This window comes from Lactuca saligna, chromosome 1, assembly GCF_052625555.1.
Source record: "Lactuca saligna cultivar CGN05327 chromosome 1, ASM5262555v1, whole genome shotgun sequence".
NCBI lineage: Eukaryota > Viridiplantae > Streptophyta > Magnoliopsida > Asterales > Asteraceae > Lactuca > Lactuca saligna.
The window spans coordinates 45,753,167-45,825,255 of record NC_136417.1 but is presented as its reverse complement, the minus strand read 5'-3'; the positions used below and the strand labels follow the sequence as shown (position 1 = coordinate 45,825,255).

Sequence of the window (72,089 nt, the reverse complement as noted above, 5' to 3'; positions counted from 1 at the left end):
CACTCCCCGAGCCTTGACACATCTGGTCCACCCTCTTTGGGCCTTCAGCCTATCCGGACCGCTCACCGGGCCTTCGGTCTAACCGATCCACCGTGTGTATGTTGGCCTACAACACAAAGCAGGACTCGCCTCAACCCAACCCCAGTCCAACAACCACGTGCACATAAACATATAATCATATAGCAGTTTACAACTAATCAACCGATCTAGCAGATCACATAACATAGCAACATCCTAACCAGGATACCGACCTAACCGGTCACTAACATAGCATCATCCTATATACTAGGATACCGACCTTAACCAGGTCTCTAACATATACCATCCTATCTACCAGGATGCAGACATAGCAAAGTAATAACATATCAAACAACTACCCGGATTCCCATCCGATAAAGGGTCGGCCTTGGTGCCTTAGACCCTATCGATATAGTAAGGATAACTCACCTGCAACTGCCGACTTAAAGAAATAAGACCAAGCTGCTCCGACCACCAGCAAGAACTCCACCACTGATCATTACCAAATAACCACAACCAATAAACAATAATAATTACCAAAATACCCCTGAAAGTCAAACTGGTCCACCCTTGGTCCAAGTCAAAGTCCTCAATCAAAGTCAACCTTCCTGGTTGACCCTACTCGCCGAGTCAACCTGTTGACTCGTCGAGTTCCTATACTCAAAAACTGTCATGCCTGACTCAACTCGACGAGTCGCCCCAAGACTCGCCGAGTCCAACAAACTCTAAGTTCCTTCCTGCTCAATTCACCAGGTCATCCCCCGACTCACTGATTCACAGCTCAACCAAATAGGTTAGGACTTCATGACCAGACTCGCCAAGACCAAGAGCAGACTCGCCGAGTCCAAGGCAATATTTAACAGAATCGCCGAGTTGTTCTTCCAACTCGTCGAGTTCCTGCCCAGCTTCATACAACTCGTCGAGTATACCCATGTGACTCGCCGAGTTACTATGCGACTCAAGACTGATATCTAGCCCGACTCGCCGAGTCATCTCCCAGACTCGCCGAGTCCATACGTAATATCTTCATTCAGACGATCACAGGCAATTCCATTGCTTCCAATACATAGATCTAGACTCCTAGGGCTAGATTCACACGTAAATTTTCCAGCTTTACGTGCATGCAAGGCTCAACAAGCTCTAATCAAGCTAAAATGAAGGTTTAAGGCAAAGACACTCTAAATCAAGCCCCAAAGCTATCACTTTATGATCACATGGCTCCAATCCAACCTAGATCTGAAGTTGCAACCGCAGATCTAGTCTATATACCGGAAATAGATCCCAACCATGCTAAAGAACCCTAAATCACACACCATGGATGAAATAACAAGGAAATGGCTTAAGGTAAGGTCCTCTTACCTTAGAGATGAGTCTAAACTGATGTAGACTTCAGATCCACAAGCTCTCTTGATGCTATCCTCAAATTCCTCCAACTTCTCTTCACCAATTTCTTCTTCCAAGCTTCAATCTTCTCAACAATGGAGTCTCTCACAATTTAGGGTTTCTCTAGAACACTCAGGGAAGATAGAGGCTGAAATGAAGGCATATCATTCTTTAAATAGGGTGCAAACCCCAGGAATTAGGGTTTCTCATTCCAGCATGGACTCGTCGAGTCCAACCTCTGACTCGGCGAGTCTGGTCACTTAACATGTGCCCAGCACACGCTTAGACTCGACGAGTTGCAGATCCTACTCGCCGAGTTCCTCTTTTCCAAACTTACACTTTACCCCCCTAAACTATCGATTCTAACTTTGGGATGTTACACATGTGCTTGTTTCTAGACTATTATGGTTCAATGTGCTATTGGGAAGCTTATCATCCTCGTCCTCGAAGATTCTATTATGTTTGCTATTCAGATCTTCCACACCACCAACATAATCTTGGCATACACTTCCAAATTTTCATTCATTGGCTCAATCCCTCAGATGATGCTTCACAACATACCGGTGAAGTTATGCGAACGTATCACAGTCTGCCATTCTCCGGTCTTCGCCCAATGACTGATGTAGTATAATAAGTCCTTGAAGAGGCAGACAAACCTAAGAAGGGCGTAAAGAAAAGAGGTGTGAAAGCTGGTCCATCTGCCCCAGCCCAAACGCCAAAGAAGAAGGTTAATCGATTAGCTTATAGGCCACAAATTCCAACGCCAAGTGACCATGATGATTCACATTCCAACACTATTTTTTGTGGATTCCAGTCCACGAAGATGTTCACAACGAACATGATGATACTGCTGCGACTTCTCAACCCAAAGTTTCGGAGCCTTCAACAACAAATTATGAGGTAACCTTTTAAATACCAACACTTGTTCCTCTTACTGATGATTTTTCCAGGATGTTTCCGTTCCTTCACCTACCTCTATTGTCTCTGCTCCCATCATCATGGATCCTTGCGCACTTGTATCTCTAGGAGTTTCACAAACAAAGACTTCTCTCACACAATCAACCCTTCTATTCACTGACTCTACTACTACAAAAACAACCACGAGTGAACCTCCAGTTTCTATCAACACATCTGAAGCAAGGACAGGTGCTTCAAGTATCACATTTGGTCTTGAGTATACACACATTTCCCTTCTTTGCCAAGATGATCCATATACTATCTATGGTGATGATGAAGATGATTTTGGGGGATTTATCTACAGTCCGTTCAATGTCCAGATAGAGAGTGATGATGAAGCTCCAGTCACCTGAGGTCAGTTAAAGGCATTATTTGAAAAGTTGGATTCCTTGATCGAATCCAGTAAATCATCCAGTCGTGGTGACTACTCTCAACAAATTGTCAAGGCCTTCTTTGAAAAAATGATGTAATGCTCGTATCAAATATCAAATTATTTTCATAAATTTTAGGGTTTTGGATTGGTACTCGACGACTTAGGGAGCTCCAGCTCGTCCCATAGAGATCATTTATGAGGATGTGGGACTTCAGATCTACTCGATGAGTTGGAAGGCCCCAACTCGATGAGTAGACACAGGAAAGGAAAACCCTATTTTTCAGGGTTTGTACCCTATTTAAAGTCCTTAAGCCTCACTTATAGCCTCCCTTATCATCCCCTTTGTCCAAAGAAACCCTAAATCGTGTCTCATCTCCCGTTTTGAGTGTGTGAGGGCTTAAGGACCACCTTTTTGGTGTTTATATGAAGAAGCTTGTAGTGGTTGGGGCATAGCTGAAGGGAGAGGCTATAGATCCAGTGTTTATGCTGTTGTAGAAACTATTTTAAGGTATAAAGTCACAACCATGACCTTCCATTTCTAAGATATTCTTCTATGGAAGTTTACGACCATTATTAGCCTAGTTTGGTACCGTTCTTGGTTTTCAGAATGATATGAAGTTGTGGCTTTAGATCTGGACATCTGAAGTCCTTTGAGGACTTAAACTTGCCAACTTTATCAAGTCTTGGCCCTCCTTTATGCTCTAAGTCCCTTGAAAAGCTTTGATTAAGTGTTTTAGCCTTGTGAGGCCTTCATTACACGTAAAGTTTGCAACTTTATGTGGTAACTAAACCATAAGGGGTTGGATCTGTAATTTGGAGCCTTGGATTCCACTGGAAGGGACTAAACAAAAAAAGGACTAAAGGGACTCGACAAGTTGTTTAGCCAACTCAACGAGTCGAGAAGGGTTTCCCCATTTTGAGGAACATGAGTGATTTCGGTGAGCTAATTAATAGATTTCAGCTTCAAGTTTTTGGCCCTTGGACAATAAGGAACTCGATGAGTTACTCAAGTGACTCGGCGAGTTGACTCAAGATTTCAGTTGTATGGAATCTGAAGGAACTCAACAAGTTGCTGGATGCACTCGACGAGTTGGGTCAACATGGACTATTGACCTTGATTATTGACTTTGACTTTAGGCAAATTAGTCCCAAGGTGTTCTTGGAGTAAAACAAATTATAGTGAAGGAGATATTGGGATTAGAGTAAGGCCAGTAAGGAGTTGGGGCCCAATTTGGAAAATTGGGCCATTGGTGGATTTATGGACAACATAGTGTTGGGCTTTTTTTTTGGCCTTGAGCCTCAGTTTGGATCATACTGGGCCATGGTTAAAATTGTCATTTTACCCCCATGTATGGATTAAGGATTATAGTATGGAACTCAATTACTAATTGGGTATACTGGTTAGTATTGATAGCTCAGGAAGTCGGCGGGGCAACAACTAAGGACATAATTCGGGAAGCTTTTGCATTCGAGGTGAGTCTCATTACCATACCAATGGGTCGAAGGCACCAAGGCCAACCCATTTTATGTTATGTGGTACACTAGTTGATGTAATGATATGCGGTATACTAGTTGGGTTATATGCTATGTGATATGCTAGTTGTCTTTGTGATACTTGGATGGAAGACCGGGGGAGACCGTGGCACTTGGTTATAATATCATTTGGGGGATCCCATGGAATTCCTGGTAAAGACCATGGGGGTTCCCATGGCACTTGATTATAAAACCATGTGGGAGAGCCTATGACATTCCACGTAAAGACCATGGGGGGAGCCCATGGTACTCAGATGTCAGACCATGTGGGGGAGCCCATGGCTTTCCAACTAAAGACCATAGGGAAGCCCATGACACTTAGCTGCAAGACAATGTAGGGGAGCCCATGATATCTTGGAGTAAGTCCTTAGGTGGAGCCCATGACATCCTTATATGTTCGTATACATGGCGTATGTGGCTTATGTAGATTCTATAGCTAATATGGATTTGTGATTATGTGGATTGTGTGGCTATGCTTTGGGGAACTCACTAAGCTTCTTTCTTATAGTTTTGTTTATGGTTTCAGATATCATCTATTTGGAAAGGAAGGGCTCGATTTGATCGTAGAGCACACACCCATGTTTCCATAATATATGATTTTGGGACGAACTCTAATGAATGTTTTTGATTAATATTGTTTTTGGAATGTTTGGATTTAAAGATATATGTGTTTTGACTGTATTGAAAAATGAAATTGTTACCCTCAATTTTTAGGTTGTTACAAGTTGGTATCAGAGTCTTGGTTTGAGGGAAACTGAGGATCTGTAAAGTTTTCAAAAGAAAAAAAATGCTTTCAATGAAAAACTTTTCTAAGACAAGAAACAGTATGGTGCATGCAATCAACTGAGCTCAAATAAGTTTCCCCAGAATACCCATGTATGTTATCTGTTATGACATGATCTATGAATCTGAGAATCGCATCCTAGTTAGGGCTAGGAGAGATGCCTTTATATATTGTATGAGCTGGTAGACTTGCATGCTAGTGTTGAATATGTTGGATTAGTGTCTAAGTCCATAACTATTTTGGTATGTATTTGACCCGATGGTGCGTGGTCCTTTTGGGTTGCCTTCACCAAAGCAACTTGATAGGATGAATTATGGAGAGAAAGGATTAAATATGATTTATTAATATATTATGAGAATAATATATTAAAGGAGAAATCATATTGTCTAATGAATATTAGTCAATAATTAATAAGAATTAAGTTTGTGGCTAAAAGACATTAGTTAAACTTAAGGGACTTGAACTGTTAATTGTATAATAGTTGAATATTGAGGTAATGGACTCCATATTAAAGGGGGTGGACGAATTCTATGGGGGAACCCATTAGAAATCGTCCAAAGGCCTTTAAGTAAGGGGTTCATGGATTGCTTAGGGCCTAAGCATCCAAATTAGGGTTTCCTTATTAGATAACCCTAATAGCCTTACTATTTAAGGACCCCTTGGGCACCAAAAACGTGGGCAACTGAATCCTTAGGGTTTCTACACGTTTTGAGTGTCTCCTTCTCTTCTCTTCTTCATCCTCTTGCTCTTGGTGTTTGTGAACCATTAGAGGAGTGACATTTGTGACTCTAAGCTTTCTAAAGTAAATACAAGAATGATTTGAGATTGTTATTGCTACATAACAATAAAGGTATGATCTAAACCCTAATTTATATGTTATATTGATTATCATATGCTAGATCTAGGGTTTATAGTCTTCGATGAATTGCATGTACAATAGAGAAACCTAGATCCAAGTATTAGGGTTTGTATGAGCACATAGAATGTTCTTATGGCAAAAACCCATCAGTGGTATCAGAGCCTTGATTGGTTTTTATTGTATTGATTCCTAGTATATTCATTCTTGTTGCAAAATCGATTTTCCCCCCCTGACTGATGAACTCAGCGAGTTCCAATGTGGACTCGGCAAGTAGCTCCAACTCGGCGAGTCCATAGAGGAACTCGACGAGTTCGAGCGTCAGTTAGGCGGATTTTCGGGATTTTTACCTATTTTGACTTAGGATAATTGTCATAATTGTTTAAAATTAATAAAATTCGAATTTTTTTAATCCCTTATGATTATCCTTGTCAAAATAAAAGATTTTGGTCATCTAATTAGATAATTGTTACCTTATTTGATAAATGTTAAATTATGGAAATTATTTGATCATTATCTTGCAAGAATTTGAACTAGATCTAATTAGATAACCACCAATTAATAGTTAATTGCCTTATTTGAATTATGTGATCTAGAATATTCTTGAGAAAGTTTGAAAAGTTTCAATTTTTCCCCTTTAGATTTTATAGTTTAAATTTGAACTTAATAGTTTTGTTTTTGAAATTTAAATAGTTAAAACCCTAATGTTTTGAAATGTTTCAAAACTTGCCCTCAAGTTTTGGAATTTAAAAGTTGATTAAAAGTTTAATTTAGAAATGTTAAATTCTAAAACCCTAGTATTGTTTTGAAAAGTTCAAATCACACCCTTATGGTTTTATTAATTAATCAAAGTGTATAATTAAAAGAGATTTAGTAAATCCATAAGGTTTTGGTGTACGATTTAAGTAAAATTAAAAGTATAATTATTAAATTAGACCACCTAGTATTTTTAAAAAGTGTAAAATACACCCTATAATATATATAACATTAAAAGTCTAACATTATATATATGTATGAGTAAAAGTCAGTCTTACCGTTAGTAGGCATCATTCACGAAGCTGGTCTATAAGGGGTGTTTCAGGAAATTGCCTATAAAATGGCGATTGAATGTGTATCCACTCTTACCCACCGCACTCTTGACTAAGTGGAGGGTCGTTAGCCGAATGGGTAGGATAGGAAAAAATCTTCCATTGTAAGTATAATGAAGTACAAAAGTAACTAAATGTTTTTTTACAAATTCTCATTCTTAGTTACTTTAGGCAAAAGTGAATTGATGCAATTCCATGAAATTACAATTTGTGCCCTTGCGAAGACGTTAGTGGAGCGTGTGTGGTTTACCGGCACACTAAATGGTTCTAACAAAGGTAGCAAAGGGTGACTCAATGTCTGTCATAGTTCGGTGGAGCGTGTGTGGTTTACCGGCACATCGAATAAGTGACCGTAACATGTGAGGGCACCATGTAAGTTTGCATGGTTATTCACACCCGCTTTGTGATCCTCGGTATCCCAGTCACAAACTAGAGGGGCATATCGAGATTTAAACATGTCATTGAAAAGTTCAATGAATCTCAAAGGAACTAGGAGTTTTCATAGATTTAAAACTTAAATTTGTTTTTCGTTTTTCATGGTGGAAAATTAGTGAATCGTCATTCACTTACCTTCAAATATTCTGCAACTAGATTACGACATCCGTTTTCTAGGTTGTAGCGTATTGTGTTGGGTCATAGCCTTAATATCTCATTTGGGTGATTTATTAAGGACTCAATCTATCAACTAACTTGAATTTATGTTTTCTCCCGTTTTGTAGATGTCAAAGTTCGATAACTACGGTCTTCCCAAATCCCGTGGAACAAGCTTTCCACATGAAGATGATATTCCACGATTCGATCGAGGAACAATAAATCATGCGTCACTTTCCCCTCCTCCTCCCGTTGTTCTCCCTAACCCACAAGATCGAAGAATTGAAAGGTTCAATGTCACTAAAGCCTATTGGAAATGAAACATGAAGATGGTAAAACCGTGTGTGCCCACATTCTAGGAATGAAATCACACATTGATAGGTTGAAAATGTTGGGTGCATCATTCCCTGATGAGTTGGCTATAGGCTTGGTTCTACACTCACTCCCTGAATCATATAATGAGTTCAAAAGAAAGTATTATATGATGGATCATGACGCAAACCTCATTGACCTAAATTACATGCTCATTGCTGCTGAATCAGAAATGGTTTGGCAAAGCAATGGAGCATATTTGTTGGGAGAGTCAACCAACCATGCTTCCGAGGACGTTCTAGGAGAGCCGACCTGTGTTTGCTTCCAAGAGAAAGCACGTTGGATACAAGTCTTCCCTAAGAGCCTGAGGAGTCCAGAAGATGGGAGAGTCAAAGAGTATGGTTGTACTTCAGGTATAATCCACTATCTAACTCCATTAAGTTCCTATTCGTTGATTCTTAATACATAATGTGATAAGATTGAATTTGAATGTTTTGCAGGATCAGTGAAAACAGAGGAAGCCTGATGAAAGAGCAAGATAAATCTAATCATGAAAAAATGGATCTCGATCGCATGGATTTTGAGCTTAGAGAGTTATAATAGAATTGTTAGGAATATTTGACTACATAGTTTTTCAGTTAATTTTTCATTGTAAGGACAAATGTTTTCCGCTGCTTTTATGAATAAAATAAATTTTTAGTTTGACTCATTTATTTATTTATTTCCTTGCAATGAAATCGTTATGAAAAATTGGTGTTTGCATATTTCTACAACAAATGGATGTGATTCTTAATGACGAGAATTTACCAAATAGGGAAAGTTTCTCATCGCCCAAGTTTCAATTGGATAGAGACTTGGAATCATACAACAAGTATTGCATGATGAATGAGAAGTTTCATATTTGGAAATTAGATTAATTCGTCGACAAAGTGTCAAGTGAAGGACTAGGAGATCGAGTACACAAGGTTATGTGTTGATCAACTCCACCACAAGAGTAACAAAGATATTCGTCATGATTCACTGAGGTTAAGTAAATATGATTACACTTATGAGATTAAGTGTAATTCTTAGTTGATTGTAAAAGTTTAAATCAATAGCAGAACGAATAAGAAGAATCAAGTAGGCAGAAAGATAAAAGTTTCTCTATTCTAAGAAGTAGGGAGAGTACCTTTTATTATGTTTTATGATAAGTCTTAATGATTAAGAACCATATCTCAATTGATCCTCTAAGTAAGTCTTAGGACAATTGTATGTCTAAGAAGAAGAATCAATAATTGAAGAAATGGTTAAATCAAGAAGTCAATCATACTTCATTCCAAAACAAGTCTTAGAGCTAAGATTGTGACATTGAGTGATAAGTCTTAAGAAGGTTTATAACATTCACCAAATGTGGAAAGTTGTGATGTCTTGGAGAAGACAAAGACCAACTAGGACCAATTTTGTGAAGTGTTTTGTCTTGATAAAAGCTACACTAAATCTTGAACATTTATTTGTCGAGAAATGTTTATTGACAATAGAATCTTATATGTCAAGGAGTCAGTGGGAGTCTTAATGATCTTGAAAGGTTTCAAGAACAAATAAAAATAAACCTTATCGAACATCACTAGCACACGACTTGAAGTTTACAACCCATCGTGTTGACATTATCTTGTTTTTGTGCCTTTCCAATCGAGTTAATTATGCATATGAGTTCTATGAGTTCTCATTTGAATGCATAAAATGCAAGGACCTTGATCAATGAAAAGTACATTGATAGGAAAGGGTGAGCTGCTTCACTACTTAGAAGACATGGTGGGCAGCCGTGTTACCATTAGGCAAGAAATCAAGATTAAGAAAGTTCGGTCCATATGAGTTTGAATTTGTCGTAAACTTTGTTTTGACAAATTCACATGGATAGGAACACATACACCATTCAAATCTAAGTGTCATAAGATTCCATCCTTCATGGAAATGATTGTGAGGAAATGCTTTCACTGAAAAGAGATTTTAAAAAGATAGTGATTATGAAATTGTATTCTCAAATTCCATTATGGTTACGGTATCCCTTTCCAAGATTCGAATTGTGAGGTTTGGCGATTAGTCTTAATTATATAGACACACATATGAGCTATCTAAAGGAAAGGTGTATAAGCTTAGATAAAAGATTATCAAAGCATTAGATATTGGAAACATGAACTTAAGAAATTCAATAGGTATTGTTTTTATGAAAGTTAAGTTGTTTCTGAATACATGTCAAAGCTAGTGGGAGCATAAGTGTTATGTTTATAATAATCATCATGATAGTGGGAGCATAAATGTTATGATTGTATGATTATTAAGGCAAGTATTGCAAGTTAGCAATATTAATTATAGAAAACAAGAGTCATACCTCGAAAAGTTAAGGGATGAATAGTTGTTTTGCTATAATTAAGGGAGATAATATTATGCTTCATTTCAAATCTAAAGGCTTAGGTTGTGGAATGTTAATAAATTTAGTCAAGAGTACATAGTGCGTTCTCAAAATTTCGATTATGATTACGATATCCCTCTTCATAGTTCGAATTATGAGAACGTGGCACATAAAATATTATGGCAGAAGATTGATAAAGTATCAAATCTTTATGTAAGACATTATGAATCGTGTCCCATACGCTTCGGGTATAGGATCAATTGCAAATGCTATAATATTTGACTATTCTAAAATTTTCCAAATGTCTAGCGCATTTTGAGGGAAAAAGGACAAGAATCGGTTTTGAGTAAAATAATTAAAAAACTATCAAAGGACAATCCAGAGTTCGCCGAGGATTGGTCGCTTGTGAGTAGTTGGAAGTATGATATTAGATAGAGCATATCAAAATTATTATGAATAGATAAGATTCTATTAAGAATAAGTTACCATATGGTAAGTATGGAAAGGTTTCCATGTTGGGAGTTAGATATTGAGAATCTATATCTAGATTAGAAATTTTATGCAAAACGATGTTCAAAGAAATGTACTTTGAGTGAGAGACATCACGTCTATAGAATTGTATTGTAACAATCATAGAGAACTTTGTAATTTCATTGGCAATAGTCATTGTGACCTTAGTGCAGTGACATTACAAAAGGATCATTGCATAAAATGTTAGAACCTAACATATTCTATAAGTGGCAAGAATTTGATATTCTTACACTTTTGATATGGATTGGGAGTTGTGAAATGAGTATGATTGGAAATGTATTCATTTGATCTATTTCACAAAGTAAGAACCATAGGTAAACATTGTGTGCATGCTGAGAGCATGGGACAAGTATTGTAATTCAAGTAAGAAGTTAATTACCCGAAACGACAACTAATGAGTAATCGATATGGTGATAAATAAAAGGTGTTTTATTTATACTCAAAGGTTTGAGGCCATATGGGATTAGTATTCCCTTGTGTTTCACCTTGCATGTTTTGACTTCCTGAATAATTTAATTGGTTAAGAACAGTCAAATTATTCGAATGGTCCACAGTCGTTCATATGTTGGAAGTAAGTATGAATGAAGACTGTCGTGAATTGGTGTGTGGATTTTCTAAAGAGCATTAGACATAAGCAAATGTTTGCTGCAATGTTCATGAGTGCTTATGAATATGATTTGAGCATTGGATTAAACCCACGCTCACTTGGATCACTTCATGGATTTTATCACGAGTGATTGGTGAGACGATAATATCTTATATTCTTGAAACTGAGATGTGTTAGTTGTATCTTGCGAGTTGGTTGTACATTGATAATATGTAAACGCACTAGTAACTTGGTGTTATAAAACATATTGTTGTGTGTGATTTGGTGAGTAAGTGCAAGAAAGCATTGAATCAAAGTTTATCCGTTCCTTTTATCCAAAGTAGGATAAAAGCGATATCTGTGGGCCCCTCGATGATTTACTGATGGCACCTAAGCGCTTGGCCAAGCTGGGACTAAATTGATGTGTTCAATTGTAGTCTGTTGTCAGTCATCATAAATCAGAATTCGGGAAACAACACATAGCAAAGAGAATGATTTAAATCTATGTCTCAGTCTATACGATATCTGGAATGGAGGAATATATGATCCCTTATCTTAAGGACACACGTATCTGATAAGATCAGAGTTGACAGCAGCTTTGGAAAGCTATGATTGCAGATCAGGATCTGAAGTCATACGCAGAATAGTTATTAGACTTATCCAAGGTGGAGACTGTTGGATTAGTGACTAAGTCCATAACTATTTTGGTATGTACTTAACCTGATGGTGCATGGTCCTTTTGGGTTGCCTTCACAAAAGAAACTTGATAGGATGAATTATGGAGAGAAAGGATTAAATATGATTTATTAATATATTATGAGAATAATATATTAAAGGAGAAATCATATTGTTTAATTAATATTAGTCAAGTATTAATAAGAATTAAGTTTGTAGCTAAAAGACATTAGTTAAACTTAAGGGACTTGAACTGTTAATTGTATAATAGTTGAATATTGAGGTAATGGACTCCGTATTAAAGGGGGTGGACGAATTCTATGGGGAAACCCATTAGAAATCGTCCAAAGGCCTTTAAGTAAGGGGTTCATGGGTTGCTTAGGGCCTAAGCATCCAAATTAGGATTGCCTTGTTAGATAACCCTAATAGGCTCACTATTTAATGACCCCTTGGGGACCAAAAACGTGGGCAACTGAATCCTTAGGGTTTCTACACGTTTTTGAGTGTCTCCTTCTCTTCTCTTCTTCATCCTCTTGCTCTTGGTGTTTGTGAATCATTAGAGGAGTGACATTTGTGACTCTAAGCTTCCTAAAGTCAATACAAGAAGGATTTGAGATTTTTATTGCTACATAACAATAAAGGTATGATCTAAACCCTAATTTATATGTTATATTGATTATCATATGCTAGATCTAGGGTTTATAGTCTTGGATGAATTGCATGTATAATAGAGAAACCTAGATCCAAGCATTAGGGTTTGTATGAGCACATAGGATGTTCTTATGGCAAAAACCCATCAGTTACAAGGGTTCTGTACGTATAAAGAACGCCGAAATTCGAGTTATAACGAATAAGTTATAGCCCATCGAAGTTTTACGGCAAAACCGGCACGACAGCGGGAATCGTAAAAAGTGAATTTATGATAAAATACATTATAGCCTTAGCGATCTAAATGAAAGTCTTAGTATATGTTAAACCGAAAGTGTGCATAAAAAGAACGTCCAAATCTGACTTCGTATGAGGAAGTTATGATTTTTCTAAGATTTAGTACAACAGTAAACAGCCTGGAAATTTGAATTTTAGATCGATCAATTTTTAGCCAAAATAATCTAAACGATAAATGATGATATCGTTAATAGGAGTTAAACGATAGAAAGACAGTCGAAAACAGAGCTCGTATGCGAAAGATATGGACGAAGCTTTGTCTCTACTCTTCAAGCGCGGTGAATTCGATGCATATTTGTAAATCTGAGATAGAATAAGAATTGGCCGACGAGGTATAAATAAAAGTTGTAGTAATTGTAAATACCAATGCGTGGATATAAATAACATCGATAATAGAGCTCGTATGAAAAAGATATGGACGAAACTTAGTCTCTACCCTTCAAGCGCGGTGAATTCGATACAGTTTTGTAAATCTGAGCTACAAATAGAACTAGCCAACGAGATCTAAATGAAAGGTGTAGTACTTGTAAATACCAATGTGTGGATATAGATAATGTAGAAAACAGAGCTCGTACACAGAAGATATGGACGAAGCTTAGAGACTACTCTACGATAAAAGCCCTATAAATAAAGGGTGAATCCTTTATATTTCTCACACCTTTCGCCATCTCTTTCTCTCTCTACTTTCTATCTCTAATCCCCCTAACCCACCCTAAGCCTAGGTAAACCTCTAGAACCCGAAGGAAGCCACGAGGCTCCTGGAGTCCCGAGAAAAAGGGTCTTTCAATTCGGAAACGCTGCTCCAAGTGAAGCCCGGTTTTCGAGAAAACCCGCTGTAAGTGAGCTACGCCTATGCTATTTTTAATATATCTTTTAATTAATTATAGTAACGTTATTAGGACCTTATGGTAATTATTTTGGCTATTATTATGGCTTATATAAGTGTTGTTGTAATATCTTTTTAACCACTTGCGGTATGGGGAATCTAGTTTGGAGAGTTGCTTGGGTTGCTGGATTCAGAAGTGCTATATGCCAAAATGATCCTGCCCTTCGGTGTTTCATGTCTGGCCCCTGTCTGTAGATAGTGGGTGAAGAGTATTGTTTAACACTTATATAATAGTAATAATATCTAGACTATTAATTAGACTCGGTAAAACATTAGACTAAACTCTAGTGGTAATGGTACTAGGTTTTGTCGAAGGAAATTGTTTTAAAGTAAACGAAGTGTTGTCCGAGAGCCGTGTCACCACCTTATCAGGCGAGTGCATAGTTACTTTCATCTTCCACATAGATACGAAGTATTTTATATAAATTACGTGCTATGTGTGCATATTATCTGAATACTTGCTGTCTATGCTGGATGAACAATTTTATACATGCTTCAAATGAATTAAACTGTATATGTATTTTATATCTACAAAATATGTTGGGTAAAACATGGGTAGATGAAATATGAGTAAGATGATGAGATGAGAGGTGATATAGACCATGAGATACGGGTGAAAGGTGAACAATGAGAAAAGCCTTTTACCCAAATGATGGACCCGTCATCTAGCAGAGTATGGATGACAACCACAAACTATTCTAGACAGTCCATTGGAACACTAGAAGGCTCACAACCTGTAGGTGTTGTGAATGATGTGTTCACCCTATGTACTCTAAACCTTGGAGACTATGCAGACTTAGTGCCTAAACCTTGGTAATCATGCAGACTTGATGCCTAAACCCTGGTGACTATGCAGACTTGGTACCTAAACCCTGGCGACTATGCAGACTTAGCGCATGTTGTATAAATTATAGCGACTATGCAGACTTAGTGCCTAAACCCAGTGACGATGGACTTCGTGCCAATTCCTTAGGATAATCCTTAGGAATAAATGAACTAGGAATAGCTGATTTTTAGGGTAGATACTTAAGAGTAAATAAGATAATGGGGATGGGTAATTGGGTTAATTGTTTAATGATTAAACATAATAATTATATTATTGTATGGCAATAGTCAATTTCAGGTCAAGTCAAAGTCAAACAAAGTCAGCAAGTCAAACCGGACGACTCAATTAGCCCTTGTATATTAGGGTTTACATTGTGTAATTACTAAAAAACTCACTATTTTAATGAGAAAGCATCATTGGAAAATTCGTATGTTTGAATTTCCATAGCCGTTATAATGCTAAACATTGAACCAAAGCGATTAAACACTATTACACACTCATCGGGAGTGTGTAGGACACTAAAACATGGATTAATGGGGTTTATGGACCTTGTGTTGCGAAGCCGGACACTCAAAAAGGTCACAAACGAAACCTCCTTCAATCGTTTTCACTCTATCTCTTTCTATTTGAAATCTCTCCCAAATCTCTCTCAAAAGTTCCCGTAACTTTTTGTAATCATTCGGGTCATCCCGAACCTTAACCGGGTCAAAAATGGCTTGAAACAAGGTAAAAACGAGAAAATAGGCTCAAGGATCCGAAGCCCGAAGACCTAGCCTCAGATCCAAAGCCTAAGCCCCAGAACTGAAGGCCGAAGCCTCTAGCCCTAGAACTAAAGGCCGAAGCCTCTAGCCTCAGGAACAGAAGTCCGAAGCCTCTACTCTCAGGACCCGAAGCCCGAAGCCTCAAGCCTCAGATCCGAAGCCCGAAGCCTCAGGATCCGAAGCCCAAAGCCTTTAGGGCCAGGTCCGAGGGGCTTCGCAGGAAAAACCCCTTTTTCCCGGTTTTCGACTACGACTTCATTTTAAGCCCGTTTTTTCATCATTTTAAAGCGGGATTTTCACCAAAAACTTTATTTTAGCATATTAAGACCCATATATCTTAATTAATCACATTTTTAATGCAAAACTTATCCAAGAAGAGTGGGCGACGTGCAAGAGGTGGAGTGTTGACTTTTCTTTAGTTTATGACACAAGCAACTTCCCATACCAACTCCATGACTTACCCACACACCTCCCCACCATACCTTGTCACTTCCTTGTACCCTCCCACTCATTTTTCAGCCTCTCCCATGTCCAAGAGCTGGAACAACTCATCCTCTCTCCTCATTCTCACTCACTTATTCACATTTCACCAAAGATCAAACTCAACTTTTCTCTCAAACATTCTCCCTCAATGTTGGATTTTCAAGGCTCATCATTAAGCTTTCTTACACTCTTGGTAAGTATAATTCATCCTCCTTGTGATAATTACACTTCATCTTACTCAAATCATTGATTTCTTACACAAACTCCATCATTATTGTGTTAGATTCTTGAATCTTCAAAGTAATCCTTCAAGTGTTCTTGAGTTGAACACTTCTTTTCTCCAACATCCATCCACCAAAATCACTCAAGGTGAGTTCATACCCCTACATTTTCTTATTTTATTAAGTTTTAAGAGCGGGGGGGGGGGGGGGGGGGAGGAAATACAAGTTAAATCACCAAGAACACAACTAAATGCTTCTAACAGCTTTCATCAGAAATTTTGGACTCCATTCACGGACTATTTTGGTCAACTAAAACATTTTAGTTTTGAAAACAGTACAAGGTTCAAGTATTTCAAGTTCTAGCTTTAAAATCGTTACTTGCACATTCCCATACGATTTTTCTACAATTTATAGTGATTTTTACAAAACTGCCTATTATTTCAAGAACCAATCCAAACCAGTCTGTGTTTATGGACGTATTCATCTAAGTAGGAGGTCACTAAAAATCATGTAAAAATTTATGAACAAACTAGACTCACTTTCCAAACTCCCAGAATTTACGGATTCTGATTTGGATCCGTTATGAATTTTCTATAAATTTTCTAATAACAGTAATAGAAACTGTTAATAACAGAAAAATGCTAACAATTTTATTTCACCTTGTAACATGTTGAGAAAGGTATATATCTTTATGTGAATGTATGTTATTGCAAATAAATGACATTTTGTCTTGGTATATAGACATGCATCAGTTAATAAATGGATTTTGATATATATATATATATATATATATATATATATATATGAAATATAAAGGATAACAAAATTGTTATAATCAAAGTACATCCATTTCATACAAACATTTGAATAAACTATGTTAAATATAGTTTACGTACATAACCACTACTACCCTTTTTTTTATAAACTATAATAGGTATAGTTTATGATACATTGCATAACACACTCATACAAAAAGGATACATTTATACGAAAAGGGATTTTTATTACATTACATGGAAATTTGTTAATGACTTTGTGAGACATTCGCTTCACATTTACCAATAAGTCTTGTATTGTAACCAGAGTCTCCTGGAGGGAGAGCGTGATAGTTGTATATAGATCTATATTGGGTTTGACAAACCCACACCTTAACTGCATGCAACAATTAGACCGGCAGGTGTGGGGTGACAAATGTCATAAACATTTCCGATGCCTGAAGAACATCGTTTCAGGCCAACTAGGCCATAGCATGGTTATAATAACTCACATAAAGTATTAACAAACATAAGAATTTACCAAAATTTCATTGAATTCAAACGCGTTTATGTTGATTTAAACTTACATTATTTTCTATAAGTAAGAAAAAGTTACATATACATTTCGGTCTTTGGATATAAGACTACATTACACATTTTAAGGAAAATATCATATTTTTCTGGAACAAGCATGACATTTACAAGAGAAAGGCTTTTATCAAGTTTAAAACAAAAGCTTATGAACTCACCAACCTTTGTGTTGACACTTTTTCAAACAACTTGTATTCTCAGGAAATTACTAAACAGGTAACCAGGTGCATTTTGAGGATGGGACGTTAAGGAGTCAACATTTCATATTTTGACAACATATTGTAATTGATTTGGAAACATGTAAATTCATACAACGATGTAACTCTTTCAATTATATATACGTTGGTTGTGTTTGCTTAAATTACTAATGCAATTGTGGTTATGATACTATACATGAAGTCCTCCACTCCCGGACGTTTCCGCCATCCTAGGTTTGGGGGTGTGACATATTGTGGGTTGAAAACTCTATGTACTCACAAGGTTTCCCGACCTGACCCACTCAGTTTATTTATATCACAGGTGTTGATATGAAGTCACATTACACTAAGAGATTAAGGAGATATAAATCACTAGTGATAGTGAATGTAAGTTTTGTTTATGCTTGGGTTTCTCTATTAACGATGACATCCCAAATGTTTTAAAATGAATAAAAATACTTTTCTTTGAAAATGATTTGATAACGTATTTATAATGTTTTACCGGGAACAAATTCTACAACATTTTTATTAAAAGAGGTACTCTGATTTTTATAAAGCATAAACAAAAGCTGTTTTTTCTGACCGTGAAAATGGGGATGTCACAAATTGACCCCCAACTTGACGAGTTATCGCTTGGCCGTGAACACCAGGACGGACCCGAACCGAGTCGTCGAGTTAGCTCATAGACTCGGCGAGTTTACTCAATCAAATTTCCCATTCAGACGTTTAAAGTCAGATCCATTACACCAAACCCTAGATCTAGCCTCCTATGGTCCAAAAGTCACGTAAAGTTTTGATCTTTATGACCATGCGTGGCATATATTGCTTTAAATGCCATCACAACTCCAACAAGGGAACCAAAACACAATAAATCCTTAAGTAACTGAATAAAGCTTGAGCCTTTGTACCCTCTAGACCTCACAAGGTCCAGATCTGAAGTCTAGACCTAGAAAGGGACTCCATGTACTCATATCTTAATAAAAAAAGGTGATAGAAAGCCCTATTCATCAAAATATGAGATCTAATCACCACAAGGAGAAATGTGAGAAATTTTCACCTTCTCCAGAAGGTCTTGGACGAAATAACACTGTTCCACTGGCCCCTTTCTTGTTCCTTGATGAATCCTTCCCTCCTATTCAAAAGAAATGTACCAAAAGACCCCAAAATTAGCTCCTTTCACACTCTTTAGCTCAAAAGAACGTTAGGGTTTACTCTAAGTGAAGGTGAGCCTCAAGTGAAGCTATAAGTTCCCTTAAATAGGTCCCAAATCCGGGGATTTAGGGTTTCACCACTCAGTGTCTACTCGGTGAGTCGACTCTCGGACTCGTCGAGTAGACCACTAATCCCTTGTGGTAAACCGTGACTCTACTTGACGAGTTCGGCTCACAACGCGTCTGAGTCACTCAGTAAACCTCAACATTAAACACATGAAATAATATACTTGGGAGTCCAGATGTTACAAACTGGGGAGCTGACTTGGGATTTCGGTTGCATGGACTCTGAAGGAACTCGACGAATTGTTGGATGCACTCGACGAGTTGGGTCAACATGGACTGTTGACCTTGACTGTTGAATTTCACTTTGGCCTTTTACTTTGGGTAAATTGGTCCCAAGGGGTGCTTGGAGTAAACTAAATCATAATGAAGGCGATTATGGGATTAGAGTAAGGCCCGTAAGGAGTTGAATCCAAATTTGGAAAATTGGGCCATTAGTGGATTTATGGACATCATAGTGTAGGATTTTGTTTTAGGCTTGGGCCTCAGTTTGGATCATACTGGGCCAGGGGTAGAATGGTCATTTTGTCCCCAAGTATAGATTAATGATTCTAGTATGGAACTAAATTACTAATTAGGTATACTGGTTGGTATTGATATCTCGGGAAGTCGGCGGGGCAGCAGCTAAGGTTGTCATTTGGGAAGCTTCTGCATTCGAGGTGAGTCTCCTCACCATACCAATGAGTCGCAGGCACCAATGCCGACCTATTTTATGTTATATGGTACACTAGTTTATACAGTGATATGTGGTATACTAGTTGGGTTGTATGCTAGTTGTCTCTATGATACATGCATGGAAGACCCTGGAGGAAGCCCGTGACACTTGGTTATAAGACAAGGTAGGGGAGCCCATGGCATTCCAGGTAAAGACCTTGGGGGTCCTCATGGAACTTGGTTATAAGACCATGTGGGGGAGCACATGGTATTCTAGGTAAAGACCATGGGGGAGCCCATGGCACTCAGATGTCAGACCATAAGGGAAAGCCCATGGCTTTCCAACTAAAGACCATAGAGGAGCCCATGGCACTCAGGTGTAATACCATGTGGGAGAGCCCATGGCATCCTAAAGTAAGACCTTCGGAGGAGCCCACGACATCCTTATATGTTTGTATGTATGGGTTATGTGGTTTATGTAGCTTCTATAGCTAATATGGATTATGTGGATTGTGTGGGTATGCTATAGGTAACTCATAAAGCTTCGTGCTTACAATTTTGTTTATGGTTTTAGGTTTCATCAATTTGGAAAGGAAGGGCTTGGCTTGATAGCAGCACACACATCCGTGTTTCTACAATATATGATTTTGGGACGAACTCTGTTGAATGTTTTAATTAATCATGTTTTTGGAATGTTTGGATTTAAAGATATATGTGTTTTGACTATATTGAAAAATGAAATTTCTACCCTTGATTTTTGGGTCATTACAAATGATGAAAGAACACACTGCGAACCTTGACAAATCCAATCAAGTTGTCGATGCTTCAGCTTCAGTATGCAAGGAAATGATCGAAAATTTTGATAAACTAAACACTAATGCTTGATCCTTCATGACCACTTTCCAGACTTCTTTCGAATCAAATACTACGAAGGCGAATGAAGCAATAACCAGTCTGAGTACTTCACTTTGAACATAGAAGGAGTCTCTAGAAAAGGCTCGCTCTGGCATCCCATCTAACAGTTCACAGCTCAACTCCTCCATCTCAGCCAAAATTCAAAAGCTTTATGATGACTTAGCCACAAAGAGCAAAATAATGGATTCTCTTTCCAGCAAGACAGCAAAAGTCAAAGTCTTAACTGTTCAGCTTGTTACTACCAATTCGCAAATCGATGAACTCATATCTGAGAGTGCAGTCATGAAAAGATGTATTGCTAATGTCAACTCCTTACTATCATACATCATTGAGACTCATGACTCTCTGATCACGATCATTATCCGAAAGCATTTGGCTGAAAAAAGCATGCTGGTGTTCGCCATGCTTAACAGATTGGAGGGTGTTTCGGAGTTGGTGGTACCTTCAAAACAAGGGGGAGATGAATCTACAAAGGTACCTCCAAAAACTGGTGATCCAAAATCAACTGGAATGAAGAAAAGACAAAATCGATAAACGAACCGAATGCTAATGAAGCTTCGCATTCAAAAGGCAAAGAAAATGTTTCATGATGAAGAAGAAGAGGAAGAAGATGAAACTGAAAAACTCAAGAGAAAGGATCGTGATGAAACTCTTAATGAAAGCATGCAAGTAGCAAGAAAGGCAGAAGAGAAAGAGAAAGCTGAAAGAGAAGCTCAAGTCACTTTGGAAAGCAGAAAGCTTTTGTTTCCATTGTGGACTTTGGAGGCACTTATGAATGAGGCTATCAATAATCCAAGCCAAAATTGGTTAGAGCCAGTTGTGTCTTTCGACTTGTAGAATACACAAGATTCGCAACTGCATCTTCCAATTACATCAAAAGCCTTCAAATTTTGTAGCTTTGTCAAAGTTGCGAATGTGCCTCCAACTAACAACGGTGCTGATCATCTACTCTTCTCCTTCTACATAAAGCACATGAAGCCCCAATATGAAACCTCGAGTGCAAAAAAGATTACAGTTGTGAAGGTTCTAGGGCCGATTGAAACCGATAGGTTCCCAAACGCTCGATTCAAGGTTGCTAGAGGTGCTACGAGTCAAGTATGTGGATTTACAGTTGCTGATGTACCATGCCTGAACCCGTACGATTGGATTTTACTGCTCAATCTGTTGCTCAAGGAAGAAAAAAAGTATGAACCTGTTGTTTCTCATCTCAAGAACATGTTGGTTTCGTACATTCAAGAGGTTGGAAAAATGGACATTGAGATTGCATCAATTTTCAAGCAGAAGCCAGTTGTATTCCCCAAGGAAAATCCATAAGATTTTGACAAAAATGAAGCTATAAAAATACGAAAGGAAGGTTTGTTCATGGCCTTTCAAATGAAAGAGCGAGCATATGCTGATTTCCATAAAGTTTGCTTTCACCTTGCTGATAAGCATCTTTACTCCACTTCTTGCCTGCAATATGTTTTGGAGTTTATGGATAACTGCAAAGCGAATCGTAAAGGGGATAAGAAGTGTTTCTCCGATATGATCCTTTGGTACATCCAGGTTCGCAAAGCTTTATTGAGAATCATTCCGAAACTTTTTGAAGTTAGAAGAGAACTCAACCGTGAAGGTCTCCTGCCTCAGTTAATGCAAATTAGGAGATTGTTGGGCCTTAATTGTTTCGTCATTATGGGCCTACATTTTAGTCCGTTTTGTATCTGGGTTGGGCCTGTCCGCCCATTAATTATTATTAGGGTTTCACTAACTAATGTGCATGCATGCACCGTATCTTGTAATCATCATTTTTGTAAACCCTACACGCTTTTATAGTAGTAGTTCTTTATCGAGCTCTTCAAAGGATGTGATTGATAACCATTCAACACATTTGATATTCATTCTGTGTTCTTGATTCTTGTACCTATTTGAATCTATTCAATCGCTTAAGTTTTATTCTTAACAAAGATACTACGGAAAAAAAAATTAAAACACATCATAAGTACATGTATAGAATTTAAGATGGGACAATCTCTAACAGAATATCAGAGGTAAAAATGTACGAAGATCTTAGAAGAAAAGTTTTGAAACAGATTTGAAGTTCTGAGAGTTGAAGAACAAAGATCTGAGGGGGATAAGTGATTAGATCACATTACCATTTCGAATTTGAATTCCAATGTGTACTTTAGAGATATCGTTCCGAATTAGAATATTCTGAGAAGAGAATTCTCTCAAGATATTCGATGTAACTATATCAGACTAATCTTCAAATGATGACAAGACTAAAAAACTTAAGACTAGAAGAAAGGTTAAGCAAAAAGACATATAATGATCCTTTATTTTACGAGAAGAAACAATTACGAGAAGAAAAAGTTTTGATTCGAAATTATTCACCTTTCTAATGTTTCCATTAGAGAGTGCAAAATTCTTCGAAGAATTGAGGACCAGGCAATATCATTATGGCCTCAGCACTCCATGACCATCCCATCAGAACATTGATATTCGGTACCATTTCATTAAATATCATGTTTTGAAAGGAAACATCGAACTCATTTTTGTTCCATCTCATGAAAAAATTACTGATGTCTTTACTAAGGCATTAGACGAAAGAAAATTTAATGGGTTTCTAAACAAAATAGGAATGATGATGCATGGTTCTCAATTTTTCCAAGAAGTTTGCACTGTCTAATAGAAACATTAGAAAATCATGTTCTTGGAAGAATTGAGGACCAGGTGGTACCATTTTATTATAGATCATGTTCTATTGGAAACATTGAGGCCTTAGACGAAACCAAATTTAATGGGTTTGAAATGAAACATCATGACCATCATGACTTAAATAAGTTCAACGGAAACACTTGATGGGTTGGTCATCGAGGCATTTGAAAAAACCAATTTCATTATTAGATAGAACAAAAAAAAAGTTCAACGACAACACCTGATTGGTCTGAGAAGATCTTGTGTCCTAAACTCAATGGAACCTTTACAGAGGCACAACTGTCTATAGAATATTTCTTCAGAAGGTCATAAATGTATTCCTCTTGATGAAGGAAGATTCCTCTATTGGCCTGTTTAACTTGCAGTCCGAGGAAGAAACTTAATTCACGATTGATACTCATCTGGAATTGACTAACCATCAATTTGGCAACATCAACAACCATCGTTGGATCAGTTGATCCAGAGATGATGTCGTCTACATATATTTGAACTAACACGAGATGGTTTCCATTCAATCTTTAGAATAATGTAGGATCAAGAATTCATCTTTGAAAACTAAAACGCTTCAGAAATTAGTGAGTATCTTGTACCAGGCGCGTGGAGATTGCTTGAGGCCATAAATAGCTTCTTGAAGTCTGTAACAGTAGTTTGGATATGAAAGATTTACAAACGCAAATAGTTGTTAAATATATACTTCAGTATCAAGTTCACCATTGATAAAAGTGCTTTAACATCTATTTGGTAAGCTTTAAAGTCTTTGTGAGCAGCCTAAGCGAGAAAGATTCCAATAGCTTCAAGACGAGCAACAGGAGCAAAAGTCTCATCGTAGTCGAGTCCTTCGATCTTAGTAAATCCTTTGGCTAGCAATCTTTCTTTGTTTCTAATTATGACTACATCATTATCAAGTTTGTTTAGAAAGACCCATCTTGTACCTACAATAGGGTGAACCTAATGAGGAGGGAAAAGAGTACACACTTGATTTTTGTGAAGGTCAACTAGCTCTTCTTGCATGGTTGTAATTGTGACAACCCCAAAATCACGGCCAAAAAAGACCGGTTTTGTTTATACTTTATTTCAAAATCAGAGTTATCTTTTAATAAAAAGGGTTGCGGAATTTGTCCCAAAACAATAATATGATAAAGATTTATCAAAAGCATTTCCATATAAATGTATTTCATTAAAAGACTCAGGATCTCATGTTCGTACAGATCAAAAGTATAAACAGTACAATATAAGCCTTACTACATTATTTCATATCTACAGGCCTATATCCGTAATCCCTCGTCCAAAACATCACACCTATGCTCATGCGCCACTACCTGTAATGCATAAAACTGAGTGGGTCAGGCTTGGGAGCCTGGTGAGCACATAGGGTTTTCAACCCACAATAAATAAATTTATTAATTTCATCAATCAACAATAACCCGATTACCCGTTCCCGTTATCCTCACTTTACGTCCCTAAACACCTATCATAAGGGACCTAGCCTAAGGATCATCATCGGGACGGACACTACTGCTAAGGGGATTCCTCAGCAATAAATGTCCTAATAGGCAACCATGTGGGGGATGGAGTACACCGGTGAACACATCGTTCACAACACCTACAGGTTGCGAGCCTGCTAGTGTTCCACTGGACTGTCTAGAAGAGTCCGTGGTCGTCATCTATACTCCGCTAGATGACTGGATCAACAACAACAACATCGAGGCCTCTCATCATTTTATCACACATCACCTATTACATCTACCCATGTTTTACCCCAACATTTTCGTAGATATAAAATACATATACAGTTTAAATCATTAAAAACATGTATAACAACGTTCATCTAGCATAGATAGCAAGTATTCAGATAATATGCACACATAGCACGTAAAATACTTCATATCTATGTGTAAGTTGAAGGTAACTATGCACTCACCTGATTAGGTGGTGACTCAGCACTCGGACAGCGCTTCGCTACTCTCAAAATGATATTCCTTCGATAAAACCTAGTACCAGTACCACTAGGGTTTAGTCTAACGATAACCGTGACTAATTAATAGTCTGACTATTATTATTATTATATAAGCGTTAAATAACACTCAATATAACTCATAATAATAGCCCAAATACTCATTATAACTTCCTAATAATGTTACTATATTAAAACATAAGTTATACTAAAGTTAGGATAGGCATAGCTCACTTACAGCGGGTTTTTCGCAAAACCGAGTTCGCTGGAGCAGCGTTCTCGAGCCGAAAGGCTCTTTTCTCGGGACTCCGGGAGCCTCGGGGCTTCCTTCGGGTGCTAGGGGGTTTACCTAGGCTTTTAGGGGGGTTAGGGGGCTAGAGAGAGAGTCTAGAGAGAGAAAGAATAGTTTAGGAAGGTGTGAAGAATGAGGGAACCCGTCACCTCTATTTATAGGGGAGGAATTGGGTGGACTCGTCGAGTCTGAGTCATGACTCGTCGAGTCAGTCCATGTGGTGGCCTTCTGGTGGTGCCACGTGTCCAATTCTGGTGGTGCCATGTCACCCCCTATTGCGTATCAGCCTTCAAACTTAGAAAAATCATAACTTTCGCATACGAGCTCCGTTTTCAACGTTCTTTATATCCACGCGTAGGTAAAATCAAGATCTACAACTTTCGTTTAGACTCCGTCGGCTAATTCTCGACCGATCTCAAATTTAACAGTAGGAGGCGTTTAGACTGTTAAATGACCGCGAAGAGTTCATAACTCCTTCATACGGACTCCGTTTTCATCTGTCTTTTTACCGTTGAGTTCCTATGAATGAGATCTTCAACTCTCATTTAGGTCGCGTAAGCCAAAAACCGCTCGAACTAAAATTCGAGTTTCGGGCTGTACACTGCTAAGCCGAATCTTAGAAAAATCATAACTTCTTCATACGAAGTCAGATTTGGGCGTTCTTTTTATCGATGTTCTTAGTTTAACATATTCTACGACTTTTGTTTAGATTGCTAAGGCTAAAAAGTCTTCTATCGTAAATTCACTATTTACGTCTCCCGGTGCCGTACCGGTTTTGCCGTAAAACTTCGGCGGGCCATAACTTCTTCGTTATAGCTCGGATTTCGGCATTCTTTATATGTACGGAAACCTCGAGACATATTCTGTAACTTTATGAAGAGATATCGGGATTATTTCACACTTTAATTTTGACGCTCATTTTTATTCTTTATTATATATTTATAATAAAAAAAAATAAACACATAAACACACATAATTCACATAATACTCAAATATTTCATATTTATTACTTCAAAAAGAGTTACAATAGTTGACCTAGACTATTACATTGACAAAAATGCTTAGCCCTGAAACCCGGGCGTTACAATTCTCTCCACCTTAGGATGATTCCGTCCCGGAATCATGCATCAGCAAACAGATGTGGATAACGACTCATCATGTCATCCTCTGTTTCCCAAGTGAGATTCGGCCCATTCGAATGTTTCCATTGGACTAGCACTAAGTCGACCATCTTGCGTCGTAACTTCTTAGTCTTACGGTCAACAATTGCCTCGGGCTCTTCGATCAGCCTTTTATTTTCATCCATCCTTAACTCTGAGATTGGAATTATGTCGGGAACATCTCCCACGAATTTCCTCAAATAACACACATGGAAGGTGTTATGAATACCATTGAGTTCTTCGGGCAATTCCAGCTTGTAAGCTTGGTTCCCAATCTTTTGAAGAACTTTGAACGGTCCAATAAACCTTGGACTCAACTTTCCTCGTTTCCCAAATCGTATAAGTCCCTTCCATGGTGAGACTTTAAGCAAAACGGAATCCCCAACTTCGAAGGTTATCGGTCGTCTTTTCTTGTCAGCATAGCTCTTCTGACGATCCTGAGCTGCTAACATTCTTTCCCTAATCACCTTCAATTTCTCAGCAGTCTCATGGACCATATCGGGGCCCATAAACTGCTTCTATCCGGCTTCAAGCCAACAAGACGGCGTACGACACTTTTGTCCATACAACGCTTGGTAAGGTGCCATCTTGATGCTCGAGTGAAAGCTATTATTGTAGGAAAATTCTACTAGAGGTAAGTGTTCGTCCCAATTCCCTTGGAATTCGAGGGTACATGCTCTCAGCATATCTTCCAACGTCTGAATCGTTCTTTCGCTCTGACCATCAGTTTGCGGATGGTAAGCAGTACTCAAACACAACTTTGTACCCAACTCCTCTTGTAGACTCCTCCAAAACCTCGACGTGAAACGACTATCACGATCTGACACAATCGTAAGAGGGACACCGTGAAGTCTTACAATTTCCTTCACGTAAGCATTTGCGAGCTTATCCATAGACCACTTCTCGTTGGCTGCTATGAAGTGTGCACTCTTGGTGAAACGATCCATGACTACCCAAATCATGTCGTGTCCGTTCTTCGTTTTGGGCAGTTTAGTCACAAAATCCATGATGATGTCTTCCCATTTACCCATGGGTACAGGTAAAGGTTCTAAACTCCCATACGGTTTCTGATGTTGTTCCTTAACCCTCGCACATGTTACGCACTCAGCCACATACTTCGCAACATCGAGCTTCATCGTCGGCCACCAGTAGTAGGGTTTTAGGTCCCTATACATTTTAGTGCTACCGGGATGAATCGAGTACATGGTCTTGTGTGCTTCTTCCATTAGAAGGTCTCTTATCCCTCCCGTCTTAGGTACCCAAATTCGATCTTGGAATACCTTCAGTCCTCGACTGTTCGTACCGAACACTAACGTTTTTCCCAAACGTTCTTCCTTTCGGTCATTCTTTTCTAAGGCTTCTTCTTGAGCTTTCCTGATGCTTTCCACAATCGTCGAGACGACTTCAATTCTTAACGCTCTTGGCCTTTTTCTTTCAAGATTGACTTTCCGACTGAGAGCATCAGCAACAATGTTTGCTTTACCTGGGTGGTAAAGTATCTCACAGTCGTAGTCCTTGAGAAGTTCTAGCCAGCGTCGTTGCCTCATGTTCAACTCCTTCTGATTAAAGAGATACTGGAGACTCTTATGATCAGTGAAGAGCTTGCACTTCGTGCCGTAGAGGTAATGCCTCCATATCTTTAAGGCGAATACTACCGCTGCCAACTCCAGATCATGAGTGGGGTAGTTCTTTTCGTGCTCTTTCAATTGTCGAGATGCGTATGCTATCACCTTTTCTCTTTGGGTCAGAACACAACCCAACCCGACTTCACATGCATCACTATAAACTGTGAAATCTTCGACTCCATCGGGTAGAGAAAGTATCGGTGCTTCACATAACTTCTTCTTTAGCTTCTCAAATGCCTCATCGTGTTTCTCACTCCATGTATACGTAGCTCCTTTATGGGTCAAAGCTGTTAATGGAGCAGCTATCGAAGAAAAGCCTTGGATAAATCGTCGGTAATATCCGGCTAATCCTAGAAAGCTTCGAATCTCCGTGGGATTCTTCGGACGTTCCCACTTCATTACAGCTTCGATCTTGGCGGGGTCAACCATTATTCCTTCTTGGTTAACAACATGACCCAAGAATTGGACTTCCCGTATCCAAAAGTCGCATTTGGAGAACTTTGCAAAAAGCTTCTCCTTCTTTAACACCTCCAACACTTCTCGTAAATGCTTGCCGTGCTCCTCCTGGCTTTTCGAGTAGATGAGAATGTCGTCGATGAACACTATCACGGATTTATCGAGGAATGGTTTACAAACCCTGTTCATCAAATCCATGAATGCTGTGGGAGCATTGGTTAGTCCGAATGACATAACCAAGAACTCATAGTGTCCATATCTTGTTCTGAATGCAGTCTTCTCAATATCCTGCTCTCTCACCTTCAGCTGATGATATCCTGACCTAAGATCGATCTTTGAGAAGTAGCTCGAACCTTGCAGCTGATCGAATAGGTCATCAATCCTCGGCAATGGATACTTGTTCTTCACCGTTGCCTTATTCAACTCTCGGTAGTCTATGCACATCCTCATGCTTCCGTCCTTCTTCTTCACGAATAACACCGGAGCTCCCCAGGGTGATGAACTAGGTCGAATGAAACCGCTGTCCAACAGCTCCTGAAGTTGTGTCATGAGCTCCTTCATCTCTGTCGGCGCTAATCGGTAAGTTGCTTTTGCTATCGGTGTTGTTCCTGGTAATAAGTCTATACGAAACTCTACTTGCCTATCAGGTGGTAATCCGGGAAGATCTTCGGGAAAGACTTCCGGATAATCGCACACAACTGGTATATTCTGCACCTCTTTCTTTTCCTTCTTAGCATCGATTACGAATGCCAAGTATGATGCACATCCCTTGGACAAACATTTCCTGGCTTTCATCAAGGAGATGATTCCAGAATTCACTCTGCGTTTGTCCCCATACACCATAAATGATTCCTTTCCGGGTGGGTTTATCCTAACTATCTTCTTCCGGCATAATATCTCGGCATCGTTGGCGCTAAGCCAATCCATACCCAAAACGATGTCGAAACCGTTTAACTCTATGGGTAATAGTTCCTCATGGAATTCGTTTCCGTTTAGGTCGATGACGATGTTCCTAATACGATTACTAACAGGTACGAATTTGCCACTGGCAACTTCTACAATTAGGGCATTATCTAGTTTTTCTACAGGTAATGCTAATTTCGCACTAAATTTATGCGACACAAAGGAGTAGTTGGCTCCGGAATCAAACAGTATATTTGCAGGTAAACCATTTACAAGAAAGGTACCTGAAGCGACGTCTGCTACCTCCTTTGCAGCCTCGAGCGTCATCTGGAAGGCTCTCACCTTCGGCTTTGGTGGTATGTTGGGTCTTCCTGCCTCCTTCTTCTTCGGGCAGTCCTTCAAAATGTGCCCTTCTTCATTACACCCGTAACAGGCCTTCTGGTTGAGGGTGCATTCGTTGGCATAGTGCCCAGGCTTTCCGCATTTGTAACAAGTGACTCCTCCATCACACTTCCCAAAGTGCTTCTTCTTGCACTTGTCACACCACTTTGCTTCTGATCCTCCTCCTCTCGAACCAGACTTCGAGAATCTACCTTTCTTACCGGATCTCGAGGATCCGTCAAATTTCCGTTTCTCTCCCACTTCTGCTCTCTCCAGACCCTTTTCTCGTATCTGGGTCTCCACATTCTTAGCAGCCCAGATGGCAGCTTTCAGAGTGGTAGTTTGCTTGACCATTGGACCGAAGTCCGCTGGTAATCCGAGGGCAAATTTGTTAACCTTGGAGAGTTCAGTTGGGACGAGGTGAGGAACAAGCTTCATTTTCTCAGTAAAGCTTGCAGCGTATTCAGTAACGCTCATTCTTCCCTTCTTCAGACTCTGGAATTCGTTGTTGATCTCCAGAAGATCCTGCTCAGAGCAATATTGCATCTTCAACTGTACCAGAAAATCCTCCCACGACATTTTGCTTGCTTCACCTTTGGGCATTGAATCAGCTAATAGCTTCCACCAGCTTAGTACTCCAGATTTCAATAGAGGAACTGCAAGAGCAGTCTTCTGCCTATTGCTACACTCGCAACTCTCAAACATTGTCTCCATCTCAGAGATCCAGTTCATAACTTCCACCGGCGTCGGGCTTCCGGATAGACTCGGTGGCTTGGATGCCATGAAATCCTTGTATTTGCACCCACGTCCATCATTTCCTCCATCCTGGTGGTTTTGCCTAACTATCGGTGGGTTGGCTTGACCAATAGTCCCACTGTAGTTTCCTTCTTCAGTCTGCCCTTCGTTCAACTCAGGCTGTTCGAGCTGAATAGTCGCTTCCTCTCGATTTTGTTGGAGCAAACGCCTGGTTTCCTCCATTTGACGATCCAACATTGCCTGGATCATCGCTTGTACTCCGGCCATCGTTATTGGTCCGACAGCGGCTTCCACAACTGGTATTTGCTCGATCACGGGGGGTTGGTGTCCGTTCCCATTTGCATTTACGTTTCCGCTACGGGTCCTTACCATCTTGATCTATTCACCGAATAAGGCGAATTTAGATCTTTATTTAGGAGAGACGTTTTAAATCGTCCTTATCACTCCGAAACGTTTACATGCTAGTTCTAATAGCGTAGTCGTACGTTTAGAATCCTAAACACATAAGGTTTCCAGATCCGGTCGGCAACAGACCATAGATCCGAACAAATTTAAAGCATATCATGCATAAAGCATTTAGCACATATAAGCATTTTAGGCACAATTCCTAAAATAAGCTAGTGCTCACACCTCACAATCATCGCTTAGCATTCTAAGTTTAAGTCTAGAAATCCTACAAATTCCTAGTTCGCTTAAACTAATGCTCTGATACCAACTGTGACATCCCCAAAATCACGGCCAGAAAAGACCGGTTTTGTTTATACTTTATTTCAAAATCAGAGTTATCTTTTAATAAAAAGGGTTGCGGAATTTGTCCCAAAACAATAATATGATAAAGATTTATCAAAAGCATTTCCATAGAAATGTATTTCATTAAAAGACTCGGGATGTCATGTTCGTACAGATCAAAAGTATAAACAGTACAATATAAGCCTTACTACATTATTTCATATCTACAGGCCTATATCCGTAATCCCTCGTCCAAAACATCACACCTATGCTCATGCGCCACTACCTGTAATGCATAAAACTGAGTGGGTCAGGCTTGGGAGCCTGGTGAGCACATAGGGTTTTCAACCCACAATAAATAAGTTTATTAATTTCATCAATCAACAATAACCCCGATCACCCGTTCCCGTTATCCTCACTTTACGTCCCTAAACACCTATCATAAGGGACCTAGCCTAAGGATCATCATCGGGACGGACACTACTGCTAAGGGGATTCCTCAGCAATAAATGTCCTAATAGGCAACCATGTGGGGGATGGAGTACACCGGTGAACACATCGTTCACAACACCTACAGGTTGCGAGCCTGCTAGTGTTCCACTGGACTGTCTAGAAGAGTCCGTGGTCGTCATCTATACTCCGCTAGATGACTGGATCAACAACAACAACATCGAGGCCTCTCATCATTTTATCACACATCACCTATTACATCTACCCATGTTTTACCCCAACATTTTCGTAGATATAAAATACATATACAGTTTAAATCATTAAAAACATGTATAACAACGTTCATCTAGCATAGATAGCAAGTATTCAGATAATATGCACACATAGCACGTAAAATACTTCATATCTATGTGTAAGTTGAAGGTAACTATGCACTCACCTGATTAGGTGGTGACTCAGCACTCGGACAGCGCTTCGCTACTCTCAAAATGATATTCCTTCGATAAAACCTAGTACCAGTACCACTAGGGTTTAGTCTAACGATAACCGTGACTAATTAATAGTCTGACTATTATTATTATTATATAAGCGTTAAATAACACTCAATATAACTCATAATAATAGCCCAAATACTCATTATAACTTCCTAATAATGTTACTATATTAAAACATAAGTTATACTAAAGTTAGGATAGGCATAGCTCACTTACAGCGGGTTTTTCGCAAAACCGGGCTTCGCTGGAGCAGCGTTCCTGAGCCGAAAGGCTCTTTTCTCGGGACTCCGGGAGCCTCGGGGCTTCCTTCGGGTGCTAGGGGGTTTACCTAGGCTTTTAGGGGGGTTAGGGGGCTAGAGAGAGAGTCTAGAGAGAGAAAGAATAGTTTAGGAAGGTGTGAAGAATGAGGGAACCCGGCACCTCTATTTATAGGGGAGGAATTGGGTGGACTCGTCGAGTCTGAGTCATGACTCGTCGAGTCAGTCCATGTGGTGGCCTTCTGGTGGTGCCACGTGTCCAATTCTGGTGGTGCCATGTCACCCCCTATCGCGTATGAGCCTTCAAACTTAGAAAAATCATAACTTTCGCATACGAGCTCCGTTTTCGACGTTCTTTATATCCACGCGTAGGTAAAATCAAGATCTACAACTTTCGTTTAGACTCCGTCGGCTAATTCTCGACCGATCTCAAATTTAACAGTAGGAGGCGTTTAGACTGTTAAATAACCGCGAAGAGTTCATAACTCCTTCATACGGACTCCGTTTTCGTCTGTCTTTTTACCGTTGAGTTCCTATGAATGAGATCTTCAACTCTCATTTAGGTTGCGTAAGCCAAAAACCGCTCGAACTAAAATTCGAGTTTCGGGCTGTACACTGCTAAGCCGAATCTTAGAAAAATCATAACTTCTTCATACGAAGTCAGATTTGGGCGTTCTTTTTATCGATGTTCTTAGTTTAACATATTCTACGACTTTTGTTTAGATTGCTAAGGCTAAAAATTCTTCTATCGTAAATTCACTATTTACGTCTCCCGGTGCCGTACCGGTTTTGCCGTAAAACTTCGGCGGGCCATAACTTCTTCGTTATAGCTCGGATTTCAGCATTCTTTATATGTACGGAAACCTCGAGACATATTCTGTAACTTTATGAAGAGATATCGGGATTATTTCACACTTTAATTTTGACGCTCATTTTTATTCTTTATTATATATTTATAATAAAAAAAAATAAACACATAAACACACATAATTCACATAATACTCAAATATTTCATATTTATTACTTCAAAAAGAGTTACAATAGTTGACCTAGACTATTACATTGACAAAAATGCTTAGCCCTGAAACCCGGGCGTTACAGTAATCCAATCAGAATGTTCTAAGGATTATTTGATGGTTTTAGGTTCAACCATTGATATAAATGCCAAAATCTGACACTCGTTTTGAATGTTAGCAACATAGCGAGTTTGAAATCCAACATTAAGATTTCCAATAGCTTGATTCGGAGGATGATACCTTATCCATATATGCAATCTCAGAAGTTCATGTGCAACGGAAGATCCGATATCAACAATGGAGTTATGTTGCTCCCATGAACAATTTGAATTTGAGGGTGATGTTCCCCCTAAACTTCTGAACCGGATATGTCAGCAACACCATCGTTTGGAAAGTCAAAGAAATTGAAATCATCCTTATTGTTCTTCAAAATGGGATCATAGTCTCTTGAAAGTCGTCGACATTTCATTCGAAGGTATGCTTTGGATTTGGATTACAGTTCTCTCCTTAACATGTGATGGTTGAAATACTTCAGGATCAAATGGAGGTAAGGTTGGGGATGGACCCGAGAAAATTTAAGAAACCAGAGCGTCAGTTGAGGAAGGTCTTGATCGAGATTCTGAATCAATAGCAGTTTTTATTTGTCCGAAAAAGCTTTCAACATCGACTTCGAAGATAATTTCAGGATTCCGAGACCTAAAAGGTGGAGCATCGGACTCCATGATATGTAACATTCCAGTTTTCAAGACCAGAAATTTCATTTTAGGATAAAAATTTAGAAAAAAAATTATAAGAAAACATCATCGGGTCACATCATTTCATAAAACCATAACCACATGTCTCAAAACCATATCATAAAAATAGTAACAATGTCAAAGTATAATCCCAATAATCTCATAATGCGGAAATCCTATGTGTGTGATGTGGTGCTACCGTGCCAGCTCCTTCCCCTTCAAAGAAGAGGTACCTAAACCGTACTATCAGGCAATTCTGGGGTGCCCGACCTACCCTAGCAATCAATTATGGGGTGCCGTCCTACCCTATTTGGCAATTATGGGGGTGCCGGCCTACCCTGTCTGACAATTCTAGGGTAACGACCTACCTTCCGGTTCATCTCAACTGGCCTACCCTGTCTGACAATTCTAGGGTAACGACCTACCTTATGGTTTATCTCAACCGGCTACATACTATCGGGTATATCTGGTGTGCCCGACCTACCCTTCGGCCCTTACGACTGTAACACGGGGACTATTCCCCCTACTACCTACTATCCCATAACATCATATCATGCTACCACATAATCATAACAGATAACAACATACCGGATAATTATCATGAAGACAATTATCTCTACTATAACTCTTACTAGTGGGTCGGCCTTGGTGCCTTAGACCCACTTCTAATGGAAGGTAACTCACCTCAATGTCGTGTAGTAACTGAACTATCCTCGGTGCTGGGATCAACTCCTTTCGAACTCCTACACATACCAACCTTCCTTAATTACCATTTCATACTTGTAACCCTTACAAGGGTAAACATAGGTCAAAGTCAAAGTCAAGGTCACCACCTTGGTCAAAGTTAATTTTTGGTCAAAGTCAACATTCGGTTGACTCAACTCGCCGAGTTGGTCCATGTCACACCCCAAAACCAAGAATGGCGGAAACGTTCTGGGGCGGAGGACGTCATGTAAAGTATCACAACACAGTAAATGTAAATAAGCAAACAACATCATCCATTGCATTAAATATAAAATTTTAATACAAGCGTGTTCCGTACAGTTTTAGACACCAAAAATATAATTTAAATCAAAATAGTATGATGAGTCTTGAATGCGCTCCATCTTCTCAAAAGCTAGCATCGGTACCTGACTACTTATGACCTGAGAATACAAGTTATTTTGAAAGAGTTTATCAGCATTAAGCTGGTGAATTCATAAGTATTTTAGTGTCGAGGTTCGTTATCAAAACGTTTGAACCTGTTGCAAGTATGAGTTGTAAATGTATGTAAGTGTTTGTAAAAGTTTGAATCTCTCAGAAAAACCTATATTTTCTGTTAAAGTAGCCCTCTACCAAGGCTTAACTGTTTTGTATGCTCGTTTGATGTAAAAGTGTGTAATTTCCCAAGTGTAACTATCATTTAACAAAATATAGTTTGTACATTAACGTTTAAGTGAGGTTATCACCAAAATGTAATGGGTAAATTATTATAGTATGGTAGTTTTGTTTTATATGAACTACCGTTGTACTAACTACCTTAAACCGGGTTTATATTAAGGTATCATGTGATAAATTGCACCATACTATCGACTGGTAACATCGACAACGTATAGTCGAAAAATAAGGTATGACGTTTGGCACCCGCAGACCTGTCGGTCCCACTGTAGCTAGCAGCGAGGTGTAGGATAGTCAATCCAGTATAGATCTATACGCAAACTCACGCTCTCCCTCCAAGAGACTCTGGCTACAACTCGGGTCATGACAATTAAGACATGCTCCCATACAGTGGATCACAATTGTTAACGTATTCGTGTATATGCAATAAAATGTTACTTGTTCTAGTATCGTTGTATATGTTCTCTTAGTAATAAGTATTGACTCCTGAATGAATTGACTCGTTGATCTAGAAATTGTAGTAGTATGATCCCGTGTTACCGCGATGGTAACTTACTAATGATGTGCTGATAAGTATGAATATGGAAGTACTTTTATGTCTATACATGTATATATGATATATAACTAATATTGAAACGACCCTCGGATGGTCACCCGAAATTCCACCAGACCACATCCAAATTGAGGAAAAAGGAAACAGGACAGGTGGCTTTCCTAAGCCCTTTAAACATTATTTATACAACTATACATATATGGGCATGCAAATTTATAGGAAGTAAAACAAAGTTTACAATAAAGCATTTGATAAGTAAAAGAGTTTGTAAAACATTTTGAAGTAAAACAGTTTGAACAGTGATAAAATCATTGGTTTCCTAGTTATTAATCACATGTGATTAATGCAATCACATGTGATCGAAGCGATAACTATAAGTGTTTAACGTGTATCCCCCCCCCCCCCATAAAGTATTTAAAACATTTAAAAGCATTTCAAAGGTTGAATAAAGGGGTATGAACTCACTTGGAAGCTTGAAGATAGCGAGATCGAAAACCGGGCAGAGTTTCGTCTCAGGAAACGGATTTTTCTCGGGATTCTCGGGAATCTCGGGAGTAAAATCGACTCTCGGGACTTGAGCAAAAAGACCAGAGCTTTGGGTTTGAACGGGCACGGAAATCGAGGCAAGATCGTGAGAGAAATAGAGAAAATGAACAAATTTTTCGGAAAGGCTCGCATCCCTTTTATAGGGGTGCTGAACCGCCTCCGAACGCGGGGCGTATGAGCGTACGCAGCGCGTACCCGTACGTCATCGCTTACGTATTTCGGATGGAGCGGGTCGGATGGGACGGCGGGTCAGATAGCTTCGCATAGGGCGACGTGGATGATCCGAGGCCGTGGCCTCGAGTACGCGGGGTGTACGGGGGTACGCGGCGCGTACCTCGGCCCTAGGCTGACTCCTCTTCGGATAATACCGAAATTTTAATAAAAATTATATATAAATCATTTATCAAACTTCAAAAATTCATATCTCCTTCATACGAACTCCGTTTTTGACGTTCTTTATCTCCCCGCAAAGGTGAGACTACGATCTACAACTTTCGTTTAGATTCCGTTGGCAAATTCCGAAATTATTTTTATTATTTATTTATTAAAATGACGTGATTAAGGAATCTCTTTAAAAATTCATAACTTCTTTATCTGACGTCGGTTTTTGCCAGACTTTTTACCGTTGAAATACCATTGTCGAGACCTTCGATTCTCGTTTAGGTCATTCCGGCCAAATGTCGTTCGATCTCCGTTTCGAGTTTTTAGCTGTCTGTTGCTAAGCTGAACTTGGAAAAATCATAATTTCACTATACGAAGTCGGATTTGGGCGTTCTTTTTACGTACGATCATGGTTTAATGATATTTAAGCATAGAAAAATTTAAATAGAAACTTTTTGGACATTTTATTATCAAAGTTAATTTTATTAACTCAAAAATGTTTACAATACTTGACCTATTAGGCCATTACAAAGAGTTGAAATATCGGGTTGTCACATTATCCCCCCGTTAGAGGGAATTTCATCCCGAAATTCAAAGTAAGAGAACACTCGTGGATTAGGGAAACAGATGTGGGTACTTGTGTTGCATCTGATCTTCGCATTCCCATGTGAATTCAGGTCCCCGCTTAGCGTTCCACCGAACCTTCACAATGGGTATGCGACTTTGTTTTGTTTGCTTGACCTCTCGGTCCATGATTTCTACTGGTTCTTCCACAAAATTGAGGCTCTCGTTGATCTCGATCTCGTCGAGTGGGATTACGAGAGTCTCGTCGGATAGACACTTTTTCAAGTTAGATACGTGGAATGTAGAATGTACGTTACGAAGTGCGCCTGGTAGATCGAGTTTGTAAGCTACGGGGCCGACTCTTGCAAGAATTTCGAAAGGCCCTATGTACCTCGGATTAAGCTTCCCACGGTTGCCGAAGCGTATCAAGCCCTTCCAGGGTGAGACTTTGAGAAGGACTCGGTCTCCCACCTAAAATTCCAAAGGTTTCCTTCGTTTATCTACGTAGCTCTTCTGTCGGTCTCTAGAGGCTTTCAATCGTTGACGGATCTGAACGATCTTCTCTGTCGTTTCCCGGATGATTTCCGGACCGGTAAGAGTAATGTCGGAAGCTTGCCCCCTTGCTAGTTGGGTATCACCCACCTCAGCCCAACACATAGGGGATCTGCACTTTCGGCCGTAGAGGGCTTCAAATGGAGCAGCCTTGATGCTCGTGTGATAACTGTTATTATAGGAAAACTCGACAAGGGGTAAATGAGTATCCCATGCCTTCCCAAAGTCAATCACGCAGGCTCGCAACATATCTTCCAGTGTTTGGATGGTCCTCTCACTCTGTCCGTCGGTCTGAGGATGGTAGGCTGTGCTCATGTCTAGCCTTGTTCCTAGGGAATGTTGTAGTGATTGCCAAAATCTTGAGGTAAACCTACTATCTCTATCGGAGATAATGGACATAGGTACACCATGTAGCCGTACTATTTCCCTAATGTATGTTCTCGTAAGTTTCTCCATCTTGTTGGTTTCTTTGATAGGTAGGAAGTGTGCAGACTTGGTCAATCTATCGACGATGACCCATATGGTATCAAGTCCACCCGTTGTCTTGGGCAACTTGGTTATGAAATCCATAGTGATCCGCTCCCACTTCCATTCTGGGATCTCTGGTTGTTGCAATAAACCAGAGGGCTCCGGGTACTCGACCTTAACCTTTGCGCAAGTAAGGCATTTACTCACGAAGGTAGCAATCTCTGCTTTCATATTAGGCCACCAGTATAGCTTTTTAAGATCCAGATACATCTTATCTGAACCTGGGTGGACGGAATACCGAGTGTTGTGCGCCTTGGTCATGACCAAGTCTCAGAAACCACCGTGTTTCGGTGTCCAGATCCGATCCATGAAATATAAGGCTCCGTCACCCTTGGCTTCTAAATTCTTGTCCATTCCTCTGAGGGATTCACTCGTCACATTTTCAGGTTTCATGGCTTCAAGTTGGGCCGTCTGAATTTGATTAGACAAGTGTGAATGGATGGTTATTGACAATGACTTGATTTTTCGACCAGAATATTCCTTCCGACTTAGGGCGTCTGCTACTACGTTGGCTTTACCCGGATGATAACGAATATCGCATTCGTAATCACTGAGTAGCTCGACCCACCGTCGTTGTCTCATGTTGAGCTCCTTTTGATCGAAAATGTGTTGTAAACTCTTGTGGTCGGTAAAGATAGTGCTTTTCGTTCCATACAAGTAATGTCTCCAGATCTTCAGAGCAAACACCACTGCTCCTAGTTCAAGATCGTGGGTCATGTAGTTAACCTCATGTGTCTTCAACTGTCTCGAGGCGTAGGGGATGACCTTACCTCGCTGCATCAGAACACACCCGAGCCCTTGGTTCGATGCATCGCAATAGACTACGAAGTCTTCTATCCCTTCGGGGAGAGATAGTGTTGGCGCGGTGCACAAGGCTCGCTTGAGTGTTTGGAACGCTCTCTCTTGTTTCTCTTCCGAGTCAAAGGCCACGCCTTTCTGGGTCAGGGTTGTAAGAGGTTTCGCCATTCGGGAGAAGTTCTGAATGAATCTGCGGTAGTAGCCAGCAAGACCTAGAAATTGACGAATTTCTGTCGGCGTCTTAGGTGCTGACCAGTTCTCAATGGCTTTAATTTTGGATGGGTCCACGTGGATTCCCTCTTCGCTTACCACGTGTCCTAAGAATTCGACTCTTCGGATCCAAAATTCACATTTCGAGAACTTCGCATAAAGTTTCTCTTTTCGTAACGTCTCTAGAATTTGTCGCAGGTGATCGCCATGCTCTTTCTTACTTCGGGAGTAGATCAGGATGCCATCAATGAAAACGATGACGAACTGATCCAAATAAGGTCGGCATACTCTATTCATCAGATCCATGAAGACTGCTGGCGCATTGGTCAATCCGAATGGCATCACCACGAACTCGTAATGTCCGTAACGAGTTCGGAAGGCTGTCTTCGGCACATCCTCCTCTAGCACTCGTAACTGGTGATATCCAGATCTCAGATCAATCTTAGAAAAATAGTTCGCCCCTTGTAGTTGGTCAAATAGATCGTCTATGCGAGGCAGAGGGTAACGATTTTTGACCGTTAGTTTGTTGAGTTCTCTGTAGTCAATACACATACGGAATGATCCGTCTTTCTTCTTAACGAACAAGACCGGTGCTCCCCAAGGTGAGAAACTTGGTCTTATAAAGCCCTTGCTGAGCAGTTCGTTAAGTTGACCAGAGAGTTCCTGCATCTCAGCTGGTGCTAAGCGGTAGGGCGACTTGTCTACTGGGGTAGCTCCTGGGACTAAGTCGATTCTGAACTCGACCTGTCGTTGCGGAGGTAACCCGGGTAGTTCTTCTGGGAAGATGTCGGGGAAGTCGCTCACTACAGGGATGTTCTTTAGTTCTTTCGTTTTGAGGCTCGTGTCGACGACGTGAGCAAGGAATGCATAGTATTCCTTACGCAGATACTTCTGTGCTTGAATACTTGATATGATGCGAAGACTTGCACCAGGTTTGTCGCCGTAGACTATAAGAGTTTCGTTAGACGGAAGGTTTAAACGGACTGCTTTCTCGTAGCACATGATGTCGGCGCGATGAAGGCTTAACCAATCCATGCCAATGATAACGTCGAAACTTTTTATTGAGACTGGCATGAGGTCGATTGGGACTGAATGGTTATCTAGAGTTAGGGTACAACCTAAGTATATGCTACTCGTACTTTCAGTTTTTCCATTAGCCATTTCTACTGTGAATAGTTCTTTGAGTGCGTGCAGTGGTTGATTAAGCATGCGAGTAAATTTATGGTTTACGAAGCTTCGCTCCGCTCCACTATCGAATAGAATGCATGCATAGGAGTCATCGAGGAGGAACGTACTAGTCACCACTGTCGGGTCAGCAACTGCTTCCCCGTGGCCTATCGCTAGTACCCTCCCTGCTCCGCCAGCATTTTTCGCCTTGGGGAAGTCCCTCTTATAGTGGCCTGCTTCGCCACATCCATAGCAGGTCAGGCTCGCGCCAGAGCCGGGGACTTGGGCGATCGGTCTCGCCGAAGATTTACAGAAACGGATTGTGTGTCCTCTCCTGTGGCAGTTAGAGCACTGCATTTCATGGCAGGGGCCATTGTGGTGGTAGTTGCATTTGTTGCACTTAGGCGAACTTCCAGCATACCCACCCACCGGAGTAGTAGTAGCAGCAACAGGGGTTATTGTGGCATGTATTGCCACAATTTGCTGCTTTTTGGCAGCCTGTTGCTTCTTCTTTTCATCCCAGAATTTCCGCTTAGTATCAGCGGGTTTGGAGAGTTCCGGGATGGCTAGGGTGGTTGTGGTTGCAGGGGTTTTGACTCCATGGTCAATGAGTCGTTGTGCCAATCGTTTGGCACTGTCGAAGGTAGCGGGGTTTCATGCTAGAACATTCCCCTGATACGGAGGCACAAGCCCCCATATGTACCTTTCGATCTTTTTCCCTTCAGTGGGAACCATATTAGAGAAGAGGGCCACCAGTTCGCTGAATCTGGTGGTGTAAGCGACAATGTTGGTGCCCTTCATGGTCAGGCTCCAAAGCTCCTGCTCTAGTTTCTGGATCTCGCCCCTCGGGCAGTATTCCTCAATCATGAGGTCTTTCATCGTTTCCCAGCCTATGTCATTGGATACGACGAGAGTTAGAGATTTAACGTGGCCGTTCCACCACGTCAGGGCCTTTCTTTCAAAGGTGCATGCGACATATTTCACTTTGCTTGCAGCAGGGCATGAACATATTTCGAAGACCGCTTCAGTCTTCTCGAACCATTGCGAGAGAGCAATGACTCCGCCGGTCCCATGAAATGACTTCGGCTTGCAGTTGGTGAAATCCTTGTAAGAGCACTCTCTCGAGCGCACAGGGGTTTCAACCGGGATTGATTCCACAGGGGTTCCACCTCTGCTGGCATCAGAAGAGTGATACTGAGCCATGGCAGTTGCCACTGCTGCAGCTACGGCAGCATTTAGGGCTGCAGTATCGATGACCGGAGGCGGAGGAGGTGGTGGTGCAGGATTATTCCTGGGAGATTTGCGAGGAGGCATCTTTCAGCTATAAGTTTATAAAGGTAAGAAAAATGGTAAGAATCATTTTGTAAGCAACGTGAGAGTGATATATGGACTAACTAACCATAGCCCAATAGTTGAATGAGTGTTTGAAATCACAACAAGAAATATTAGTAGGAAAACACAAGTGTATAGATTTTTCCCACAATTTAGATAGATTTCAATAATACTGGTATTACTGATGTAATAAGTTCAAGGAAAATCGACCTAACAGTAGGTCTTACATCATACCATATAGAAAAGTTTGACAGTTCTTAGATTCCTAATTAGAGTACTGAAAGTTAGGAATATTTTACAGACAAGTGCTACTTAGAGCACAGATGTTAAAGGCTAATCCTTAACCCTAAAGATAATGATGTACTAGACATCATCTAACGGCGATGAATATTCCTCGGGAGAACCCCTAAGGTCTCTCATTTGACGGACCACCTCTTGAAGGTGTTGCTCATGAGCACTTTGACGAGCTCGGAGTTCCATGACTTCAGCTTGAGAGGCAACCAGATGTTGCTGTAGGGTTTCATTGGTTCTCCGGGTCCGTTCCATGTCTTCTTCAAGATGGCGGATGCAGACTGTGTTGACACCTGAGTTGGCATCAATCTCCATGACCTGGTCGATGGCTGCTCTACCTTGCTCGACATTACGATCTATTCTGCGGATAATGACAGGCAGGGCTCGGTCAGCAGAGCCACCATTGCTGACGTTGTAAAAGCTTCGGTCCCCAAAGTATGGTAAGGGTTGACCATGTTCATCACTCCAACGATTCAAGTTGTTTGCCCATAAGGGAGTAGGACCTGGAAAAGATGGTCGAGGGTTGTTGTTCGGGGGTTGACCTACGAGCGGTAGGTTGTTGACTTCAGGCTCAGAGTCCGATCCATCTGAGAAGCCTTCAGCTTGATGATCATCCAACGGAATTTGGTGTTCATTGTCAGACTCTGCTTCGAGCATTCCTATGTTGCCTTCATTTGGAAAGTACGGGTCGTCGTGATGGAATCCAACCATTTAAATCTACGCGAGAAGAGAGGTATAAAGATATGTATGTAGTTAATAGCACTAAATACACCTATAGTATTTTTAAGTTTAAGTTACACTGATCTTTTTGTGGCATTGTTGGTAATTTTTTTTTTTTAGACTTCTTAACACATCACAACTATTCTAGGGCATATGCTAATCACTCCTCGGACCAGCATAGTTGATTAGGCTATGCCATTCCCAGGACTGACCATACATCCCCTAGCTTACCTCTGATATTTAACAATCGTAATACTCTTGTTCTTGTCGTTGTGACACTGGTTTTTGTATGAATGCAGACTAGTATACTTAATTAATTATTTTAGTATTTAAAGTATAGACTCTTGGTCAGAGTGTTTTAATCCCAAATGGATTTATAGTTATCTTTTATGGGTTGATATACTTGCTTCACTATAAACAATGCTCTGATACCAATCTGTCACACCCCAAAACCAAGAATGGCGGAAACGTTCTGGGGCGGAGGACGTTATGTAAAGTATCACAACACAGTAAATGTAAATAAGCAAACAACATCATCCATTGCATTAAATATAAAATTTTAATACAAGCGTGTTCCGTACAGTTTTAGACACCAAAAATATAATTTAAATCAAAATAGTATGATAAGTCTTGAATGCGCTCCATCTTCTCAAAAGCTAGCATCGGTACCTGACTACTGATGACATGAGAATACAAGTTATTTTGAAAGAGTTTATCAGCATTAAGCTGGTGAATTCATAAGTATTTTAGTGTCGAGGTTCGTTATCAAAACGTTTGAACCTGTTGCAAGTATGAGTTGTAAATGTATGTAAGTGTTTGTAAAAGTTTGAATCTCTCAAAAAAACCTATATTTTCTGTTAAAGTAGCCCTCTACCAAGGCTTAACTGTTTTGTATGCTCGTTTGATGTAAAAGTGCGTAATTTCCCAAGTGTAACTATCATTTAACAAAATATAGTTTGTACATTAACGTTTAAGTGAGGTTATCACCAAAATGTAATGGGTAAATTATTGTAGTACGGTAGTTTTGTTTTATATGAACTACCGCTGTACTAACTACCTTAAACCGGGTTTATATTAAGGTATCATGTGATAAATTGCACCATACTATCGACTGGTAACATCGACAACGTATAGTCGAAAAATAAGGTATGACGTTTGGCACCCACAGACCTGTCAGTCCCACTGTAGCTAGCAGCGAGGTGTAGGATAGTCAATCCAGTATAGATCTATACGCAAACTCACGCTCTCCCTCCAAGAGACTCTGGCTACAACTCGGGTCATGACAATTAAGACATGCTCCCATACAGTGGATCACAATTGTTAACGTATTCGTGTATATGCAATAAAATGTTACTTGTTCTAGTATCGTTGTATATGTTCCTTAGTAATAAGTATTGACTCCTGAATGAACTGACTCGTTGATCAAGAAATTGTAGTAGTATGATCCCGTGTTACCCCGATGGTAACTTACTAATGATGTGCTGATAAGTATGAATATGGAAGTACTTTTATGTCTATACATGTATATATGATATATAACTAATATTGAAACGACCCTCGGATGGTCACCTGAAATTCCACCAGACCACATCCAAATCGAGGAAAAGGAAATAGGACAGGTGACTTTCCTAAGCCCTTTAAACATTATTTATACAGCTATACATATATAGGCATGCAAATTTATAGGTAGTAAAACAAAGTTTACAATAAAGCATTTGATAAGTAAAAGTGTTTGTAAAACACTTTGAAGTAAAACAGTTTGAACAGTGATAAAATCATTGGTTTCCTAGTTATTAATCACATGTGATTAATGCAATCACATGTGATCGAAGCAATAACTATAAGTGTTTAACGTGTATCCCCCCCCCCATAAAGTATTTAAAACATTTAAAAGCATTTCAAAGGTTGAATAATGGGGTATGAACTCACTTTGAAGCTTGAAGATAGCGAGATTGAAAACCGGGCAGAGTTTCGTCTCGGGAAACGGATTTTTCTCAGGATTCTCGGGAATCTCGGGAGTAAAATCGACTCTCGGGACTTGAGCAAAAAGACCAGAGCTTCGGGTTTGAACGGGCACGGAAATCGAGGCAATATCGTGAGAGAAATAGAGAAAATGAACAAATTTTTCGGAAAGGCTCGCATCCCTTTTATAGGGGTGCTGAACCGCCTCCGAACGCGGGGCGTACGGGCGTACGCAGCGCGTACCCGTACGTCATCGCTTACGTATTTCGGATGGAGCGGGTCGGATGGGACAGCGGGTCGGATAGCTTCGCATAGGGTGACGTGGACGATCCGAGGCCGTGGCCTCAAGTACGCGGGGCGTACGGGGGTACGCGGCGCGTACCTCGGCCCTAGGCTGACTCCTCTTCGGATAATACCGAAATTTTAATAAATATTATATATAAATCATTTATCAAACTTCAAAAATTCATATCTCCTTCATACAAAACTCCGTTTTCGACGTTCTTTATATCTCCGCGAAGGTGAGACTACGATCTACAACTTTCGTTTAGATTCCGTTGGCAAATTCCGAAATTATTTTTATTATTTATTTATTAAAATGACGTGATTAAGGAATCTCTTTAAAAATTCATAACTTCTTTATATGACGTCGGTTTTTGCCAGACTTTTTACCGTTGAAATACCATTGTCGAGACCTTCGATTCTCGTTTAGGTCATTCCGGCCAAATGTCGTTCGATCTCCGTTTCGAGTTTTTAGCTGTCTGTTGCTAAGCTGAACTTGGAAAAATCATAATTTCACTATACGAAGTCGGATTTGGGCGTTCTTTTTACGTACGATCATGGTTTAATGATATTTAAGCATAGAAAAATTTAAATAGAAACTTTTTGGACATTTTATTATCAAAGTTAATTTTATTAACTCAAAAATGTTTACAATACTTGACCTATTAGGCCATTACAAAGAGTTGAAATATCGGGTTGTCACAGTCCACCAACTTGTCGATTTCCATAATCCACAAAATACTGGAACTTCGATCCTACTCGTCGAATCTTTCAAGAACTCATCGTGTTCTCCTTCATACAGAATCGGGACCCTTTTGCTCAAGACTCGTCGAGTCCTGCTTCATGTAAGTTGGAATGTTTAGCCCTTGACTCACTGAGTTCTTCCTTGAACTCGTTGAGTTCTTCTTCATATCATTCAGGACATTGCCTTGAACTCGCCGAATTCATCCTTGAACTCGTCGAGTTGTTTGATCTTCAAGTCTATATTCACGTCCATATTGTTGAGTCCTCTCCTAGACTCATCTAGATTGCTCAGAAAAGAAAAGGTTGGGGAACCATGACCCGACTCGTCGAGTCCTATGAACGACTCGTCGATTCCTCCAAAGTCCAAGTCCATACAGTTGATTTCATTCGGGCTTATTGCACTGAAAGCATAGATCTGACCTCCCAGGGTCGATATAACACGTAAAATTACAAACGTCACGTGCATGCATGGGTGTTATGAAGCTAAAACACCAAAACTAAGACATAATGGAGTTATAATGCATAGGATAGGGCCATAACTCAATAAAGGTGGCAACTTTAAGCTTCCTGAGCTCAAAAGTTCCCAGATCTGAAGTCATTACTCTACTATGCACTCCAATCCCGATAGTGACATAGAAATGACCCAAAAATGACAATATGTAAGCCCTAAATAAAATCTAAGTGATGGAAAGCAAAGGTTGAAGCTTTTTACCTCAAACAAACTAGAAATGCAACCAAAACTCTGGATCTACTGCCTTCTTCTTGGATCTCCAAGCCTTTCCTTCCTTCTCCAAGCTTCAAATCACTAAAATGGCACAAACTAGCTCAAGAACACTCACAAACTGATTAGGGTTTTGAGAATAGGGTCTGACGGTGATGGAGGATGGAGTGGAGGCCATATAAGCTGTTTAAATAGGATGGAAACCCTAAAATTCAGGCTTTCATCCAAACAACTCTATTCATCAAGTCGGGGCTTCCGTCTCGTCGAGTTGACTCTTTCACCCACATCCAAGATTTTCCCCTACTTTATGACTTCGGGGCCTCAACTCGTCGAGTGCCTGTATAAAAATGTGAAAACTCATATTTAAAATACGTACCGAGAACCAGGCATTACAAATCACCCCCACTTATTTTAGACTTCGTCCTCGAAGTCTGCTGTTGCTTCCGAAAAAAGCTCAGGGTAGTGCTCCCTAATCTCATCCTCCAGCTCCCAAATCCATTCTGAACCCTTGTAGTGCTACAATTGCACCTTCACCAGCTCGACCCTCTTGTTCCTCAAATCCTTCGACTTCCTATCGATGATAGCTATTGGTTTCTTGATATAGTTTAGGCTATCATCCACCTGAATATCCTCTAGAGGCACCACTGTAGATTCGTCTACCAGGCACTTCCACAGCTGGGAGACGTGAAAGGTACTATGAATTTGGCTAAGCTCGGCTAGTAGATCTAGCCTATACGCCACCTCGCACACTCGGGCTGCAACCCTAAAAGGAAAAATGTACCCGGAGCCCAATTCGCCTCACTTCCTGAATCGGGTGACACCTTTCCAATGTGACACCTTCAGGAGGACCATATCCTCGACCTGGAACTCTAGGTTTGAACGGCGCTTGTCGGCATAACTCTTTTGCTGACTCTGATCAATATGAAGCCTGCTACGGACCTGCTAGATCCTCTCTGTCATCTTAAGTACCACTTCGGTACTCTTCACGACCCTCTAACCAACCTCACCCTAGTATATCGGGGTTCTGCACTTCCCCCTCTATAACATCTCGAAGGGAGGGCGGCCAATACTCGCATGGTAGCTATTATTGTAGGAAAACTCTGCCAAGCGAAGGTAGGTATCCTATCCAGCACTAAAGTCTAAAATGCATACCCACAACATATCCTCCAAAGTGTGGATGGTCCGCTGGCTCTAACCATCCGTCTGCGGATGAAAAGCGGTGCTGAAGTACAGACGAGTACCCAACTCTTCGTGAAACTTCTTCCAGAACCTCGAAGTAAATCGCATGTCCCTGTCAAAAATCACAGAAGCTGGCACTCCGTTCCGGGCTACTACCTCTCGGATGTAGATGTCGGCCAACTTCTCGGCCGAAATGCTCTCCTGGATCGGGATGAAATGGGTGCTCTTAGTTAATCTATAGACGATGACCTAATTCAAGTCCACTCCCTGTGCGGTCTTGGGAAGCTTCGTGATGAAATCATAGTAATATCTTCCTATTTCTAGATAGGGATACCCAACGACTGTCTCTTGCCGTGAGACCTATGGTGCTCAGCCTTGACCTTCCTGTAGGTCAGGCATCTCTCAACGTACCAAGCTACATCTCGCTTCATACAGGGCCACCAATAATTAGAAGAAAGATCTCTATACATCTTCGTCGCCCCAGCATGGATAGAAAACCTGAATTTGTGGGCCTCATTCATCAAATTCTATCATACTCTGCCTCAGTACAGAACCCAAACCCTCCTATGAGGGGTCAGTAACCCCCGACTGTCATAGTCAAACAAGACCACCGAGCCTATGATCCGCTCTCACTTTCAGAGCTCCTCCTTCATACCCTCAACCTGCGCCTCTCGGATCTGCTCCAAAAGCGGGGTCACCACCATCATCATCAAGAAAATGTCTCTAATCAGGGCCGCCTTTTGGCTAAGTGCATCAGCCACAACGTTGGCCTTCCTCGGGTGGTAGAGGATCTCATAATCGTAATCCTTCACCACATCTAGCCACCGACATTGCCTCATGTTAAGATTCGGCTGATCCATGAGGTACCTCAAACTCTTGTGGTCCATGTAAATGGTACATCGGACCCCATAGAGGTAGTGTCGCCAAATCTTGAAGGCGAAAACAACCGCCCCCAACTCCAAATCGTGTGTTGGGTAGTTCGCCTTGTGAGGCTTTAGCTGCCTCGAGGCGTAGGTGATAACATTCCCCCTCTACATCAATATTGCGCCCAAACCTGAAATGGACACATCACAGTGTACTACAAAATCCTCTATGCCCTCTGGTAGGTCTAGAATCGGGGCCTCGCACAACCTCTTCCTCAATGTCTCAAATTTTGCCTGCTACTCAGGCCCCCAGCAAAAGACCACACCTTTCTTCGCCAACCGGGTTAAGGGTACGACTATCTTGGAGAAATCTTAAATGAATCTCTGGTAATAGCCTGCTAATCCCAGGAAACTCTGAATCTCAGATGGAGACTTCAAAACCTCCCATCTCATCATGACCTTTACTTTCGTCGGGTCAACCAAAATACCATTCTGGTTTACAAGGTGCCCAAGAAACTGCATCTCGCGCAACCAGAACTCGAATTTGGAGAACTTGGCGTACAAGCTCTCCCTCCTCAAGGTATCCAACACCTCTCGTAAGTGATGCTCCCGTGTCTTGGAATAAACCAAGATGTCATCAATGAAAACTATCATAGACCGATCCAACATCTATCTGTATATGTGGTTCATGAGGTCTATGAATACGGAAGGAGCATTAGTGATCCCGAAGGGTATCACCACGAATTCATAGTGGCCATAGCGAGTCCGAAATGTATTCTTCTATATATCCTCATCTCTAACGCTTATCTGATGGTCGCCTGAGCGTAAATCTTTCTTGGAAACCATGATGCCCCCTGTAGCTGGTCGAAGAGATCATCAATCCTCGGGAGTGGGTAACGGTTCTTCACCGCTACATTGTTCAACCCTCGGTAATCTATACACATCCGATGCGACCCGTCCTTCTTCTCTACAAACAGGATTGGGGCTCCCCATGTAAACAACTCGACCTACTGAATCCCTTCTCTAAAAACTCCTGCAGCTGTGTAGACAACTCCTACATCTCAGGAGGAGCCAACCGATATGGTGCCTTGGCTATCAGAGCCGCACCAGGGACCAAGTTGATCCTAAAATCCCTGTCTCCCTGGAGGTATCCCATGCAAATCCTCTGGAATACATCTGAGTACTCTCGTACCACTAGTACATCACTCACAGTCGCCTTACCCACCTCCCGGGTATCCATAACATAGGCGAAATACCCTGCACAACCCTATTGTAGGTAGCGCTTAACCCTCACTGCTGAACACATAGCTGGTCTACACTGCGGTCTCTCATCCTGAATCAACAATTCTTCCCCACTTAGGGTCCTAACACATACCAACTGCTACGCACAGTCGATCTCCGCCTCATTAGGACTCAACCAGTCCATACCTATGATAACCTTGTTCCCATGCAACGAAATGGGAACTAAATCTATTAGGTAGCGCTCCTCATATAGCCTCAAAACACAATCTTTGAAAACCTCTAATGCTCATACTGATTGGTCGTCAGCAATCTCGACCTCTAGAGGGCAATCCAACATGCCCGAAGACTCAGGGAACCTCTAGCTAAGTGCAAGAGAGATAAATGATTGGGTATCCCCGAATCAAATAACACCTGGATTGGGATACCGTTCACATGGAATGCTCCTATCACCATATCGGGTGCGGCACGCGCCTCCTCAGAGGGCAACTGGAAGGCTCGACTCTTCAACACTGGAGCATCAGTCTTGCCCTGTCGGCCATCCATAATCCGCATGGTCGTTGGAGTTGGCACCGCCACTGGCGCTGCTGCTGCTGTCAATGTCAGGCAGTCGGTCTTTTTATGGCCCTTCTGATTGTAATGGAAGCAAATCAGGTCTGATGTCTGAAAACTGGTGGTAGGGGCAGTACAATCCTTGCTAAAGTTCCTGGTCTTTCCGCACTTGTATCAACCCGATGATCCCAATCTACAAACTCCCTCTTGCGGCCTACCGCATTTCCTACAGCGACTCTGGCCCAACTAGCCCTTCAACCTAGTGTCGGATCCCTTAGGTTTCTTCCTCGAAACCATAGTAATGTGTCCATCCCCCTACCTTCCTCTTCCTAAAATGCTCTATATCAATCTCATTCTCCCTCACCCTTGCGATTATGTCATCCAATGTCGGGCATGTCGAGTAGCTGACATGTTTCTGAATGTCGGCTCTCAACATGTCATGATAGTGGATTTTCCGCATACTGAGGCACCAATAAGGCCCTCTCCCTGAACTTGCAGGTAATCACTGCCACCAACTCAGTCGTCTGCCTTATATCCATAAACTCCCTGGACAATTACTGAAGTTCCACAGCCGGCGCAAACTCAACCCTAAACCTGTCCACAAAATATGACCAAGTCATAGCCTCAATGGCTGAGGCTCCCAGTGAATTACCAACTGACTCCCACTAATCTCTAGCTTTGTCCATTAAACAACCTGCAGCATACCAGACCTTCGACCCCTCAGGGTAGAAGCTCATCAACTGAGCAGACTCCATGTCTGCAATCCATCTCCTGGCAGCAATGGGGTCCTTCACCTAGTGGAAGTATGGCGCACCACATCCCCTGAAGTCCTTGAAGGAGAGTGTGCGGGCCCCTTTCTGGCCAGATGCCATGTCCCTCCCTGAGGCGATCCTCCATCAGCTCGATAATCACATCCTTGATCGACCCAAAAATCACCGGGGTCAACTCAAGGATGCCTCTCGTGATCTCATACGCGATGAACTCGCGTAGCCCCTCATCAACTGGCTCGGAACCCGAACCTGAACCTAATCCTAGTCCTGATCTTGATCCTCCTACTCCGTGAGGCGTAATCACCACCATTCTGAAACAAAATACATAAGTATCAGGGTCATACATAATCTCGTGAGGTCCCATAGACTCTACAAGTTCCTCGGTTCTATCTCGACCCTCCTTGATTCGAGTACGGATCCTATGCTTTTCAGTAGTACATGCCCATACTACCTTCCACATCTATTCGTACTTTCCTCAAGGATATATTCAAATTCACCAAGTCCCTTCTACTATAGTTGCACTTTGTGTTAGTCTCATCCTAGGCTCACCCTAAGGTAACTCTCTAACTCACTCTCTGCCATCAGTTGCATAAGAAGTCTTTGCAACCTTCACGTAACTAGCTCGCGAATACCATTACATATCACTAAGACCAAGTAATTCTTCAAACGAGAGGTCCTACCCTACAATAGTTGGACTCAAACAAAAGCTACGAAATAGGGCTAGACCTAACCTTCTGAAATTATTTTATCCTCACAATATGTAATTTAATGTATTCGTTTACTAGTTAACTAAAGATAGCTAGAACTCCTAATAGCACAAAGCAAGCAACATTCAGGCATTGAGTAACCCAAACCAAGCATATTTTATCCAGGCTATCATATCACATATCTAATCAGCATTATCATACAGTTCAATAAGCATATACAATAGGCATCTCAGGCATCTTGCTAGATCCTTAGCCCTATTCTAGCACGCAGTTCTCATATACATACAATAGGCAGAAAAAGGCATCCTTCCTAGATCCTTAGCCTTATTCTAGTATTTAATTCTCATAATCATATCATAACATAACATAAATGTATGGGTATCTTGGGGAAAACTTACTTGAGCACGGTCGGTTGCACGCATCACACACCTTGTTCTTTCTCAAAACTCCTCACTTTAACTTTTGGAAAAACTATTTTCTTGTGAAAATCTTCCAAACCCTCGATTTGAGTTCATACACTACCGGAAGTGTGTCCGAATCCCTTAAACCAAGGCTTTGATACCAACTTATAACATCCCAATTTTCAAGATGAAAAATTTCATTTTAGGATAACAATTTAGAAAAAACAATTATAAGAAAACATCATCGAGTCACATCATTTCATAAAACCATAACCACATGTCTCAAAACCATATCATAAAAATAATAACAATGTCAGAGTACAATCCCAAGAATCTCATAATGCGGAAATCCTGTGTGTGTGATGTGCTGCTACCATGCCAACTCCTTCCCCTTCGATAAAGAGGTACCTGAAAACAAATCTAAAAACTGTAAGCACGAAGCTTAGTGAGTTCCTCCATCATACCACATACCACATAACAAACGTACTGCCAGACAATTATAGGGTGCCTGACCTACAATGTCAAGCAATTCTGGGGTACCGGTCTACCTTGTTTGGCAATTATGGTGTGCCGACCTACCCTGTTTGGCAATTTTGAGGTGCCGACCTACCCTCCGGTTTATCTCAACAGGCTACAAAGACTATTTCACCCCTACTACTACCACAAAATAACATAGTGTCGGTCATATCTGGGGTGCCCGACCTACCCTTCGAGCCTTACGATCGTAACACGGGAAATATTCCCCCATTACCTACTATCACATAACATCATATCATGCTAGCGCATAATCATAACAGATAACAACATACCAGATAATTATATGACATTTTATGTAAACCTTGATTGCAATGTAGATGATATGTGAATGCATGAAATGGTAATATTCTAAAATACTTTTGTTTGACATGCACGTGAAATGTCATTTTTTTGAAAATTGGTTTGGTTATAAAAGTAAAGAGCTTATATATTTTTGAAAATGATTAAAGATCCTACTAGTGCATATCATGCTAGGATGAGTTGTGACTGTGAGATCCCATATACCAAATAGTGTTATATATATATATATATATATATATATATATATATATATATATATATATATATATATATCATTAAAAAATAAATTTCTAGATAATCCTCACATACACATGGATTCTCGCTACCCCTTGTGTGGTATAGAGTGGTTGTTCCCCTAATTTTCTAATCTTTGTTTGTTTTTATGGGAGAATAGTTGGTAGTGATTACTTGATGACACTAATCATATTATTTATGTATGATTTCACCACCCTTTTCGTGTATGGTAGGGTTATTGTGTTTTTTTTATAATATAATTGTTAGAGTTAAACTTTTAGGGCACGGAAGACCCTTTATTTTGATTGGGTTATTAAATCCCAAAGTTTATTCATTTTATTTGTTGGGTTTGGAGGTCTGATTCAAGTAAGTTCGATTTTCAACCCGTACTTTTAAATGAATTAGCCTTGGGTGACTCACTAGCTAGGAAAATTCATAGTCTAACTTATTTGATTTGTATTTAGATTGAAGGCTTTATATTGAGTTAGGTATGAGCTTGGATTTTTTTAAAACCAAAAAATGTAGTGTATGCTTGAATCTTGTTTTGATATGTTGATCGTTAACAACCTCACTAGTATTCAAACTTAATTAAAGTTTACCATTTCGTGACCAATAGATTTTATGCAAAAATAAACTCCCTGGACAATTACTGAAGCTCCACAGCCGGCGCAAACTCAACCCTAAACCTGTCCACAAAATATGACCAAGTCATAGCCTCAATGGCTGAGGCTCCCAGTGAATTACCAACTGACTCCCACTAATCTCTAGCTCTGTCCATTAAACAACCTGCAGCATACCAGACCTTCGACCCCTCAGGGTAGAAGCTCGTCAACTGAGCAGACTCCATGTCTGCAATCCATCTCCTGGCAGCAATGGGGTGCTTCACCTAGTGGAAGTATGGCGCACCACATCCCCTGAAGTCCTTGAAGGAGAGTGTACGGGCCCCTTTCTGGCCAGATGCCATGTCCCTCCCTGAGGCGATCCTCCATCAGCTCGATAATCACATCCTTGATCGACCCAAAAATCACCGGGGTCAACTCAAGGATGCCTCTCGTGATCTCATACGCGATGAACTTGCGTAGCCCCTCATCAATTGGCTCGGAACCCGAACCTGAACCTAATCCTAGTCCTGATCTTGATCCTCCTGCTCCGTGAGGCGTAATCACCACCATTCTGAAACAAAATACATAAGTATCAGGGTCATACATAATCTCGTGAGGTCCCATAGACTCTACAAGTTCCTCGGTTCTATCTCGACCCTCCTAGATTCGAGTACGGATCCTATGCTTTTCAGTAGTACATGCCCATACTACCTTCCACATCTATTCGTACTTTCCTCAAGGATATCTTCAAATTCACCAAGTCCCTTCTACTATAGTTGCACTTTGTGTTAGTCTCATAGGCTCACCCTAAGGTAACTCTCTAACTCACTCTCTGCCATCAGTTGCATAAGAAGTCTTTGCAACCTTCACGTAACTAGCTCGCGAATACCATTACATATCACTAAGACCAAGTAATTCTTCAAACGAGAGGTCCTACCCTACAATAGTTGGACTCAAACAAGAGCTACGAAATAGGGCTAGACCTAACCTTCTGAAATTATTTTATCCTCACAATATGTAATTTAATGTATCCGTTTACTAGTTAACTAAAGATAGCTAGAACTCCTAATAGCACAAAGCAAGCAACATTCAGGCATTGAGTAACCCAAACCAAGCATATTTTATCCAGGCTATCATATCACATATCTAATCAGCATTATCATACAGTTCAATGAGCATATACAATAGGCATCTCAGGCATCTTGCTAGATCCTTAGCTCTATTCTAGCACGCAGTTCTCATATACATACAATAGGCAAAAAAAGGCATCCTTCCTAGATCCTTAGCCTTATTCTAGTATTTAATTCTCATAATCATATCATAACATAACATAAATGTCTGGGTATCTTAGGGAAAACTTACTTGAGCTCGGTCGGTTGCACGCATCACACACCTTGTTCTTTCTCAAAACTCCTCACTTTAACTTTTGGAAAAACTATTTTCTTGTGAAAATCTTCCAAACCCTCGATTTGAGTTCATACACTACCGGAAGTGTGTCTGAATCCCTTAAACCAAGGCTTTGATACCAACTTATAACATCCCAATTTTCAAGATGAAAATTTTCATTTTAGGATAACAATTTAGAAAAACAATTATAAGAAAACATCATCGAGTCACATCATTTCATAAAACCATAACCACATGTCTCAAAACCATATCATAAAAATAATAACAATGTCAGAGTACAATCCCAAGAATCTCATAATGCGGAAATCCTGTGTGTGTGATGTGCTGCTACTATGCCAACTCCTTCCCCTTCGATAAAGAGGTACCTGAAAACAAATCTAAAAACTGTAAGCACGAAGCTTAGTGAGTTCCTCCATCATACCACATACCACATAACAAACGTACTGCCAGACAATTATAGGGTGCCTGACCTACAATGTCAAGCAATTCTGGGGTACCGGTCTACCTTGTCTGGCAATTATGGTGTGCCGACCTACCCTGTTTGGCAATTTTGAGGTGCCGACCTACCCTCCGGTTTATCTCAACAGGCTACAAAGACTATTTCACCCCTACTACTACCACAAAATAACATAGTGTCGGTCATATCTGGGGTGCCCAACCTACCCTTCGAGCCTTACGATCGTAACACGGGAAATATTCCCCCATTACCTACTATCACATAACATCATATCATGCTAGCGCATAATCATAACAGATAACAACATACCAGATAATTATATAACATTTTATGTAAACCTTGATTGCAATGTAGATGATATGTGAATGCATGAAATGGTAATATTCTAAAATACTTTTGTTTGACATGCACGTGAAATGTCATTTTTTTGAAAATTGGTTTGGTTATAAAAGTAAAGAGCTTATATATTTTTGAAAATGATTAAAGCATCCTACTAGTGCATATCATGCTAGGATGAGTTGTGACTGTGAGATCCCATATAACAAATAGTGTTTATATATATATATATATATATATATATATATATATATATATATATATATATATATATATATATCATTAAAGAATAAATTTCTAGATAATCCTCACATACACATGGATTCTCGCTACCCCTTGTGTGGTATAGAGTGGTTGTTCCCCTAATTTTCTAATCTTTGTTTGTTTTTATGGGAGAATAGTTGGTAGTGATTACTTGATGACACTAATCATATTATTTATGTATGATTTCACCACCCTTTTCGTGTATGGTAGGGTTATTGTGTTTTTTTGTATGGTAGGGTTATTGTGTTTTTTTTATAATATAATTGTTAGAGTTAAACTTTTAGGGCACGGAAGACCCTTTATTTTGATTGGGTTATTAAATCCCAAAGTTTATTCATTTTATTTGTTGGGTTTGGAGGTCTGATTCAAGTAAGTTCGATTTTCAACCCGTACTTTTAAATGAATTAGCCTTGGGTGACTCACTAGCTAGGAAAATTCATAGTCTAACTTATTTGATTTGTATTTAGATTGAAGGCTTTATATTGAGTTAGGTATGAGCTTGGATTTTTTTAAAACCAAAAAATGTAGTGTATGCTTGAATCTTGTTTTGATATGTTGATCGTTAACAACCTCACTAGTATTCAAACTTAATTGAAGTTTACCATTTCGTGACCAATAGATTTTATGCAAAAATAAACTCCCTGGACAATTACTGAAGCTCCACAGCCGGCGCAAACTCAACCCTAAACCTGTCCACAAAATATGACCAAGTCATAGCCTCAATGGCTGAGGCTCCCAGTGAATTACCAACTGACTCCCACTAATCTCTAGCTCTGTCCATTAAACAACCTGCAGCATACCAGACCTTCGACCCCTCAGGGTAGAAGCTCGTCAACTGAGCAGACTCCATGTCTGCAATCCATCTCCTGGCAGCAATGGGGTGCTTCACCTAGTGGAAGTATGGCGCACCACATCCCCTGAAGTCCTTGAAGGAGAGTGTACGGGCCCCTTTCTGGCCAGATGCCATGTCCCTCCCTGAGGCGATCCTCCATCAGCTCGATAATCACATCCTTGATCGACCCAAAAATCACCGGGGTCAACTCAAGGATGCCTCTCGTGATCTCATACGCGATGAACTTGCGTAGCCCCTCATCAATTGGCTCGGAACCCGAACCTGAACCTAATCCTAGTCCTGATCTTGATCCTCCTGCTCCGTGAGGCGTAATCACCACCATTCTGAAACAAAATACATAAGTATCAGGGTCATACATAATCTCGTGAGGTCCCATAGACTCTACAAGTTCCTCGGTTCTATCTCGACCCTCCTAGATTCGAGTACGGATCCTATGCTTTTCAGTAGTACATGCCCATACTACCTTCCACATCTATTCGTACTTTCCTCAAGGATATCTTCAAATTCACCAAGTCCCTTCTACTATAGTTGCACTTTGTGTTAGTCTCATAGGCTCACCCTAAGGTAACTCTCTAACTCACTCTCTGCCATCAGTTGCATAAGAAGTCTTTGCAACCTTCACGTAATTAGCTCGCGAATACCATTACATATCACTAAGACCAAGTAATTCTTCAAACGAGAGGTCCTACCCTACAATAGTTGGACTCAAACAAGAGCTACGAAATAGGGCTAGACCTAACCTTCTGAAATTATTTTATCCTCACAATATGTAATTTAATGTATCCGTTTACTAGTTAACTAAAGATAGCTAGAACTCCTAATAGCACAAAGCAAGCAACATTCAGGCATTGAGTAACCCAAACCAAGCATATTTTATCCAGGCTATCATATCACATATCTAATCAGCATTATCATACAGTTCAATAAGCATATACAATAGGCATCTCAGGCATCTTGCTAGATCCTTAGCTCTATTCTAGCACGCAGTTCTCATATACATACAATAGGCAAAAAAAGGCATCCTTCCTAGATCCTTAGCCTTATTCTAGTATTTAATTCTCATAATCATATCATAACATAACATAAATGTCTGGGTATCTTAGGGAAAACTTACTTGAGCTCGGTCGGTTGCACGCATCACACACCTTGTTCTTTCTCAAAACTCCTCACTTTAACTTTTGGAAAAACTATTTTCTTGTGAAAATCTTCCAAACCCTCGATTTGAGTTCATACACTACCGGAAGTGTGTCTGAATCCCTTAAACCAAGGCTTTGATACCAACTTATAACATCCCAATTTTCAAGATGAAAATTTTCATTTTAGGATAACAATTTAGAAAAACAATTATAAGAAAACATCATCGAGTCACATCATTTCATAAAACCATAACCACATGTCTCAAAACCATATCATAAAAATAATAACAATGTCAGAGTACAATCCCAAGAATCTCATAATGCGGAAATCCTGTGTGTGTGATGTGCTGCTACTATGCCAACTCCTTCCCCTTCGATAAAGAGGTACCTGAAAACAAATCTAAAAACTGTAAGCACGAAGCTTAGTGAGTTCCTCCATCATACCACATACCACATAACAAACGTACTGCCAGACAATTATAGGGTGCCTGACCTACAATGTCAAGCAATTCTGGGGTACCGGTCTACCTTGTCTGGCAATTATGGTGTGCCGACCTACCCTGTTTGGCAATTTTGAGGTGCCGACCTACCCTCCGGTTTATCTCAACAGGCTACAAAGACTATTTCACCCCTACTACTACCACAAAATAACATAGTGTCGGTCATATCTGGGGTGCCCAACCTACCCTTCGAGCCTTACGATCGTAACACGGGAAATATTCCCCCATTACCTACTATCACATAACATCATATCATGCTAGCGCATAATCATAACAGATAACAACATACCAGATAATTATATAACATTTTATGTAAACCTTGATTGCAATGTAGATGATATGTGAATGCATGAAATGGTAATATTCTAAAATACTTTTGTTTGACATGCACGTGAAATGTCATTTTTTTGAAAATTGGTTTGGTTATAAAAGTAAAGAGCTTATATATTTTTGAAAATGATTAAAGCATCCTACTAGTGCATATCATGCTAGGATGAGTTGTGACTGTGAGATCCCATATAACAAATAGTGTTTATATATATATATATATATATATATATATATATATATATATATATATATATATATATATATATATATATATATATATATATATATATATATATATATATATCATTAAAGAATAAATTTCTAGATAATTCTCACATACACATGGATTCTCGCTACCCCTTGTGTGGTATAGAGTGGTTGTTCCCCTAATTTTCTAATCTTTGTTTGTTTTTATGGGAGAATAGTTGGTAGTGATTACTTGATGACACTAATCATATTATTTATGTATGATTTCACCACCCTTTTCGTGTATGGTAGGGTTATTGTGTTTTTTTGTATGGTAGGGTTATTGTGTTTTTTTTATAATATAATTGTTAGAGTTAAACTTTTAGGGCACGGAAGACCCTTTATTTTGATTGGGTTATTAAATCCCAAAGTTTATTCATTTTATTTGTTGGGTTTGGAGGTCTGATTCAAGTAAGTTGGATTTTCAACCCGTACTTTTAAATGAATTAGCCTTGGGTGACTCACTAGCTAGGAAAATTCATAGTCTAACTTATTTGATTTGTATTTAGATTGAAGGCTTTATATTGAGTTAGGTATGAGCTTGGATTTTTTTAAAACCAAAAAATGTAGTGTATGCTTGAATCTTGTTTTGATATGTTGATCGTTAACAACCTCACTAGTATTCAAACTTAATTAAAGTTTACCATTTCGTGACCAATAGATTTTATGCAAAAATAAATCTGAAACTTTTGGAAAAATAAAAAAATTATTTTCTTGAAGTATGATTTTTTCATAAGCTCTAGAGAGAAGTGTTACATATGAAAGTTTGAAAAAGTCAACATCTATTTATAATAAAAAAAAAAACCTCCTCTATTGCCTATAATCTATACTTTTTTTTTCCTTTTTTTCGGACACTATAAGATAAGTCTTTCAAAAATTTTAAAGTGGATCGTAAAATTCTGGGTATATAATTTGTACTAAATTTTAAAGTTTTAGGTGGGTCAAAGGACTCACCTTGCCATACATTAAACTCGCTCATGGACATAAACTCTTGTAATATGAACATTTTTTAAATCGATTCAACTTAGATAGTTTGATAAGATTTCGATGTGTTTGAACTCTAGTTTTATGTTTTCTTACAAGATGGGTTCATATACACAAACTAACATACAAATGTATGCAATTTAACAACCAAAACTCTAGCTCAAAGAGCTTCAAAAGAAGCTTTATTCCCATTCAGCATGACATTATTAAATTACAGACATACAAGATAACTTACACATTATACATACTTAACACTTATGGGATACTATATCATGTATAATATTGAATCTGGAAAGGTTTGTAGTATGTTTTATTCTAAGTTTCGTGACATACAATATATGTTTTGTCTAATGCATGGCAACAAGGAGGCAAGTACCAACGTCAACATGTATCACCATCCATGCTACCATCCATGCTCCTGTTTATATGCCATAAATAGTAACAAGCGTCAATAAAAGCCTAAACTGTGATTTGAAAAACAAAGAATATAAAACTAAGTAAAACTCATAGAACTATAGAACCACATAAAAATAACTGCATTCATTTATGAACAATTTTTGTGTTCATAAGTGAACATATATATGTTTATGAACATTGGTCGTTTTTATGTCGTTTTATTGTTTTATGAGTTATTTTGGTTTTATGTTAAACCTCTGTGAATTTAAATTCGTTAGCATTTGTAGATATATGCATAAATTCTTTTATATAATTGAAATTACTTAGAATATTTTTTCGATATCCATGATAAAAGAAAATAAATGCATGATATTCGTATATTATTGTTACAAGCATTTAAGGTTATATCTTAAAATAAAAGATTGCAAAAAAATAAAAAATAAAAATCTCAATACATAGGGCCCAATATATATGTGGAATTAGCGGGATGGCTCGCGCATTGCAGTAGATTTATTAATCTCCGACACTATTTTGTAATGACCTCTATACGGCCTATTTTTTGTAATTTTTGTAAAACATGGAGACCATGGCTATAAATTCTCTGTTAGCCATGAGCTATTTGAATAATTTCGTAAAACATAAGGAGAAGTTCTTTATTTTTATGAAATAGAAAGGAAATTTATGTACATGCACTATTATATAGGACTGTTTCTAAAGCCTCCTGAGAGATAGGGACCCTTTCTGTAAATTGCTGATTAGGCAGGCACTATTTCTGTAAATTTATGAAAGAGATTACCATTTTTATAATTTGTTTTATTAAACACGGACATATTTGTAAACATATATATTAAGAAGGAACCATTTTTGTAAAATTACGCACTCTCTCTCTCTCTCTCTCCTAAATCCTAATGGCCTCTTATACAGTGATATTTGATAGATAATACGGATACAATCTGTTGATTTTTTTTGTCAGATCTTTTTGTTAAAAAAACAAAAATATAATAAATCTATCGATATTTTTTTTTCTTCAAGGTATCATATTCTTAATCTATATATCTCTTAGGAAGATTTGAACCAATGATCTTTTATTTGAGAGAGTAAATTATCATACTATTAACCTAATCATAAAAAGATGTTTCCTAATGAAACTTGAACTCATGATCTTTCATAATCTTTTACTTGAGAGAGTAAGATATTATATTCTTAATCTAATCATTAATTCCATCTATATCTCCTAGTAACTCCCATGATCTTTACTAGTAAGACTCCTTACTGCTAGACATTAGACAAAAGACCCTCTTAAATTGGTAATGAAAGTTTTTTCATATACAATATATAGATATATGTGTCCGTAAACAAAAAATTTGCGTCAATGAAGTCGGTTTTTGTGTTCCAAAATGACAACGATACCTTTGCTTACTCATAAGGTCTCTTAATAAATAAATAAATAATTTATGTTTATTTATTTATTTCATCACAATGTATTTCTATCTCTTATCTAGATGTACAAATTAAATGGTGTAAAAATAATTAGTTTTATGTATTCGAATAAATATTAGCAACAACTAAAAAGTCATTACTGAATAGTGGCATACCAATTATAATATGGTTACCAATAAAATCGTGTAAAAATAACTTTTTTTCACAACCTTTTTCAGTATATTTACATATTTTTAATTACATCATTTTATATGTCACCATTTTATTTGTAACTCTAGTTCAGTTTTAATAAATTGAAATACATTATGATACAAAAATTATTTATTAGTCAAAATGTACACGTTACATGTTTAATATTCGCTTTTTGGATTTTTAATTCTATAATAAATTATAAAAATGTGAAACTTGGTTAATTAACAAAATATATCATTTCAAATAAGAATAAATTTACAAAATGTATTTTAACCCACTACCAAATACATATATTATGAATAGAATTTGAAATATATATCATAAAATACTATAATACTATAATTTAATTACTATTGATAATAAATAAAAACATATTAGTAACTGTATTATTAATGCCCAAAAATTTTATAAAAGCATAAGAAAATAATATTTTCTTTTCCAGAGTCATAATGTGTAAAAAACAAAATTAATTAGTAACCAGAGAAAAAAAAATCTACTTAATTCCTTACTCCTTAACAATAATGATGTACCAAAAAGAACGGGAAAAAAAAATTAGGAACCCAAAATGTAAAACAAAACCTTTCATGACCAATCTAGATAAATTAGAATATCTAATAGGTAGATTTCAATATTTTCCCTTCTTTTCAATTTTGCACCACACACAAAACATAGATACACTGGTTCAATCAATTTGTTAATTAGTTAGATAATTACAATTTTCTTTAGTCTATTAAGGGTAGACATTATACAAAGAAATCTTGCTATTTGGATATGCATGATGTACAATTTGTATATTATATAGCCCACTATAATATAACCTGTTATCCGTATTTGTGTGTTGATCTAAACCCTAACTAATTACACCCATTAAGATAATCAAAAGCATATATCATATATATACCTGGTTTTCGAGATTGGAAAACTACCAATCCCCGGGACGTGGAACACGTTGCCATCCTGCAAACCACTCGAGAGCCTTTTTAAGCTCCATTGTTGCAGGTTCAACTGTGCATGTTTGGTAGTGTTGGCTTGGGCGGAATGAGCAATTCCCAGGTTTTAAGCCAGACTGAGTTCCCCCTAAAAATAGGTCTCCCTCAGATACAATGACGCCAGCAGTTGGCGCATTTTTGTCACCAGCCTACACAATTTACAACATAAGTCCCTATGGATATGGTTAATTATGGTTTTTACTTCTATTTATTACCTTTTCAGGGATATATTTAAAAGCCACATTGCAATCGCGACCGGCTTCATAAATATTACACTGTGAGTATATCTGCATGAAGAAGAATAAAAAGTTATTATATAAATAATTTTATTTCCAATCTAATTAATTAACACAAACAAGGATCTCGAAAAGTTGTGTTAGCAATTTAACCTCTGAATCAACACTGGCACCCACAGCATAGATCGCCCAATATCTGGTGTAATTGTTATACAGATGTACTTTGGCAAACCTAACACGTGGAAGCCTCTGACGACTTCCATCAAAGAGACAGTGGTGAATAGTAACACGGATATTTCTGTCATCACAATGAGCAGCGTTTGCTCCAATAAGAATCGTCTTGTCATGGTACCCAAATTTACAACTGCATGCATGCATGAACAAAATTACGACGTATGTTGGTGAAATACAAACAAATATACTAAAGAGTAATTGATTAAGTAGCTGATTAATTAACTACCGTGAAATAGTAACGTCTGTGCTTCCTCGAGTAACATCAATAAGTCCATCTGAATAATCCTTAAGACTACAGCGATCAATCCATATATGCTTTGAGTTTGGTTTGATTTGAATGGCGTCGACATCATGTCCTCTGCCTTCTTGAAACTCTAAGTTGCATATAATCACATGTTCACATTGGGCCAGCCTAAGGCCCATGCCAGTGATCCTAATCCATTGTCCTCGACCATCGATTGTTTTATATGAAGACACGGGTAGAAAAGATTTGAGCTTGATTTCACCCGAAATTTCAAAAACAATCCACAGAGGTTCTTTCTTGCTACATGCTTCACGAAGTGATCCAGGACCATCATCTACAACAAATCAGAAGGCTTTATATATACATGTATTTAATTCATCAATACATGATTTAAACTGTGTAAGTTGTATGCTTAATTTGGTTTTAAGCTACTTAATTTTCATCGCAGGAAAATATTTCACATACGTAAGCACATAAAAGGCAACTCATGATCTTCTTCCAAAACTTTCGGGAATCATCCAAAATAACCACGTATCCACAATTTCGTAACTTAAATTATGTCAAAGCGAACCAATAAGAACAATAACAGTAGTAAACATGGGTTAATTTCCATGTCAAATCAATGATCATGATCAATATGAAAAGAGAATGATACTGATTATGCATGTGTATCTGTGATAAGTAATCAAAGAAAGTATATAGATTTATATACACCTGCCAGAGTAGTAACACAGTAGAGTGCTCCATGAAGACCGCCGGTAGCAAGGCGGCCGAATCCCTCAGCCTGGCCGGCGAGAGCTCGTAACTTACTCTCGCAGTGAGCGTAGGGGAGTGAGACTGGAGCCATTTCTCTACGCGCCTCGATTGTTGACTTTGGTTGGATATGAGGCACGTTTGTTTGGTGAAGGCCGTACCTGTAGTCGCTATTTATACGGTTTCGCTTGTGGTGGAGGACGGGGGAAACTGGGAAAATGCTTCCCCATTAATGGCCGTATGTTTTAACACTAAAAACGTTTAATTTTTACGCACCGGGATTCGCACACTTAAAACGGTAATTTCGATAGATACTATATCCACATTGGTGTCACAAAAATAAAATAAAGAAAAATGATAATCAAATTGTTCTAGTTTTTGATCTTTCATCAAAATTTCCAAATTCATGAAAAATCTCAATTTTAGAAGTTATTTTATCGTAATACATAGTTGTTTGTTCTTTTCATTTGATTATAAAAAAGCAATCAATTTTGTCTAAATTACTTGCAGAAAAAATAATAATTCAAAAATGAAGCTTTTTCTTGCACTACAAGAAAGGTTAGCATTACCGGCGATGCTTTTAGTGGCGACATTAATTGACGTGTTACATGTCGCCGTTATTGTCCGGTGTCGCCGCTAAACGCGTCGCCGCTAATGCTTTGTTACAGCGATCCACATCATACTAACCCCATCCGTCCGATTTCTTTTCAATCCAACGGCTGTAGAGGAAAGCGAAAAGACGCGCTGATTTTTCCCTCCACTGGTCGCCGCTATTGCCTGTCACCGCTAATGCGCGTCACAGATATCCCATTTCAGTTTACCTTTCTGCAATTTCTTTTCTGCACTATTCTTTCTTTCTCTCATTTTTCTCCCATTTCTTTCTTCAATCTTGCTTATTTCTTCCAACTTAGTGGACTAGGAAGTGCCTGTTGGGACCGGTGCTAGCCCCTCCTTCTCCCAAGACCGCTACAAGACCGCCACAACCCCAAAACCGGCAACCCTGAGCTACATTCCGAAATTGCCTCCAATCAAGATCGAATTCCTCCTCTTTTTTATGATTTTTCTGTTTTGATGTTCTTTTAGATGATAAATTGTGAGTAATTTTCAATTTTGTTGAGTGATGATGTTTGTATTTTAAGATATGAAGTGGTTGTGTATTTTATTGGATTATTTTGTCGGATTGTATGCATTTTGTTTGATTGTGTGTATTTTCAGATTTTTGGGAATTTTATTATGCATTTTGTGTATATTTTGTAATTTATGTTTAGATTACATTGGCTTAAAAATGAAATTTAGCATGAATATATACATTTGTTGGATTGTAATTTATGTTTATACCACATTGCCTTAAAATGAAATTTAAATGTATAAATTTGTATGAAATTGAAATATGCAAATTGGATGTATACATTTGGCTTAATTAGGTTATTACTAGCAACTTACTTCTAGGAATGTATTGTATATGAGTTCAAAGTGCTTAATTTTGTTAATGACTTAATATTTGGCTTTAATTGGATGAAATTGGCTTAATTGTAATTTATGTATAAATTTGGCTTAATTGTATGAAATTGGATGAAATTGAAATATGCAAATTGGATGTATACATTTTGTTTAATTTAAAAAAAAAACATTAGAAAAATAATAAATTAATTGTAAAATCAACTTAAAGTAGTTTTAAAATCAAGTTAATGTCAATATTAAAATAAAATAAAATTAGTTTAATAAATTAAACTAATAACAAAAAATAAAATATTAAATTAATTAGAAAATCTAATTAATTTACCTTTAGAATCAAATTAAGTTACCTTTTATAAAATCAAATTAAATCAATTATAAAACCAACTTAATAGAAACATACTTTTTGTGACTTAATATTGGTCATTACAACTTTAGCTTTAATTAGGTTATTAATAGCAACGTACTTCTAGTAAATTTAATTTAATTATAGAATAAAATTAAATTAATTTAAAAAAACATTAAAAAATAATAAATTAATTGTAAAATCAACTTAAAGTAGTTTTAAAATCAAGTTAGTGTTAATATTAAAATAAAATAAAATTAGTTTAATAAATTAAACTAATAACAAAAAAGAAAATATTAAATTAATTAGAAATCTAATTAATTTACCTTTAGAATCAAATTAAGTTACCTTTATAAAATCAAATTAAATCAATTTTAAAACAAACTTAATAGCAACATACTTTTAGTGACTTAATGTTGGTCATTACAACTTTAACTTTAATTAGGTTATTAATAACAACGTACTTCTAGTAATTTTAATTTAATTATAGAATAAAATTAATTTAATTAAAAAAAACATTAAAAACATAATAAATTAATTGTAAAATCAACTTAAAGTAGTTTTAAAATCAAGTTAATGTTAATATTAAAATAAAATAAAATTAGTTTAATAAATTAAATTAATAACAAAAAAAGAAAATATTAAATTAATTAGAAATTCTAATTAATTTACCTTTAGAATCAAAATAAGTTACATTTATAAAATAAAATTAAATCAATTATAAAACCAACTTAATAGCAACATATTTTTAGTGACTTAATGTTGGTCATTACAACTTTAGCTTTAATTAGGTTATTAATAGCAACGTACTTCTTGTAATTTTAATTTAATTATAGAATAAAATTAATTTATTTTAAAAAAACATTAAAAAAATAATAAATTAATTGTAAAATCAACTTAAAGTAGTTTTAAAAACAAGTTAATGTTAATATTAAAATAAAATAAAATTAGTTTAATAAATTAAACTAATAACAAAAAAGAAAATATTATATTAATTAGAAAATCTAATTAATTTACCTTTAGAATCAAATTAAGTTACCTTTATAAAATCAAATTAAATCAATTATAAAACCAACTTAATAGAAACATATTTTTAGTGACTTAATGTTGGTCATTACAACTTTAGCTTTAATTAGGTTATTAATAGCAACGTACTTTAGCTTTAATTAGGTTATCCCGTGTTGGAATACTTTTTGAATCATCAACTTTATGAATACTCTACTTGATTTTTGTTTCCCGTAAAGTAAACCTTAAACACTAAATTATGTTTCAGTTGTATCGTGTCTATTGATAAAAGATGGACTACTAATCCACATCATCAATCTCCTGAGTTCCAGCTAGGGCTCGACACTTTTGTCGAGAGATCCATGTTACACCTAGATTGTAAAGATGAAACCAAATGTCCGTGTGAGAAATGTGATAATCGTTACTTCATGAATTCGAAAGCAATGAGACGCCATGTTCGTATATATGGTTTCAGTCAATCATACAAAACATGGATATATCACGGTGAACCTTTAATCCCTCCAATTGTAGATGTTGTATTGCCAAGCAACGAGATGGTTGATGTTATTGACGATGTTATGTGGGAGTCGAGAGAAAATGATACAAACCTCGATGAAGGAACCTCGAATACATGGGGTAGTGGTGTCAATGATGATTTTGAAGAGTTCTTAGAGGCAGTCGAAACCAAGTTATATCATGCTTGTACGTTTTCATTCTTTGATTTTTTAGAAAATCTGATGCATATAAAGGTCAACAACAAATGGACTGATAGTTCATTTGATCAATTCCTTGAGTTATTGCATTCGACATTTCCACCAGACAACAAGGTTCACCATTCATATTATTTAGCAAAAAAGAAACTAAAGAAGTTAGGTTTGGGATATGAGTCAATTCATGTGTGAAAAAAAAAATTGTTTTCTCTTCTGGAAGGAACACAAGTCATTGCAAGTTTGTCCCGTTTGTAAAGAGAGTCGGTGGATTGATAAAAATACCAAGGGTAAGAAAGTGGCTCATAAAGTGTTACAGTACTTTCCAGTGGCCCCTAGACTATGCCGTTTGTATTGTTCACGGTACACTTTAAAAAATATGATATGGCATAGTATTGGGAGATCAGAAGATGGTGTGATGCGTCATCTCGTTGATGGAGAGTCTTGGAAAATTTTTGATATAGATTACCCTGACTTCTCGAGTGAACCTCGCAACGTACGATTAGGGCTGGCAACAGATGGCTTTAATCCATTTAGTAACATGTGTAATCCGCATAGTATGTGGCCGGTTGTATTCACCACTTACAATTTTCCACCATGGCTTTGTATGAAAGAGTCATCATTCATGTTTCCCTTGTTGATTCCCGACCCTAAAGCGCCTGGAAAGGACATAGATGTTTTTCCTTAGGCCGTTAGTGGAAGAGCTTAAGTTTTTATGGAAATCAGACGTACGCATTAAAGACATAGCGACAAACACATTCTTCACGATGAAAGCTATGTTGTTAGGGACAATAAACGACTTGGGATCTACCATCCGACAATGCTCATGTCCAAAATGCTTAGAGTGACTCTGTCCAAGATGTCGACAATGTGGAGGCCGAAAATGTTGACATAGTTCAAATCAACTCTTCATCTGGAGCAAGAATTTTTATCGACTTCTCACAATACTTTCAAAACAATGTTGACGTAGCTCAAAACAATGCTGATTATGAAGATGAAGACGAGACTGAAGTACCTCCGCCAATGGGTAGAATCGATAATGTTTCCGATGAAGAGACTGATTATAATGATGGCGATTCTGATTATGATACCAATGAAGAAGACATTGAAGTATATGATGAAGATTCTGATTAAAAAAAGAATTTTTTTTTTTTTTTTTTTGTAATAGAAACTTTATGTGAAATGTACCTTTAATTCATATTGTTTGTCTAACTTTTATTTATGTTGTTTGTCTATATTGTATATCTTACAATTTCGCAGGGTAACTAACTTTTATTCATATTGTATTTCTATATTGTACATTTTGTAATTTACAGGTTGCAGATGAGGTTTACTTGGGCGATACTCTTGGCCATGATGGTCGATGTTATGGGGCTTGGACATGCAGGTGATGGAGTCGGGGATCCACCACATCCAACATGCTTTGGTCGTGGTTAGCACGAACAGGATGGTGAGTTTTATTATGATATATTTATTAACTATTTTTATTATTTTATAATAAGTTATCATAACTAATATTTTTAATTGTATTTTTTCAGTCGAACTTCCAAAAAAAAGGAGCATGTCAAAAATATTGAGTTGGGAAAGTTGATAAGGGCAAATAAGGGAAAGCCTGTAGATTTGGATTCGACAAGGAGATCACATATTCTCCTGTCGGAAAGCGTGGTAATTGGTTCACACATGAAATTGAGAGGTATTTGTGGAACAATGTCCCTTTCAACGTATTTGGTTAGGAAAATGTTTTCCCCGCCTTAAGGAACGCGGCAATTATACATCTAAAGGTAACTTGGATACAATTTTAAGTTTAGTTGTGATTGTTATTTAATTAACTAAATTTTTTATATTTTGCAGAATAAATTTGATTTGGATAAGCTTAACATGGATCCGGAGCGTGCTCAATTGTTGCGGAGCATTGATTCGAGTCTTGCAAAAGTTTACAGAGGCCGAAAAAGTAAAGCTCATTCTTATTTTAAGGAAATCGGGGGGCCTGCAGAGATCTTATCCGCATTAAACAACCCCCTAACGGTATGTCACATGAAAATTGGGCGAAGGCAGTCGAACATTTTCAAACGCCAGAATTTTTAAGGCGTTCGGCGTCAAACAAAGAATGTCGTGCAAAACAAGTAGTTGTAAACAGAGGGGGGTCGAGCTCATACAGCAATGCATGTTTCAAAGAAGTAAGTTATGATATATTTAAATATTTATTTAAAGTATAAGTAATCTAATTTTTAATGTTAAATAGGATATCAATCGAATCGAAGCTTTTCATAAGGTTAATTCCAATCGCCAATTGGTGTTTTATAGTCTTGCAGTCGAGCAACAATATGTAAGTGGTTAATTTGTATTTTTCATATAAGTGTTTATATCATAGCTATTTAGTAATCTAATTTTAATGATTTTTATTATTTTTAAAAAATACAGAATGCTTTACTCGAGAAGATAAACCAACAAACCCAAGCTACTTCTAAGGCAAGCGGTCTAGCACCAACTGATGTAAAAGATTGTTTTGAAAGAATATTGGGTGTTCGATGCGAACATATCAGAGGCATTGGGAATAAACCCCCTACCGTTGTGTCCATGTACGATCAGGAACAACCAATGACATTAGAACAACCACAATCATAATCACATGTAATTGTTAGTAAATGCTATAATGGAAAGTAGATGTATGTTTAAGTGTATTTGATATGTTGATATTTTGTAAAATGGTATAATTAATTATAATGTTATTCTGATATGTTGTTAATATATTTTGTTTTCTTTCTATTTCGAAATACTGCAAATAATACTATAGGACTCGCCCTGTTCTGCAGCATTGGAAGAGTGGTTTCGCTCATTGCCTCCACCAAATAATAAAGGAAATGATGATGAGGACGAGTAGTTACTTTAGGATTTTATGAAATGTTTTGTAATTTGGAAGAATACTTAATGTGGTATGGATAAATATTTTGGATTGATTGTATAATATGCATTAATATTTCT

The 72,089-nt window shown here is 38.6% G+C and overlaps 1 protein-coding gene across 1 annotated transcript; it reads right to left on the bottom strand.

Moving 5' to 3' along the window:
• Positions 1-61,266: 61,266 nt before the first annotated feature.
• Positions 61,267-65,750, bottom strand: LOC145035037 (putative pectate lyase 4). Its single transcript, XM_078983609.1, has 6 exons — positions 65,556-65,750; positions 64,824-65,175; positions 64,517-64,727; positions 64,343-64,414; positions 64,040-64,276; positions 61,267-61,528 (listed from the first exon to the last, which is right to left on the bottom strand). The coding sequence occupies exons 1-5, from the start codon at positions 65,686-65,688 to the stop codon at positions 64,061-64,063; spliced, it is 984 nt and encodes a 327-aa protein (XP_078839735.1). The 5' UTR covers positions 65,689-65,750; the 3' UTR covers positions 61,267-61,528; positions 64,040-64,060.
• Positions 65,751-72,089: the final 6,339 nt, after the last annotated feature.

Bases quoted from the DNA above. Each gene is read 5' to 3' on its own strand.
- LOC145035037 (XM_078983609.1), bottom strand. From the start codon at position 65,688: ATGGCTCCAGTCTCACTCCCCTACGCTCACTGCGAGAGTAAGTTACGA. The intron at 64,415-64,516 runs GTTAAATTGCTA...TTCTTCATGCAG, and splicing joins GTGCCAGTGTTGATTCAGAG to ATATACTCACAGTGTAATAT. The intron at 64,277-64,342 runs GTAATAAATAGA...TAAATTGTGTAG, and splicing joins TTAAATATATCCCTGAAAAG to GCTGGTGACAAAAATGCGCC.